The sequence below is a fragment of the Paramisgurnus dabryanus genome, chromosome 10 (assembly GCF_030506205.2).
Source record: "Paramisgurnus dabryanus chromosome 10, PD_genome_1.1, whole genome shotgun sequence".
NCBI classification, from domain to species: domain Eukaryota; kingdom Metazoa; phylum Chordata; class Actinopteri; order Cypriniformes; family Cobitidae; genus Paramisgurnus; species Paramisgurnus dabryanus.
The window spans coordinates 36,358,829-36,430,917 of NC_133346.1; the positions used below are offsets into that span (position 1 = coordinate 36,358,829).

Consider the following 72,089-nt stretch of genomic DNA (forward strand, 5'->3'; position numbering starts at 1 on the left):
TTGCTATCATTTTCACCTTTGTGTTGGGTTAATTCCCTGACCAGACCTCTGTCATTTTCTTAAGCTCGTCTTATAATTTGACTCAACGCTCTTATGGCTTCTTGCTGCGCCGCGCAGACTGATCGGCATGTGATGTCTTAGCAGAGGTGGGACAAAGTCATTGTTATGCAAGTCACAAGTAAGTCTTTGCCCTCGAGTCCCGAGTCAAGTCGAGTCAAAGATGAGGCAAGTCCCAAGTCGAGTCAAAAGTCAAAGCCAACAAGTCTCAAGTCGAGTCCAAAGTCCTACCATTTTAGTTTTGAGTCATTTCAAGTCCTCTTACCACAGAAATAAAATGCGTGCTGTGGACAGGTGGAGCATTGCATTGCATTTGCAAAAAGATCAAATTGGCCATGATGCCACCATGGCTGAAAACTCGCTCCATTGGAGCACTAGAAGAAGGCACTGCCAAGGCTACTTGAAAGAGTGAAGGAAGAGTGCCCAGAACAAAATGGCATTCTATCCTTCTGCCATGTCAATGTAGTGACTTAGCTGCAGTGGTATAGTCTAGATTTTTTGTTTTCCCTCTCACCCTTATGCTCACTTGTCCCAGCGCAACACCCCATAAGTACCACCACACTCACAGATGCATACAGTATGGATATACATGTAACTGAGAGCATTCTGAAAGTGTACTCATAAACACATAAACTGAATGTGTTATCAACAAGTTTATTATAAGAAAAAAAGACTTTAACAGCAAATGGGGAAACTGGACTGATTTTTAGACTAGTTTAGTGTTAATCAGAATCTAACTCAGGGCCAAAAGCTACTCAACTGTTAGTTAAAATTAAATAAACTGTTTACAATCTTCAAACCGTGGCTAACACATACATTGAAGGAGAAAAAAAACCCACTCTTTCAAAAGCTATTATCTGACAACTATTGATAACATTATCATGTGTAATTTAATGGTGTAAATGTTTTTATTTAATACTAGGGATGTTTCGATCCGATCATGTGATCGGAAATCAGCCCCAATCACGTGGTTTCAGACTGATCGGAATCGGACGTTACCTTCCGATCAGGACTCGGATAATTATGCAGAGTTTAAATTGGGCCAGGACCGTCCGGGGCTAAGCCCCGGCACAAAATACTGAAGGGCCCGCTCTGCTCCCCGGTGAAATGAGACGGTCTAACCTTCGGAGGACCCATAATTAGCGTCACCTGCTGCACGCGCCCACCTGCACGTTTCTGACTTATTAAAATAAATATGATATCAGAAAAATCATTCATTTATTTTAGAAATATGACACGTTGATGTATATTAAACTATTCAACAGTATACCAAATGAATCAACCTTATAAATATACGCAACATAAAAAGAATATTATTAACACAAAACATAACTTATAATACTAAAACAGTGACAAGAATTTTTTTTCTGATAAATACACTTTTATTTAATAAAGGTTTTAATTGTTTATTTTAGAATATCCACCCATTATATGCAGCCCTTGCAGACGCGCAATGACTCTTGGGATATCCTCGGCTGTTAAGGATCCATTCACACATCTACACATTGTAGAGACGAGAGATAGAGAGAGAGGTAAGAATGGTACACACGTCGAAAAAACTTAACAGAAGTCTAGAAACAAAGTATTAAAGTATTTATAGCCATGTCAATCATCTTATTACAATATGTTAACTAGATGACTGGATACAACTTATTATATAGTTTAATAAAATAATGTATTTTGATTATACAAATCAATTACGACCTAACGTGATTGTTTAACTAACTGCTGACCAGCTTAGGGAATCTCTATTGCTAATTTATAAGACATAGCCTATTGCTGAATCAGTATGTTGTTTTACTTGTTAAGTGAGTTTTTTTTGGTAGTCTATCTTATACCTAGAATTAGTCAAGGAGGTTGAGTCTTAAAACTTCCTTCAAAGTTTGTGCATAATGACATGTGCAACAAATCCATATAGTGTGTCAGACTCATAGATTTGCATAATTTAACCCTTGTGAATCCTTGAGGACATTTTTGTCCTTTTCAGTTTTGTTGTTTGATAACGTTGCCTGCGTTAATGCTAACTGCATAAAATTTGCCACAGGTGTGCATTTTTATTAGCCTGGTTAGCCAGACCTACATCAAGATGTAAGGTCTGGCAACTCTTCACACAAACGACTCAATGCAAGGGACGGGATATAAGGTTGTCCCTCAAAATGCCTCTGCACGCAATAGGATAGCGCTATGACCAATCAGAGCAACGAAGAAGGTGACGTAGTTAGAGCGACGAAAAAAGAATCGATGGGGAAGTGTTTCATGAAAAAGTTTGATGGAGAGATTTCTGTAAGTTACCAAATGTTATTGTAATGGACCTGAATGACTCCTGCCATTTTTGTGAAAAAAATATGAGAATTGCGGGTGTGCTGGTACATTCTTCAAGCATATTTGAAAAACAGAAGAAACTATTGTCGAAAGACTACTGCATGTCGGAGTGGCGGTAGTTAAAACATTGCTGGTCGAAACATAACCAGTCAGAAAAACTCCAAACACATCTTTCTTGCTTAAAAAGGACTTCAGTAGGGTTATTTGTTCTTCTCTCAAAGAAAAACATAAGTCTAAGTCCTCCAGAGTCGCGGCCAAAGCCGCTGCAAAAGAAAGCTGTTTGCCAGCAGCAGCAGCAGTCATTCTTTGTTTTCAAGTAGGAACCGTCGCAGCTCTGTCGTCATCATGTTAAGCCCGCCCCACAGACGCTACACACGATGTGATTGGCCTGACCAAATTTTGGTTTTTGGAGCTGTTAAGTGTATTGTGAGTGCCTAGACTAAACCCTGGCAGCAAATACATTTTGCGGCCGCTAGGGTGCGTCTAGATTTCTAGGCTACATTTTTATTGGAATTTTAATATTTCACCTTCATTTCCTTTAAAAAATCTATTTTCTACTAGGTACACAAAATACTTCCTCTCAGGACCTTTTGGACAAAAATGTCCCCATTGAAACCCATTAAAACTGCAATTTTTAATCCCTGTGCCATTCAACTATAAAATGATGCAATCTTTGTTAACAGGCTTTCATTCTGTTGGCAAGGCTTCAAAATTTAAATTTTTACAATTTTTTACCAGATGGTGCCATTTTTTTAGGTTTGGCATATACAGCAAATTATCGCTTTATTGTTGTTTTCTGCTTATGCATATTATAGAGCCAATTAGATATGAAGCTATAATTGTGTGGGTGTGTTGGTATGGATGTCAGAGTGTGGTTTGTATGTGTGTACTGAAAATTTTATGTGTGTGTGTGTGTGTGTGTGTGTGTGAGTGTACCTGGTAATTATCACATTGTGGTGACCAATTGTCCCCACAAAGATAGGAATACCAGTATTTTTGTGACCTTGTGGCGACATTTTGAGGTCCCCATGAGAAAACAAGCTTATAAATCAAACAGAATGATGTTTCTTGAAGGGTTTCTGTGATGGTTGGGGTTAGAGAATGGGGTAGGTAAGAGGAATAGAATATACAGTTTGTATGGTATAAAATGCATTACGTCTATGAAATGTCCCCACAAAACATGGAGCAGTGGCATTGTGTAAACAAACCAGCATTTAAAGGGTTAAAATTCTGAAAATTACCGTAAAACTTCAAATAATGGCCGAGTCCCAAATAGACGCCTGTCTCTTTTAGACGCCTGGTGTGACGACAGGTTTGGGTAAATAAACGCCTGTGTTATGATCCTGTTCTGTGTTTCCCCTGTGTTGACTCTTATTTTGAAGTCCTGTCCATGTCTACCATATCTGTAGTCCTTTGTAGTTCTTTTGTTCATTGGTCTTTGTGTTGATTGTTTCCCAGGTGTGTCTTGTTATCTTGTACCCATGTGTATATAATCCCAGTGTCTCAGTTGTCTGGGGTCGGTCGTTAAATATGTTTGCTTTGTTCCTGGTCTTGTATCCTTGTCCTTAGTTTGGATTATGTTTGCCTGTTGTTTTATTTTGAGTTAAATAAACACTGCACTTGGATCCTCAATCTCTGTCTGCTTACTACTGTTGGACTTTAAGGCGTCCATTGCATGTTCATAATTTAGAGGAAAGGCACAAGATACAAATATCTAAGTTCAAATATTTATTGATCAGATATGAAAAAGTTTAACAGCGCGCTGGACCTTCTCATGACCACATCTGGTAAGCGAAGACACCCAGCCTCTTTTTTGACAATTATTTATATAATATGTGACGTCGATCTTTCTTCAGAAGATCTCCACCCACAAAGGCCGTTCCCCTCGTCCATCTGACTCCATCACCACACCCAATTTCAAAGATGGACACACATAGACAAAGAAAAACAAACTGTTCTCCTCTCATCCCTGGGAGCCCTGCAGTTCCTCTCTAGTACTCCTCCACTCCACATAGCATGTTATAATGCTTTCTTAAAAACAAATCATTAATAAAACATTCATTTATAAAAAACATAAGCTGTAAGATGAAAGTGATTATTATGCAAAACATATTTCACTATCATGACATCATTTCATTATTCGTAAAATTGGTTATATGAATAAGGCACACATTAACTTCTTTAGATAGATAAACACATATTAAATCTTTTACTGCAATACTACTTCTAAGGAAACACTTTAATCATTATTTAAAACCATCTGTTAGGAAAGAAAACACACACACAGGTGCTCCCTGCTAACACTGTAACATTTGCTGAGTTATGCAGCTGTTTGCCAGTAACTTGCTGTAGATTTAAAAGATTGTTATTTACTGGCAACAGTTTTTTCAAAGATAAATTAACATTAAACATTTCTTTAGATTTTGGTGCTTTGAATGCTTTGCATGATGCTGTTATTTTGTGGTTTTATTCTGTAAAGATGTTAATGTTTATTTATCTTTGAAAAAATTGTTTTACAGATACAAATAAGGTGCTTCTTTTTCATGAGTCCAACATCTAGCCATGTAAGAAAACACAACAAAGTGTCAAGTACCAAAAGCCGTCCATGTTAAATCTACATTTCAAGTATTTAAGTATATTATACACAATTGTCCCATATTTTTTCTTTGTGAAGTTGGAAACCCTAGCTACCACTTATCACAAATGTATTGCAAATAGATTAAATTTCAAATAAAATAAATTGCATTCAAATAAATTGTCATTTGGAAAAAAAGTACTTCTTTTATTTATCACACTTAGATATCTCATCGTACGAATACAAGTGCAAACACAGATGTCTCACTGTACGAATACAAGTGCAAACACAGATATCTCATCGTACGAATACAAGTGCAAACAAAGATCTCATTGCACAAATATAAGTGCAAACACAGAACTAATTGTACTTATACAAGTACAAAAACTTCTCTTAGAAAACACATTGTACAAATAAAAGTGCAAAAAAAAATTATTCGTACAATGAGATTTCTACATTTTTGGACTTTTATTTGTACGATGAGTTTTCTAAGAAAAGTTCTTGTACTTGTATTCGTACGATGAGATTTTGAAGTACAAAAACTTCTCTTAGAAAACTGCAAAAACTTAGAAATCTCATCGTACGAATACAAGTGCAAACATAGATCTCATCGTATGAATATAAGTCCAAACACAGATATCTCATCATACGAATAAGTGTGCAAAATCTTCTCTTAGAAATCTCATCGTACGAATACAAGTACAAAAACTTCTCTTAGAAAACTCAACGTACGAATAACAGTGCAAACACAGATATCTCATCGTACAAATAAGTGTGCAAAAACTTCTCTTAGAAATCTCATCGTACGAATACAAGTCCAAACACAGATATCTCATCGTACGAATAAGTGTGCAAAAACTTCTTAGAAAACTCATCGTACAAATAAAAGTGCAAAAATGTAGAAATCTCATCATACGAATACAAGTACAAAAACTTCTCTTAGAAAACTCAACGTACGAATAAAAGTGCAATCACAGATATCTCATCGTACGAATGCAAGTGCAAACACAGATCTCATCGCACGAATATAAGTGCAAACACAGAACTAATTGTACGAATGCAAGTACAAAAACTTTTCTTTATACGTTGAGTTTTTTAAGAAAAGTTCTTGTACTTGTATTCGTACGATGAGATTTCGAAGTACAAAAACTTCTCTTAGAAAACTGCAAAAACTTAGAAATCTCATCGTACGAATACAAGTGCAAACATAGATCTCATCGTATGAATATAAGTCCAAACACAGATATCTCATCGTACGAATAAGTGTGCAAAAACTTCTCTTAGAAATCTCATCATACGAATACAAGTACAAAAACTTTTCTTAGAAAACTCAACGTACGAATAAAAGTGCAAACACAGATATCTCATCATACGAATAAGTGTGCAAAAACTTCTCTTAGAAATCTCATCGTACGAATACAAGTACAAAAACTTTTCTTAGAAAACTCAACGTACGAATAAAAGTGCAAACACAGATATCTCATCGTACGAATAAGTGTGCAAAAACTTCTTTTAGAAAACTCATCGTACAAATAAAAGTGCAAAAATTTAGAAATCTCATCGTACGAATACAAGTACAAAAACTTCTCTTAGAAAACTCAACGTACGAATAAAAGTGCAATCACAGATATCTCATCGTACGAATGCAAGTGCAAACACAGATCTCATCGCACGAATATAAGTGCAAACACAGAACTAATTGTACGAATGCAAGTACAAAAACTTTTCTTGGAACTTAAAAGTGCTTGATTTCCCTGAAAAAAAAAGGAATAATCTGACCTGAGACATTACATTTTCTTTCTTTTCTCACACTCTCTCCTGAATGCTGTTATTCGGTTCTTGACATAAAACTTCACTGATTTCCAGGTTCTGTTTTTAAGCAATTCCGGCGCTGACCTGATGCAGTCTTCACACTGTCTTATCCCTGGTAACCTGCCAGATGTGATGCAGTCTAAAAGTTTGTTTTCAACTGCCTTCACCTCCTCTTCTGTCCACTTTCTTTTGGGGCATTTTGACAAACCTAAAAATGAAAATAATTTTACATCAACTTTCAAGAAAGATAATAATTTTACCTCAACTTATAAGAAAGACAATCTTTTGCTTTACTTTAAAAAAACTGAATGTAGAGTACAGTACAGGGGTAATGTACACTAGGACATCGGCAGTCAATACCAAGTAGGGGAGTACCAGACGTTACTATTGAGCAAGGCTTTGAACCGGTTCACAGAACGAAAACGAAAACAAGAAACTTTTAATGTATTGCAAGGAACAGAAACGAAACCAGAAACTTTAAAAATATATATGTTCCGGAACAGAAACGTTTATTGAAAATAGTGGTAACCGGTTAATAACGTAATTTTTTCCGTTCTTTGACAAGATTTCTGTGTAATGACTTGTGGAAGTTCACTTCCGGTCGTTGCCGACTCAGAGAATTGAGAAGCTTGCCACCAGCAAGTACAGTGTTTCTCTCTCGTTGTGTTCAGCGCCTCAGCAGCACACGCTCCTCCCCTGTTGCATGCAGCGCGCCTCTCTCACATAACAGTGAAAAGTATTTTAACTCCGCGTTCCTCCCGCGTGTACTTTCTTTTTTGCATAAACTTCAACGTTCACAGATATTACTGACAGAGAAGATGGCTGATCGAGTTCATCATGAGTGACTTAACAAAAGGTTAGCATTACCACACATACCCATTCTGGTGTGAGTCTGTGTCCAAGATCTCTTCCTACCTATGATGCATATGCACGTGTTCTGTAGTAACAGCAACCGTGTATTCTCTCATATTTCTGTATTTGCATACAATAAAACTACCAATCGTATTTAAAATAAAAAAGCGCTCAAAACGCAACAACACCGATGAGAAGAGCAACATCAGTACAGCCTCAATGTAAATGTATGATGATTTTGCGCGTTTTTAGCAGCAGTTAAAGAGCTGATTTGATTAAACAAGTAGTTACTGGGTCGTGGGACGTTACTAGGTTGTGTTAAGTCACTATTTCATAGACAACAGAACAAATAATCTCTAAAAATAGCATCCAGTTGTGTTAAATGCAATATAATGTGACAGATCACATGGTAAAACACGACGCAATGACGCCACATATATGCTAATCGGCGTGTGACGTCATCACCACCACAGTCTCTAAAAATCCTGTGGGAAACACTAAAGTAGCATAATCAAGCCCAAGTCTCTAATGCTCAATCATAAGAGGTAAATATTGTAGGCTACCAAGTCTCTCAAGATGTTTGTTTTAAAACTAATTAGTGGTGTAACGGATCCATTCCATACAGATCACGACCCACAGTTCAGCTTGCATGTGATTCGCGGATTAATACACAAATTTAAATAGGGTGAAAGTTGATGATTTGCCTATGCCCTTCAAAGATCAGATCTCTTGATGTATAAACTTGAGAGGGAGTTGCTCTACTGTATCTCATACTGTAGTCCAGTGTTTCCCAATCCTGGTCCTCGAGGCACAGAAAGTTTTAGATGTCTCCTTATTTAAAACACCTGATTCAACTTATCAACCTCCTTAAAAAATGGTAAACATGTCTCCCTAACGAGCTGATGAGTTAAATCAGGTATGTTAAATAAGGAAACATCTAAAACTTTCTGGCAGGGGGGCCTCGAGGACCAGGATTGGGAACCACTGCGTGTAGTCCATTAAAATAAGTGGCGAATATAGCACTGAAAAACAACTTAATTTTCACTTCATGTGGAGCGACAGTTTATGCTCCATCTTCTTCCCAAAGCGACATTTGGCATTCGTCCTCCATCTATGTGTGTGTGCGTGTTTAAGTGCACTCAACGAATGTAGGCATGTCAGAATTACAGTTATGCCGCTTACATAATGTAGCCTTTTTTAATGTTTGATGACAAGATAGAGACTTAAGGAAAATTATGTAGACTAATAATTTAAATTAAATGTCCTTAATGATCAGCCTACTTATTTAGTCCCACAGCTGACATGGAACGTTATTAACCGGTTCGGGAACTTAATTTTTTTGTTCTAACCGGTTCAGGAACGCCAACTTTAGGGTTGAACCGAAAATCGGAAACGTTAAAATACTGTTTGTGTTCGGAACTAACCAATTGGGAAAAAATTCTGGTTCAAAGCCCTGCTATTGAGGCCTATGAGATTACATTTTTAGTTCTCATTTGTGTGGATAACCAATCACAACAGACTGGGCCATCTTCATTTACAGAGTCCTTTGAAAAATATTGAACAATGTGGTGATATACAATGCATGAGAAAAGTGTTTTTTGACTTTGGATGCATGTAAACCTCTAAAACAAAATTAGGAGCCTTTCAAATACAATAATAGGGGCATTAACTTTAATTAGGCAAGTCAGCAATTAGCAGTGCAGTGCAGTCCTGACTGTTTACCTGAGTTTGAAGTCGTCGCTCTCTCCTTTGCCGACTTGCGGGCAAATGAATTTTCTTCTGAAAGAGAAAACAAACACTTTAAAATTAAGCCGTACTGTAACCAAAAGCTTCAATAATGATGATTTCAGGCAAGTTCATTTCCAGAGCACAGGTTTGACTTTACCTGTAGATGTTGAAGGGGACTGACATTGCTTCTCTTGCTGTGGCATTTCCCTCAAAGACTTGGTGCCAACTGAAGATTCCGCTGAAGGACACAAAAAAGATTTTGACTATTGTAAAAAGTAAACAATTAAATACAGGTTGTACTAGCCAAGACCATTTAGGGATGGACGATTTGACCTAAAATCAAAACCTCGGTTAATTTAACATTGACATAGATTACGATTAATTAACTATTATTTTGCCTCATAGTTCACTGAGAAGGTTTGAACTGTAAATATGCTCAGATAGTAAAGGTGGGATAAATTTTTCTATTGAAGGGGAATATTTTTTATTTGAAAAGAATTTTGAGAAAAGAACAAAGTATTAGTTGTTAAGGTTATTTATTGAATTTATTGAAGATTATTGTGTTATATTATTCATATAATTTTTTTATTGCTTATTTGTTGCACTGTTTTATACAGTTATATTCTAAAACTAAAATAACCTTTCAGTTTACAGTGTTAGATTTGTGGCTTGTTTTCTCTCAGGAAAAATAAATAATATTAATGTCTTTCAGATAATAAAAATACTGTAATAAAAGTTCACTGTATGTATTTGTTCATGTTTTATACAGGAATAAGTCTAAAGCACACCATAAATTAATTATATCAATTCATACAGGGCTAGTAGTATGTATAGCTGTATATTATACTGATATGCACACCTAGGTATCGGATCAGTACTCTGTATCGGTCGATGCCCTGAGCCCACATATCTGGAAGAGAAAAATAGTATCGGAACATCCCTAAAGTAAAATCTAACAATGGCCTACTAAGAAAGACCAAAGCAAGGGCACTGTCGTAGTCAAGCAGAGAGATAACCATGGGAAGTTCCAATGGCTGTGGCCTGAGTTGGCTGGTATATTGACGTGGTCAGAGAAGGACAACTGGTCAGTCAGTCATGACACCCAGGTTTCTTGCAACAGATTTGAATTCAGGTCACCATTCTGAGAGAGGAATTCATAGACCAGATACGCAGTTGATGGGGAAGAAAAGTTGTCCCAGAGTAGCTTTAAGAACTGCTTACTAATGGGTGTCACTTTTTTCAGTCAAGAAAGAAGCAAACAGATCAACTGAGAGGTCAGTGGTTTTGGTACATCATTGTAGAAAGCCATTTTTTCAGCACTAATGCTGGATGAGAAGCAAGGTAGGAGTGAAGGGTTTAAGTTTTCTGACATGTTCTCTCTGCAGCTCCAAGATCAGTATGCAACTTTAAGATTATATTATTCATTCATGGGTGAGGTTGGTTTGAGGGAGCAGGTTTGGTGGAGAGAGGACACAGCCTGTCCAGACATAAGCTTAGTGTAGGGCAGAGAGATTGTGTGGCATCATTAACCTTTAGTGAGGAAAATGTTCAATAGGTAGAGTGGAGGTGACCAGTGAAAAGTGGGTGGAAGGCAGGTTGCAGTAGAAAAACCAGTAGTGAAGGAACAGAGGACTGTTCCAGGAGGCACACAATGAACTGAATGAAACCATGTTCAGAGGCGTAACCATCAGTGACCATTAGGCATTCTAGGGGCACAGCTTGAGTGAGAATGAGATCAAGTTCCTTACCTGCTTTGTAACGGCTGCAAACCTGTTTTAGGTCAAATGAGCATATCAGGGACAGCCACAGAGATTTTTATAATACAAGAGCAAAATCTAAATCTTTATTCTTAAACCCAACCAAAGCAAACACATAATAGGTTACCTGTTAATGCAGGAATTTACATAAAATCACAGAGGACCATACCTATAGATGTTGAAGAGGACCGACGTCGTTTTTTTGGCTGTGGCATCTCACCCTCACTTTCTTCATCCTCAGTTTCAGAAACATCAGTTTCAGAAACATCAGTCTCTACATTCACTTTCTCTGCAAAAAATTATACAAAAACATTTGTTTTAATGCACCGTATAAAGTTGCACAAAGAGATGTTACTGAACAATACAGAAATTTTGCTCTTGTACATATGTGTTATTACCATTAGGATCAAGGTTAATTTCATCAAGGTTTTTCCCCTTGAATTCTGATACCCTTCCCTGTTCAAGGGCCATCAGCACCTTGCTGATCTTTGCTAGTTGTAACGTCCCTTCAGGCAGTCGGTAAAAGTTTCTATGAACTCTTATATCATGTCCCATAAAATCTGCCAATTGGTCCATATCAGTATCTCTCAGATTAAGCACTGTAGAAAGTGTTGCAATGTGTTTCCGCAGCTTTGTGGTTTTTAGAGTCTTTGGATGTTCAGCTCCACACTGGTAGGCAACCTTCCTGATGCAATCCGTGCCTTTGTAGTATGATGTCTCAGTCATGGGTTTTGCGAAAAAAAAAAGATTTTCATCATGTACACCACATGCTTGACGATTCTTTACAAGTAGCTCCATGGAGTCCAGCATACTTGGGGTCAGGAGTATTGGCACCTTTCTGTCTCGCTTGCCTCTAATTTCAACACGTTGGAAATGCTGACAGAGCTTCTGCTCAACTTTAGATAAAGCAACCGCGACATCAGAATGCAAAACAGATGTGTTTCGGAGAAGATATGAATTCAACTTCATTTTCGAAACTTCTCCTGCTCTCCTGCGATTAAACACCATTACATCACACAGAGTCACTTGAGCAAGATTTGACCAGTTCTTTTGACTTTTCTCAAGTTTTAGCTTTTCTTGGTACAGTTTAGTTTGCTTGCTGAGATGGATGTGCATTTTCTTAACATCCTCAGTAAAAGGAAGAAGCTCTGGAGTGTTCCATTTTGCTTCATTAAGTGTCTTCAAGGCTGAGGCTGACACCAATTCATTCCATTTTGTGGTATACATTTTCTTAAACATTTTTACCTTTTGGACAATGTTTTCATCTCCTGCAATCATTGCTTCACATTCTGCAATATCTGCCATTTTTTTTAGGTTGTGCCCCAGTTTTAACGCCAAAGACGGAATTGCAAAGACCTCATCTTCTTCTCGGTATCCCGCTGTATCTTTAACGGCCTTAATAACATCATAGAAGTTTTGGGGTATGAAAAAGTCTTTAATACTCTGCAGTTTTCCAACTTTTCTAGCAGATACCAACAGCCTTCCAGCCTCACGCATTTTAGTTCTGATGTATTCATGCTTGGTTTTGTCGTTCCCCATTTTGTTGCACAAGTGTTCTCCAAACTTGATGATGCATGCATCACTTTTAACCACGTGCGTTACTTCATCTTGCTTCATGTCACTGATCAGTTTCCATAATTTTTTTGTTACTCCTTCAGGAACAGGCTCTGCATAAGCACAGAGTGCTTGAACTCTGGATCTACCTGGTTTTGTGACCTGGCACTTCTTGGCCAGGTTACACCTTGACATATGCCTCCAAAGTGCTTTTCGCCTGAACAGCCCTTGGCAGTTCAAACAGTGCAAGTAGTCCTTAAAATTCACGTTTTTAGCAGTGGAATGTTGACGTGGCACCAACACTCCTTTGCCAGCTTTTAGAACATTTGTGTTGTGTACACGGTTCCCTTTATTCCTCAAAAGATCCAAATTAATCTTCCTTTCTTTAGACCCCTTTGGATAAGAAAGAGCTTTTGCTACATCGACCTCATTTTTATGAACTTGGGCCAAGTGTCTTGCCATTTTGCAGAATGGTTTGTAACAATAAAAGCAATAATGCTTTTTGTTGTACATTCTTTGGCCATATGCAGTCTTTTTCAGTTTCATTACAGAAACCTCACTACTGCAGTCATTATCTGAATGAGTCATTGTCTCCTTAACTTCAAGTGGGGAACATTCCTTGTCTGCATTCATGGAAGATGAGGAAGAATCAACATTGTCACCTAATGACACATTGGTAGATGAGGGACTGGACAAAGGCTGTGGAATGCTGTCTTCAGATTCTTCAGAACTGCTCTCCGATTCAGGCACATACTCGTCTTCACTGTTGTCAATGCTGCTAATTGAGTCATCTGAAGTGGAACTGATCCCTAATGATTTCTTGGTAAGCTGTAAATAAATAACATAGTTTAAGTTTAAAATAATTAAACTGGATCTCTGTATGTAGAGTCCATTGTGAGTTCAGAGTTTATTTATATAATTCAAATAAAAGCAGACTATAAAATTTACAATAAAACAGTTTGTACCTTCATTTTTTTTACAAACCTAGGGCCCCATACAATGCAGTGCTAGTGTTTTTTGCTGGTTTCAGACAAAGTTATCATTTTCACGTCCAGCGCCACAGTGTTTAAATAGAACAATAGAAATCTCTTGCGCTCATGGTTGTGCTGGTCTGAAAACGAGGTGTGTTCAGGCACATTGTTGGTGCATTGTTATTTTGATAAAACTAAAATAGGCTACACCATTGACCAACTAAAACCTGGTCTAAAGTCAATGGCTCAATATTGACTTTGTTATTTAACGAGTGGGTTAGTAATATTCATAAACGAGACGAAAACGCTGATTTTCTTTTCCTGTGTCGCACGGCGGCACTTTGGTAACACTTAGCTTAGCTCAGTTCATTCAATGGTACCAAACAGAGATGAAGTAAGAAATGACCAAACACATCAACGTTTTCCCTATTTAAAACGAGGAGTTATACAACCTTCAAGTGCTTCGACTTGGCGCAGTAAAACTCTCCCTCTCCTTATGAAAGGGAGAAGAGGAGCAAATTTTTCAGGCGTGACTTTTTACTGCGCCAAGTCGATGTACTCCCAAAAAGGCTATTCCGCCATACGTTATAGTTATCCTTTTTAACCCGCTTAAAAAAGCACAAGGTTTTGTTTTGTGCCACCATACTAGGTTGTATAACTACTCGTCTTAAGTAGGAAAAACGTAGATGTGTTTGGTCATTTCTAACTTCATCTCTGTTTGGTACCAATGAATGGAATGAACTGGGCTAAGCTAAATGCTATCAAAGTGTCACCGCGCGCAACAGCAATTAAGTGCATGCACTAAGATGATAGAGGGATGTATCAACTCTTCTTAGTTAAGGTAATAACATAGTTTAATATGACAAAAAGATGGAGTATCCCTTTAATGATAAATATGTGTGTGAAACCTAGAAATGCAATTATGCCAAAGCCACAAGTCTAAAGTTGTTATGTTTCATGTTTGAGGTCATTCTTGCAAGTGTTTTCGGAAGAATAGTGCCTTTTCTAAGTGCCAGTCAGCCCAAACATAGAAGTCTTTTGTTTACATGCATACACGTTCGTTCTTATTATTTATCCTTATGTAAGCATATAAAATGCAGTTTCCACACCAGGAAATAAAATGTCACACAAAGATCTTTGGATTCGTTATCTAATTGGCTATGGGTTCTGTCTATCAATATTTTCCATGAAGTCATTGGAGGAACAAGCAAGTCAGATGACATCACAATATTTGACAGCGCTGTTTGGATATTATGTATTATACTCCCACCTACTTTGTAAAACAAAGTTTGAACGCAGGTTTGAACGCGAGTGTAATCTTATATACAGTGTTACGGTGTTAACAGTCCTCAGATTGGATATTATATTCTATTACAAGACGTTCATGCGAAATCTGATGTAAACAATAGACAATAAACCTATATTTCACAAATTATACGCATTTGTGGACAAAAATGGTAATTGGATGTAGTCTATAAGATGGTTTTAAAGAGTTATTCACACATCTGAAACAGACTGGATTCAATTTGCGATCGTTATACCAACACAAAGGTAAGAAGTCCCGTTTATATTTTGCATGTTGTCATCTGGACTTCTGACACAAAATACTACATTTATGATGCTAGAGCATCTGTATCTCAAAACAGAGACCATACACTGATGCTAAACCCGTAGACCTTTTAAACGATGTATAGTAATGTTAATATTATTAATGTTTGTAGACAGTAGGCTATATAGATATTTTTAGCAGCATTAAAAAAAACTGACATCATCCCGCCCCCGAGCTAGTGCGCGTCGAGAGGTTAAGGGAATGGGAGATGAGACTCTCATTGGTTTATTGAACATTACGCCCAAAACACACCCATTACTCATTAAGGGAATAGGAACAATCCTTTTAGACTGTGTGCCAGGCGTATAACCATTTTTTCCCATTGTTAAACTAGCAAAAGTGGATTCCGACACGCCTTAAGTGCACTTGTGCCATGCCCTTTAGACCATGTGTTTAGATAGTTAAAATAGAGCCCTATAGTTATAAACACGAGGCTCGTCTGGAAGGAAAATGGGAAGGAGTTCCTCTTTAACATTGCGCACAAGCAGATCAGTTTACTCACTAGAAAAGCATTTACGAACACTTGAAGGTGTATGGTGGGCGGAGCTAAAGAGTTATGAGTATGCGCAGCATTTGGAAACTAATCTTACACTGTGACGTCGATGGAAACAAACTTAAAAACTATTTTTTAAATAACCATGGCTTACAGTCAGATGCAGCCTTACATATTTGATCCAGAATCGGATACCGATTCAGTAATTGATCAACAGGAACAACAGCAGCAACAATGACAGCAGGACGTCTCTATCTAATCGTTGTTTGTTTATCCGCTATTTTAAGCAACGTAAATCTCGATGTGTTTGCATCCACTGTTGTCTCAACAAAGGGAAAACTAAATAATGTTTTCTTCTCCTTACATCCAAAGACACACTTCTTTTGTCGAACTATCTTGATAAAACAAAGTTGTTGCGTGCTGTGCAGTGATACCGGTGACTTCTACTTGACTGACCAATACTACTGCACATTACATAATAAATGTGTTACATTTATTATTTGTTGAGGAATTATATATAAAAATGTATTAGACTTTTTGACTAATCAATAGTTGCAGCTCTGAATACAACAGATACTGTAGACTAAATGTAGACTTAAGATAAAATGATCAGCACACACGAGTGTGGGAAACTTACGAATACACTGTCAGTCCTCTTTAGGTCTGGGACATCACAGGCTCCTGGTGATACAGAAGAACTGGGCAACTCTAGGATTTCTGTATCTGCATCACTGTCTGTGTCCTGGACAAAGAGATAAATATAATCAAATGTATTTTTATCCAGCAATGTTCCATCTCTGACTAAGTTTTCACCTAGCAAATCCTGGATAAGAGCAGTGTAGAAATTAACAACACCAACGTAACAAAGCTAATGTTTAAAATTTAGCACATATCAAGCAATGTTTTTATATATATATATATATATATATATATATATATATATATATATATATATATAAATTAAACTTAAAGTGATTGAGCTTACTGAATCCCATGCTACTGTCAAAGGGACTTTTCACACCTAGTCACTTCATGAGTTTTCTCTAGGGATGCTCCGATCAGGATTTTTGTCTCCTAAAAGTACTGAAAATATGAGCAACGGGTTGTAAAAATGCTCGCGCTACGTAAAAAATGTCTTTAATTGCAGCCGCATTCAGGATCCTTTTGATGACAAAAGTAAACAGAAAGATCGGTTTATGAGATCGGCAGATTTAGCGAGCACCGATCGAGTCATTTAATGCCATTATTGGCCGATACCGATCGGCGGCCGATCGATCGGAGCATCCCTAGTTTTCTCTGATCGGATAGCTATCTGATTTGTTAAAACTCTTCCATTTACATTTGGCCTCATAAATGTGTCTTGGCAAAATGGATAACAAGCTGATCTTCTACTAAAAAACGCAAAAACACTATTTATTACTCCTAATAAATAGATTGCGCTTTACAGAGCAGCAAAAGTTTTAATTCTTGGTTTAATATCGAGTTTGTTTAAAATGTAGAAACCTAAAGGCAACTGTTCAGATGTAAGAGCCACAAAAGCTGATATTAGTCACGTAAGGATATTTATACAGTATATGTAAAATGACTACAAAGAAAAATAAAATCCTGCACAAATAAATACACGTGGATGAGACAAAATCCACTCGGGCCTCAAAATCCTCTCCCAAATGTATCTCCTACAAATGAATGCAACATTATCATCTACATGATCCTCAAGGACATGACATCTTAAAGCCAATTTATACTTTTGCGTCGGGGTTACGCCGTAGGGTACGCCAGACGCTAGGCACGTAAGCAACGCCGTCATGAGCATTTATACTTCTGCGTTTGTGTTGCTCTGCAGTTACACCGCCGAAATGCGTAGGAGGAAACACAATGCATTCACGCCGACCAATCACAGATCTTGCGGTCCGCGTCGTTTCGACGTGTAGTTACATTTTTGAGGAGGTGCACGTCAGGTTCTGCGAAAACTACGGCGACAGGGTTCGCGTCTATGCGTATGTTACGGCGTACCTATAACGCGCACCTAACGCAAAAGTATAAATTGGCCTTTAGACATACACAGTCTTTGCACCGAAGTACATGAAATTGGCTATACAAGTCATTGCTATTTAATGTTTTAATTTTGAGGTTGACTTTTTTGTACTAAATATATAAAATATATTAAAATGACTTGCACTGGCAATTTCATTGTAAATTAAAAACAACAAAAAATTAACAGTACATTAATTGGGCACAGTTTTATGTACACTGAGTAAACTAACAAGATATACAAACTCCCCTACTGCTAAATTGGGGAAGGAGACCACAAGAAACTCTTGAGTACAAGTTACTTCTTCTGAAACAGGCTTACCCCGCTGTCTCTGGTTTAACAAACCTCCCGTTTTGAAACGGAAAACTCAAAGAGTTTCCCTCATTTCAGGGTTAACATACTTAGTTTTCACCACCTTTCTGAAACGGGCTCCCAGTCTTTTTATGATTGGATAGCTATCCAACCAGAGAAAACGCATGAATTGACCAGATGTTAATATCCTCATAAAGCCAAACCAAATTGATGTGTGTTTTATGGTGCATGTCGGCTATGTTGTCTCTGGCGACATTATGACAAATACTCACCGCAGATTTCTTTGTAGACAGTGACTTTTTGCCAAACGGCTTGGTAACATCTGAAGGTATTGAACTGTCCATATTTCCCTTTGAATCCAGCTGATCAGATTGACAGAAAGTGTCATAAATTATTGCCTTTTTAAACACACCTATTACCTTTGTATTTTTAAAACACACAAATTTACCAAGGATCGTTTTCTACACATCAATTTTAAGTCAAGTATGTCCTGCTGGAGGGGAGATGGGACCTGGTCATCTGGGTCCTGGTGAGGCATGATGGTGCCAACACTTGATGTTTCCATTGCCTGAAATAAGTTCATTTAATTTATAACTGCAGTCAAAAAAAAATTTTTCTTTCACTTTACTTTGCAGCCTCACTTGCTTTAAAAAGTGAATAGGGCATGCAATATGTGATTTTATATGAATATTAAAAGTGCCCATATTATGAAAAACTCACTTTTTCTGGGTTTTGGGGTGTTATTTTGTGTCTCTGGTGCTTCCACACACATACAAACTTGGAAAAAAATCCATCCATGCTGTTTTGAGTGAGATACAGGTTTCTGAATGTCCTCTGCCTTGAGTCTCAGATTGCACAAGTTCAAACTCAGCTCTGAAGTGACGTAACTAGCCGTTTCGTCAAATTCCGTTTACTAATAGTGCTTTGCCAAACTAAAAGTGTTTTGCCAAACTAAGCGTGACTGGGCCTTACTGACCTGGCTTTTCTGACAGGGCTAACGTACCCCCAAGTCTCTTCTTTACGGTCCGGACCTCCCGCTAGCTTCTAGCAATTAGCACGCGGTCCTCAAGCAGTATATATCCCCCGCCGGGGTCTAAATTTCTGTCATTTGCAAAAATAATGCGTTTGAAAATGTTTTATAACGGGAATATGTTAGCATTGTCCAGGGAAAACGAGTGTATTGTTGAGACTGATACATCATAATTTACTCTGGAATCATTATGTGTCATGAGTTTCTTCTCCTGTAATGTACTTTTTAGTGATACTTTTTTGCTTGATTTGTCTGTTGGCAACATAAACCGTTAATATTAATATATAAAAATAATAACACAGTATTGTACTGCTCACAATATCACTGAGCACGCACACATGACCTTAGTAGTGGGGCGTGATCAAAGGAGCAGCAGCTCATAAATATGTAATGACCACCTCAAAACGGCACAATCTGAACTGCCCTGAAACAGAGGCTACTAGAGATGGGTAACAATCTTTTCCTACAAGCTATTACAAGCAAACAACTTTTGAAACATGCTTTATGGAACTCATACACCTATATAACTTGTGGAAAAGCAGTCATAATATGGGCACTTTAATTTTCTGTCTTGGCAAATATGTAGGTTTTGTACATATGTTCACATAATCATAAAAACTAAATGTTTTACATAAACAAAACATGCAACGATTAAGGCTACTTCAATTTGCATGCATGAAAAAAAATCACCTTTTCTCTAGCTGATTGTCTCCTGGCACATTCACCATGATGCTTTCTCAGTCTTGTGATGCGACGTTCAAACCTGCTGATCCTTTTGTTGACTTTATTTGGGCTGTTTAAAATAAAATCAACATCTTTACACATGTACAGTTATGTACAATACAGTTACATCTACAAAACTCTTGTTTACATGTATGCACAGACCAACCGTGACCAACCATAAACATAACATTTTTGCCACTAAACTGCACTGCATGCATCACAATGTTATTATTATTATTTTCTACTTTGGCACATAACTGCTGGCTATTATTTTCAGCAGGGATATCAAAACAAAGGTGAGAAGTCCTGTTATTTAGCATGTTGTTATCCGCAATTCTGTCTCAAAATACTGTATTTATGATCCTATAACATCTGAATATCTCAACAGAGACCATTTACTGAAGCTAAACACTTAGACATTTTAAACAATGTATTTTTGCTAATATTATAAACGTTTGTAACGTAGTCTATATGGTAAACAGTGTAAAAACGGTGACGCAGACGAACTAACATTAGTCCACATCAAGAAGTTTTTAACTAAAATAACCATCTCTAGTTTAAAGTTTTCAATTATGAACAATAGACTCACACAACACTTGAAATATTTATGATTATTTTCCATGCGCTATGACATAATAGGCTTGTTCGACTTCCTACGGTGCCGCTAGAACTGACAGGCGGATGACCTTAAAGTGCCACGAGAGCGAGACGAAATTACACTTCGTATGATTTCTCAAATCGTTCTCGCGGTACTTTGACGTCATCCGGCTGTCGGTTCTTGCAGCGCCGCATGAAGTCGAACAAGCCTAATGTTGACAATCAGAACACACGTGACGTTCGGTTATTGATTTCAAACAAGCATATTATTAAGAGTTAACATAAATCAATTTCATATTTATGTGAAGACGATTTACATTCGTTAAACTATCATTCTATCTATCATTATAATGAGCACGCTTGCCAACACGCTTGCTAATTGCTAATTACCTAAAGCTTTAATTTAATCTGTTTAATTGATCTACCTCATCATATTACTACTATAAAATTTACCATGGTTTCGATAACATTTCTTACCTTTTTTTGTCCATGATGCTCCCATCAAAAAGAAATATTCCGGGGAGATGTTTCGTCTTTCCAAGTTCTGATCAAAATTAAACTAAAATGGAGGTCGCACCTGCGTGACTGCATGAGAGTGAATGGGGGAGGGGTGCTGTTGTCATCCCCTATTGGCTATCGCAGGGGGTGGGGTGGTTGTGATGGGGACTTGATATGTCAGGTGAACACACAGTTCAGGAAATTTCCATTAGGCTTATAAGCCCTTCTGATATTATCAGAGGTTTTGAAAAAAAAAAATGAAATATTGACTTATTTTTTAGATTTAATTACATTTTGCATCTTTATAAATCAAAATTAAAAATGAACAGATTAATGTAAAAAAGTCAATTTAAAGTTATCTTTTGTCTAATTGTTTCTCCCACACATTACTCTCAAACCATGATAATACTTTATTTTAAAACTGAAATGGGCATAGAGTGCTGCAGGGATGATGTATTTTTGCAGGCTATTTGAATGTGAACTAATCTTAAAATAAAGAAAATGCTTAATGCATCAAGACCATGATATTGAAAGACTAATCTGTAACATTATTAATAAAGCAGCCTTCTATATTGACAAACAGATCAGGCCTAATATGATGCATTGTGCTTAACACACTTAATGTGCCTTAATGCATTAAGACTGGCATTTAAAGATTCAGTATAGTCTAGCCTACACCTTGTTAATAAAGCATACTATACAGACATGCCTATGCAGGCATTTAAGCCTACATTAAGCCATGTAAAGCGTTTTAGAATGAAAACCAGATGGATAACAACACTTGACATATCACACCATGTCATTATTTATTTAACAAAAATAAACCAAGGGAAAAAAGACATGAGACAAGTTATGACACTGTTAAAAGATGAATTAAGAGTCTGACAGTAGTATTCAGGCTCTGCTAATCAAATGCCTGTGATTAAGGATTGCCAGGGGAAATCCTCTACTGGAAAAAAACTTGACAGCATGGCTAACGTTTGCAAAGCTGCATGTGAACAAACACCTCACAACAAATGCAACACATGCTTGTTCACCCTGCTGAAAAAAACAGAATCAAACCAGCATGGACCAGCATGGGAATTATGCTGGTCTATGCTGGTTTAGCTGGTGGTCACCAGCATACCAGCACCAAAACACAACATATGCTGGTATGCTAATGCTGGTTTAGCTGGTGCTAATGCTGGTTTAGCTGGTGCTAATGCTGGTGCTGGTTGGATGCTGGTTTAGCTGGTGTTCACTAGCAAACCAGCACCAAAACACAACATATGCTGGTCTTGCTGGTATGCTGTTTTTGTCAGCAGGGCAATAAACCCTTTTCCAGCTCACGTGATCAAATAGCCTGCGCGTGCATTTTGGCGACGAAAGTGGTATTGTTCCCCATTGGTTCTAACGTGTTAGCAACTCAGAAAGTTTATCAAAATGGTTTCCCAGCATCAAAATGTCTGGTTGTTGCGTTTGGTTGCACTAATATAATAACTAATATAGGCTACGTATATATGTATCTGGCCACTTTATATTTGGCCATCTGCTAACATCTTCTATCCACTCCACTATAGTATACGGATCAGGTAGCTGTGTTAAAAAAGTTGATAAGTCAATGTTTTAAAATAACTTTCTCTGTCTGTGTTGCTTCAGTGCTGATTCTTGCCATACTTCCGTTGCCAAAATGTGCGCGCATACGTTGCCACGTCATCATTGTGTACAAACAGTAAAAGGGTCTATAGGCACATGACCTGGGCACCTCACAGTGATTGAGTCGACCATGTGCTCTGCACATTTTGTATATCTCTTTTATTTGACAGACAGTTCAGTTCATGGAGATCTCTTCTAATTAGCTGATGATTTGAATCAGGTGTGTTTAATAAGGGAGACATAAAAAATGTGCAGAGCAGTGGGCTTCCAGGAATAACGTTAAGAACCACTGGTATGACCATTTTGCAAGATGTAAACAACACGGGGTCAGAAGCACTTTCTGTTTCAGTTTTTTAACACTACATAAACGTTGGGATAAAATACAACCAACAGAACATATAGAACTGAATTAAAAAAGTTAAAAATCATCTTTAAAATGTTTTTTATATGTGAAATAAAGAAAACAGTTACAAACTGAAACAGGAAGTGTTTCTGGACCAGTGTTGTTTACATCTTGGAAAATGGTCTATATTAAACCATCCTAGAGTCCAATGTGAGGACATCCATTTGACAGCTAAAGCTTAGCCACAACTGGGTCATGCAACAGGATAATGATACAAGCACAGAATCATATCTACAACAAAATGTCGGAAAAGAAAATAATAAAGTGGTTGCAACAGTCCAGTCATTGTCCAGACCTCATCCTGACTGAAATCATGTGCATAAACAAAAGCTCCACCAACCTCAATGAACTGGACATTGCAATGTTGTAAAGAAGAACCAAAACCTCCAAACAATGTGAGAGACTGATACAGTCATACAGAAAATTATTACTTAAAGGGATAGTTCAGCCAAAAATGAAAATTCTGTCATCATTTACTCACTCTCATGTTGTTATAAACCTGTATAAATGTGTTTGTTCTCATGAACACAAAGGAAGATTTTATGAGGAATGTTTGTAATCAAACTGTTTGTGAGCCTCGTTCATTTCTATAGTAGGACAAATAATACTATGGAAATGATTGGACTCACAAACAGTTTGATTACAAACATTCCTCATAATATCTTCCTTTGTGTTCATGAGAACAAACACATTTATACAGGTTTATAACAACATGAGAGTGATTAAATGATGACAGAATTTTCATTTTTGCCTGAACTATCTTTAAGCAGCTTAGAAGACGTTACCAGCATTAGCACCAGCTAAATCAGCACCAAACCAGCATTAGCATCAGCATTCCATGCTGGTCATACCAGCAAGACACAGCATATGTTGTGTTTTGGTACTAATTCCCATGCTGGTCCATGCTGGTTTGATCGTGGATTTTTCAGCAGGGTTTCCTTGCATATTCTTATTTATGTGACACCCAGTCGGGCCAGTGGTTCAGATTTTCTCTTGCCCTGCCAAAATTCTTACTGGCCCCAATAAAAAAATCTGTGTCACATATTTCAAAAGAATAATTCAAAAATAATTAATTGTATACATTTACAACAGACACGTTCCAACGAAAAAAAGGCTCCCAACTTTTCTGCTTTACCTGTAAACTGACAGCAAATTGTGCAAAATATTGCATTGTTTCTTTTGTCGGGTTTTACCCAAGTAGATGTCTGCTTCAAAGATGTTAAATAATATACATTGATGAAAATATATTTTAGTGACTGAGGGTGAAGTACTGGTTCGATCGGGCAAGTGACAATACTTTTTACTGTCCCGAACGCCTCTCATGCTTGCCCCGGGCCACCGGGCAGTCCTTTATGTTGAGCCCTGCCTTGTTTAACAACATCAAAGACAAAAAACCAGTGGCTTCTCTTCCGAGGGGCGCAAATTCAAAATATGTGTTCAGAATGTGTTACATGTGTTGCTTGTCATTCCGAAATATGTGTTCGTTTTGTCATGTGAACCTATGTGCATCATGCGTCTTGTCAAAATATGTCCCTTCTGCACATGCGTCGAGACGCTCACGTTCACACAATTCTCACAAGACACTAACTTAACCCCTGCTGAAAAAAACAGCATCAAACCAGCATGGACCAGCATGGGATTTATGCTGGTTTAGCTGGTGGTCACAGCATACCAGCACCAAAACACAACATATGCTGGTATGACCAGCATGGGATGCTGGTGCTAATGCTGGTTTAGCTGGTGCTAATGCTGGTAGTGATGCTGGTTTGATGCTGGTTTAGCTGGTGTTCACTAGCAAACCAGCACCAAAACACAACATATGCTGGTATGCTGGTTTTTTAGCAGGGACAGTAAACTTTGATTATATATTAAGCGAGTATCTGGCAAACGCGAGCGTCTCTTTTATCATAAACCCTTTAGACCCTTTTTTATAACTTCCGGTCTCTGTTTGTTTAATGGTCTGACTAGTGTTTAAACTGAACTCTGGAACAATTACCTCATGGAAAATTACAAATGTTTTAGTTTCCTAAAGATAAGGGGAGATGACCCTTATCATTGATCACCGCTATGTGAAGAGCATTTTGGCAGCCAATCTGTAATCAACCATGTTTTTATTTATGGTTACGTGTAGTAAAGATTTTTTTGGTGTATTGATTACTATAATCAAAACTATGCTATGGTTTAACTACAGTAACCATATATTTTCTTTTGTTTTTAAGTGTAGTAAAACCATGGTTACATTTCCTAAAGGACACATTATATACATTAATTTTAAACAGTAACATTAGCTCAATGTAGTTTTTGATACGCTTTAGCTCTGCTAAGGGTAATCTATTTGTTGTGTATTTTGCTTGTTATCAGAAATTATCTACTCTAAAAGGTCACTGATGTTATTGATTCTTTGTAGAAGTTTACTGGAAGTTACGTTGGTTCCACAAAAGTCATTTGTTTATGTTGTTACTGCAGTTCTTACAGTATTTTTCAAGTTGTATTCTTCAAATACAATGGCATAATGTTGTAAAGATGCCTTCACACGACATCAACACCTCCGTGCAGCTGTGGTTGTACAGTAAATTATCATTGGTTGTATTCAAACTGAACAATATACTGTTCTACCGAATATCTAGCAGTAAGTGTATCGACATAAAAACAGTGTTTAAACTCATTGTTTACTTCATTATATTTCTCTCCAGGGAAAAGTCAGTATGCATGGGTCAGAGGTTTTTTATAAATCACACATTTTGAATAGGAAGAAGTGTACACCTCTTTCAGGGCAAGTTTTGTGCATATGCAATGATTATAAATTAGGCCAAAGACTATTTTTACTACACCCTGATACACAACACCATAGAATTTAATAGGATGTCTTAACTTTTTCACACAACTGTATGTTGGGTTAGGCTATTTTCAATTTGAACATATAGTCTATAGCAACTTATAAACTTGGACAATTTCAAAAGTCACTGTCATTTAGAAGTTGTCTTTATTCATAAAATAAAAGCAATAGGATGGGGAAAAATAATTCAAAAAATTAGAAAGAAAACTAGATAGGGTAAAAGTTTGTTAACACACTTTATGTTGGCTATATAAGAGACCAGAACCAGGAAATAAATATAAAATCCACGGAACCATCTGTTTTACTAATTAGGTTTCTTAAACATATTAGTTTTTGTTTATATTACTTTTTATATTATTTTTAAGTAATGTGTTAAATGTCTACTTTGTTCATAGACAGACTGGCAGACAGACTGGCAGACAGACAGACAGACTGACCCAGGTCTGAAATCAGAGATGATAAAGATCCCAGAAGAGACACCAAATATATTACATTTGGATATATTTAAACATATCAGAACATAAAGCAGAAAATAGATAAATGATTAAGGAAATCAATTACGTGTAAAAAAAAATTATAATATGTAAAGAATAATTCATAAAAATAAATAATATGAATAAAGACATCATCATACACATTGACCATTTTGGATTTAATGTTAAAAAAGTCTCTTTAAATCTGTCTGAAACGATTTTGTAATAAAAAAACCACACACACTTGTTCCAGTATTGACCACAGGGGGCGCACTCTGATACACAGTTTATACACACACACAATATTGTTTCTGTGAAACCGACCCCATGAGAACCTAAGGGAATTTTCAGGGAAACACTGCCAGACATGTTAAAGTGGCCATTTCTATTCATTTCAATGGGTGTGCCGGTGGGGACCTCGAATCAGGTCCCCACCGTTCAGGAGGTCCCCACGGGTTTGGTGTGCAAACAGGTCCAAGTCCACATCGGGATATAAAAACAAGTACACACACACACACACACACACACACACACACACACACACACACACACACACACACACGAGATCATGTTCTTCAAGGTTGAGCTGCCCTGCCCCCATTAAGTTATTCCATATGCAACCTTCATTTCATTGGTTAATACAAATTTATCAAAGACAACATCTTATATTTATTACATCAATTATTCAATGATTAATACTGATTAAGTAAGAAATACATTGCATATTTTATCCTGTGAATATTAAAGCATTGGTTAATAACATCATTAAATACTTTTCCCCCTCAGGCCTCTCTCTTATCTTGATCAATTTCCAGACGTAAATTCCTCGCTAATCCTCCTTGCAGCACACACACAAAAGCTGGTAACTTTCCACTCTCAAACACAAACACCTCATTTCTACATAATAGCTCAGTGCATATATGAAACACACAATGTTTATAGAATAAAATGATTAATTAAAGAAATATAAAATGGAACAAAATCAATTTCCACAGTCCTTATTTGGACATCTTTGTAACTTTAACACTTTTAGCAATCAGCATGAAATGTAGGCAGTAAATATGTAAAACATAATTATTCAACAACACAACAATACTCCATTGTTCATGAATTGGTTAAATGCATTCATTAGTTAAACATACTAATTTTCACTTTCTCTAAATATAACATAGTTATAAAGCAAACAACTTGGTTATTGAAACCATCTGTTCTGCGTGTTTTCCCTTCAGGGCTTTGTTATCAGCGTTTGCTGGTTTCTCCCCCAACCGAAACCACAGCCTCTCAACTTTACACACAGACATTTACTCACATCAGGGGCGTAGCCAGTAATGGGCCAGGGCGGCACTGGCCCGCCCACATAACTCCCTGGCCCGCCCAGGCAAGTTTAACCAAAATACATTTTTAGTTTATTTTTTATTATTCAAATGTATTTAATAAAATATATTAACATAAACCGGCTTTATTATTGACTGGTGTGTGTTTAATTTGCTTTCTAAATAAAATGGAATTGTTGAAGCAAGTTGTAGGAAGCTTCCGAAACGTAATTGGTTGCTTGGTTGCTAGGAGTTCTGATAGATAGACTCTGTGGGGGGCGGCGGCCGACGGGCTCTGGCAGTCTGCCAGCTAACTTTGCTAACTGCTTTTTTAGCTAATATTAACATTGCCACAATAATGGCTAAAGTTTCTTTAATGTGTTATTTAAAAAAGCAAGATTTGATGAAGAAGATACGCCACTGCCTCCATCTACCGAGTCTTACCAGCCCAGTTCTTCAGACGCTGGTGGCGCTGGCTGCCGCTTGCTCTCTGGCGGCAGTTCCAGTGCTCTCGCCCGGTCAGTCTGACACAGGTTACCCGCCGATCTAACTGCAATTGATGAACCACCTTCACAACCCAATTTGCATCCATGAGTTACAACCCGCCTCAACAACCTTTTGTTTTTTAAAAAAGAACTCTGTGACTCTTTGGACTATAATGAGATCATTTCTGTTTTCAACATCAAACCCAGGCGTTTGCGTCTTTTGTAGAATTAAAACAACAAAGGTAGGCATGCTGTTTAACTAATTTCCTTATTTTTGCTCGTGAAGTGATTTAACTAAGTGGTGTGTTGTGTATAGATGTATGCCAGCCTTATAGGTTAAACTTACATTGTTTAATTTAAATGAGTTGCTATTTTTGGCACAAAAGCTTCATTTCCAACAGGCTGATTGCACTGTATATGGTTGATTTAACATAACTTAGGCAGTGTGTTGTTGTTATTTATTTCAAACCGTGCTCTGCTGAGAGTTTTCGTCATTTCAATTTATTTTTAGCCTACTTTATTTCAGGTGAACTGTTTTTGCCTGGTTTGTTCAGCCTTTATTGAGCTCTGTTGGTTGAACATGTTTAGACAGTGTTTTATTATTGACTTTGCCAAAAATTGAAAAGTAAAGATGTCACTGTTTTTGCAGTTTGTCTATTGTTTTTTTCCACTCTAAGGTTTAATTATTATTTAAGTAATTTTATTCTGATAAACTATAGGCCCACTCACTTTTGCTCCGGCCCGCCCAAAATACAATTTCTGCCTACGCCCCTGACTCACATATCTCAGCACAGAAAGCATAATGGCACATATGAATTATAACATAACATACTGATTAATAAAACAACATAAAAATCCCACACTACCAGCATCACAGCCTGTCTCAAATAAAGGCCTGGTCTGTTTTTTAGTTTCGGGTTGTATTTCATCTTCTAAAACCCGTCAAATAGTCTGTTTAAGACAGTTCTATGGTGCAGATTGAACACGCTAAAGTTTTTTTTGCTTACTGGTAGATGTCACGTGACAGACGCAGTCGTTCCGTTACTCATCACTATGACAACACAACAAGCTTCGTCGCCAGGAATGAGGTGATGATGACAGTAGCGAAGTGGCAATCGGGAGAGTCAGGACTTTTCCCGGTGGGTCGGTAGTGTTTTGAGGCCGCTGATAATAGCCGGGCTTTCAGTCTTTTGTCATGCATGCACTCCCGCCACACATTGTATTTCTCGCGCGGAAACACTATTTATCATATTTAATATGCTGCAGCGCCCAAAATGTATCTGGCTGCACTGCTCTCTCTATCAAGCCTGTCTCCCCTGGAGTTCTAGTCGAGCGAGCCAATACAAAAAAAAGAGAAAGAGGCTACACAATAGCCAATCAGAAAATAGCACTGTTGTATCTGGGTAAGATTTCACGCAACAACCAATAAAAAACATATCCTTGTTTGCTTTATTTATACTGCCAATAATTTTAGACTGTTGTTATTACACGAACTAATTTGTTAAACACATTCAAATTAAAAATAAAACGTAATATGTGGTAACCTCCTGCTGTTATGCTGGAACAATTAAATTAAAAGCCTGTCTCTTATAGACGCCTGGTGTGATGATAGGTTTGGAAATAAAAGCCCGGGCTATTATTTGAAGTTTTATGGTAATGAATGTTTGGTCATTGTGATTAGAGCTGATGCTGGTTAAAAAAATGGCATCAGTGAAAGTGGAAAAAATATAAATCTATAATATGTTTATGACACTTTTTGGACATGGACATTTTTGTCCCCTGTGAACCTATGTTTAACATTTTTTTTAATTGATGCACAAGGGATAAAGTTCAGGTTTTAAAGTTTGGGTCAACCTGTGGCACAGCTTTAAATCTAAAACTTATAAAATCCTGTCAGAGGTCCAAAATGTCATTGAAACACACCAATGGCTTTGCTGTCATCAGGATAAAACATGTTACCCCTCGAACCCTTCGCCCTAACAGAGCATCCCCACAAAACAAACCCCAATTTAACCCCTGAACATATATAGTATATTCTTATTATTTTTTAACACATCAATAGTTATGCACTGGCACAGAGTTAGACTCTTTTGATTCCACACAAAAACAGAATGCGTGCGGCATGACATAACGGAACATCCTGGATCAGTTTTTTCGCTCTTCTTTAATCTTTTTTTAATGTATTATAGAAGTATCGGATCAGGACTCTGTATCGGCAGATACTCAAAATCAAATGACTCGGACTCGGACTTGAGGGCAAAAAAATCTGATCGGAACATCCCTATTTAATACACAATTAGGATGACCATGAATTAACTTTGCATAGTTGATTTAAAAAGCTTATTTGCATATAATACAAGCATTGTCTGAATACAAATGAAAAATAGGCTTTTACTTAATTATTATGACAAGATTATCATATTGCCTAATATTAGACACCCAAACCAAACAGAAGTTTAAGATCATATACATCTTGAACGTAGATATATAAATGAACACAGAGGAGGAAAGTTTAACACTGTGAAGCACAAGCAAACATGCTGAAGGCGGCTAAAAACCATCAGGATATAATTACGGGCTTATTTATTGCATTTGGAGCCTTACCTCCAGATAAAGTAATAAACTGGGCCGGGTTTCCCAAAAGCATCGTAAGCCTAAGTAGATCGTAAAAACGATTGTACGAATCATCTTAGAATTACGGGCCGTTTCCCAAAAGCTTCATAGCTTAAGTAGCACTTGAAAATCATCGTAGATCTACGAGTGCTCTGGAGTAATCGTTCATTCATAAGTGCATCGTAAGACAGCAGTGTTACAAGGTCACCTGCAGGACAACCAGCAAATTGCACTCCTGCAATAACGATAATGTAATGTTTTAAATGTAGGCTATATTTATTTATTGGGGTTTTCTTTGTTTATTTGTTTAAATTACTTTAATATAATATATTTAAATGACTAAACATAAATTAATAAAGAAGGAAAACGTATTGGTTCAATTTTGGTAAAAGTTGGTACTAGCAAATTGATAAATGGTTCCTACCAATTGCTGCTATAATTCATCTAGGCTACAGTAAAAAAAAATTTTTAAGGGTATGGAAACCAAATGAATACAGTGTTTCCCACAGATCTGAAATTTGTGACCAGTCACGGAAAGTAGGGACACAAGTCGGATCTGGGCATTTTGAGTTATTCACAGATTCTGAAAGTGCAGTTTCTAAGCTTTCCAACGATGTGTAACACATGAAAATCTGATAAGATTTGGAGAAGTTGTGGCCATTTGAATGTAGGAACTCAGAAATACTCAAACCGAGAAAATCGAGATGAAAGGGACTCTTCTTTTCAGCTGGGGGAGACAATAGGGCTCATTTACATCTCATTTAGCTAAGCCATGCCCCCTGTAAAACCCTTTTTGAGATGTTCTAGCATCTTATGTAGTATTTTATGACCAAATGACAACCCGCAAAAATAAACATGACTCTTTTACCTTTGTGGGGATCACAAGTCGAATCCAGTCTGTTTCAGATTATCCAATGACCATTATTTGTCCACAAATGCGTATAATCCGTGAAATATAGATTGTTTACATTAGATTTCGCATGAATGTCTGGTAATACAATATAATATATAATCTGAAGACTATTTAAATCGTAACATGTAAGGGTATATGAGCTTACACTCCGTTAAACACATGAACCCGCCTTCAAAGTTTGTATTTAAAATAGGGAAGTAGTATAATAGATCATCCAAACAGCGCCGTCGAAAACGTGACATCCTTTAGAGAGGTTACCAATGGCTCGCTCGTTCCTCCATCAGCCAATGACTTCATGGAAAATATTGATAGACAAAACATGTAGCCAATTATATGAAGAATACAACTATATCTGTGTAACTTCTGTGTGTTTGGACTCATGCTGCGCTGCAAGAACTGACATACAGATGACGTCAAAGTACCGCGAGAGCGAGTCGAAATTAAACTACTCCGTAAGATTTCTTTGAAGAGCTCTCGCGGTACTTTGACGTCATCCGACTGCGGCGCCGCATAAAGTCAGTGACGCGGCTGACGTACGATGCGGCTGACTGTTATTTGTTCCGCCCCAGCTTCTTTTATTTTTCTTTTGTTTTGTGCGCCCGAGCTTTACAGTCTGGGGAGACGCAGGCTATAAGTTTGAAAAAAAAAAAACTTAGCAAACATGTCTGAGGAACAGGGCAGCGCGTCACTACAGTCACGTGACTTCACGCTCGAGCCGGAAGAGAAGACAATGCTGAATAAAGTCGTAATTCTGCTATTTTTGGACCAAACTGTATTTTCGATGCATCAACACAATCTTACTGACCCACTGATGTCACATGGACTACTTTGATGATGTTTTTATTAACTTTCTGGACATGGAAACCATACATAGATTTTCAATGAAGGGGAAAGCTCTCGGACTAAATCTAACGATAAAACATCTTAAACTGTGTTCCGAAGATGAACGGAGGTCTTCCGAGTTTAGAACGACATAAGGGTGAGTTATTAATTACATTATTTTCATTTATGGGCGAACTATCCTTATTTAGTAGTCACGCTGTTCCCTTTGGGGGCGGAGGCGAAAACACAAGCTCATACAGTATGTAAATATACACACAGACAATGACGCCCCCCGCTGCACGCTAGAATCTCCGGAAAAACAAGCCTATTTTAACCGCAAAATGTACGCTTTTAAATATACAAAAACTGCTATCTCAAACATGGAGAGGCTTCTTCGTGATCTTAACTAACAGATTCTGCAATAAAACGAAAATCACAAATTTCGAAAAAAAAACTTTGTTTCTCATTTTCTCGAAACTTGTGCTGCCGACTTGAGTCCCTGGTTTCCGTGATGGGTCACATTTACTTGTGGTGGTAGCTGGTGAAAAGGGCAATCATTATTATCCACCGACAAAAAAATGTTCTACTATACATGTGACAAAGAACTAATAATGTGTGACACAACACAATACTTTGATTTATTAAACATTAATATTAATTTCACATTATAGTTCATTAACACTCTGGGGTCGGCTGTGGCGCGGGCGCCGCAAACTCTTTATTTTTCGATCACTCCCCAAAGAGACTTAGATAACTCTGCTGATTTTGACATACAGATATGATTTATACATCATTTAAAACGTTAAATTGTCTAGTTTTTTTCTGTCCACTCCCAATAAAAACAGCATGTTGTGCTTTTCGCAAAATTAAGAAAATAAACATGATGCGCGTTTTGTTCTCTCTCCCTCAGTGAAGTCCTTTCAGAAACACGTCAGAAAAATGAACTCTAACTTAACGAATATTTGTCATATAAACAAAAGATAAATGTCTACATAATGCTTGGAATGTCTGCTTTTGGAAGATGTAAGTGAAATCGAAAACAAATATTGAAATTCGTTGTTAACTGTATTAGAAGAGAGAGATGTACCGTCTTTCTTCTGTAGCTTCATTATCTATAATGAGCCACGCCCCGCTCCATTGAAGAAAAGAGCAGAGATCATCCATATTCATTAGTCAACCCCACAGTCAATGGACATTCCATTCCGTCTCTGCAGCCATTCACTGCTGTGTTGAGTTTTAATCCGAGTGCTGGAAACATGACATCTACTTGTTTACTCTTGACTGTAACTAAAGTTATCTCCAGACGCGAGTGTGACTCGATCGACGTCCAAACGCACACACAAACACACAATACCTCATATTTGAAGCGCTTTGTGGTATCATTATAAAAGATGCGATTGCACACATCACATACTTGTTTACTCGCGCCTAAATCTCCAGACAGACGCGAGTGTGTGTGCTTCGTCAGTGTGACGGGATCGATGTCCGACATCTAAATCCTTATTTACTTGCGGATGTGTGTCAGTTTCTCCAGACACGAGTGTTTTCTTTGTCTTCCGTCAAACAGCTGAGGCGACGGGAACGCACATACACAAACACGCGAGTCAGGAAACTCGACGCGCTTTTTGGTATTCTTATAAAATACGCGATTGCAAACAGTACAATCCTTATTTAGTTGCGTCATATCTCCGCACAGCAAGTTTATTAAACACAGGATCACTCGCATGTGCACACATTCACTGCTTTCATGATCAACACGTGAGGTAATGGCGGCGGCTGTAAACAAACATTGATAAGTTTATCACGCGTGTCCCTGGTTGTGTTTCTACTATAATGATTACAAAAACACAAATAGGAGTCCAGACAACGATAGGCAGTTGTTCTTTTGAGCTTTTTACTGCACAAAAGTAAACCTACTTTCTTTGCTTTTTTATGCAGAAGGCATGTTTGGCATCTTTATGTAAAGCTTACAAAGTGTGTAGATTAAAGTATGGTTTTAAACTATTTTAATTGTTTCTTTTAGTTTCACATGAGTTACAACAAAGTTAATGTGATTAAATCTTTGGAAATTGTACATAATGAGCTTCAGTTTGATATGATGCCTATCTGTTTTCATTGTAATAAAAATAATATGATGCCTATCTGTTTTCATTGTAATAAAATAATATGGTAAAGTCAATGGGCCCAATCTTTAAAGTGAACTACCCTATTAAGATTCTGGCCTGGTGACCATCTGGGAGCACTTTTACTGTTTTCAACTTTGAACCTCATGTTAAAACTATTATCTTTCATTCAACTTTTATGCAGCAGGCATGTTTGGCATGTCTCTGTAAAGCTTACAAAGTGTGTAGATTAAAGTATATATTATTTAAATGTTATTTTTAGTTCACCACTATCTGCAACCTCTCTGCACCTTATCATATAGTGCATATTTAATCTTTTTTCTTTAAAATCTAAAGCTTTTTTTAATGTGTTTCCTATCAAAATTAAGCTCTTGATCTTCAGTTTACAAATATTTGTTCACATTTAGTTCAATGTCATCCATTATAAAGTTATATAAACTTACAAAAAACTGGTACAAACAATTTTATGAACTGAAGACTCAGCATGCCCCTCTTAGGTGATAATGGGCCCTAAACTCAGGGGTGAGTCAGAGAGGGGCATGCTTGAACCATCATATCAGAAATTTTTTGTACCATTTTTTTTGTCAGTTTCTATAGCTATTTATTTAATAACTTTTAACTAAATGTGAACAAATATTTGTAAACTGAAGATCAAGAGCTTCATTTTGATAGGAAACACATAAAAAAGCTTTAGATTTTAAAGAAAAAACAAATAAATGCACTCCATCCTCATATGATAAGGTGAAATCTCAAGCTTTTTTTAATGTGTTTCCTATCAAAATTAAGCTCTTGATCTTCAGTTTACAAATATTTGTTCACATTTAGTTAAATGTAATCCATTATAAAGTTATATAAACTTACAAAAAACTGTTACAAACAATTTTATGAACTGAAGACTCAGCATGCCCCTCTTAGGTGATAATGGGCCCTAAACTCAGGGGTGAGTCAGAGAGGGGCATGCTTGAACCATCATATCAGAATTTTTTTGTACCATTTTTTGTCAGTTTCTATAACTTTATAATGGATTACATTTTACTAAATGTGAACAAATATTTGTAAACTGAAGATCAAGAGCTTCCTTTTGATAGGAAACACATAAAAAAGCTTTAGATTTTAAAGAAAAAACAAATAAATGCACTCCATCCTCATATGATAAGGTGAAATCTCAAGCTTTTTTTAATGTGTTTCCTATCAAAATTAAGCTCTTGATCTTCAGTTTACAAATATTTGTTCACATTTAGTTAAATGTAATCCATTATAAAGTTATATAAACTTACAAAAAACTGTTACAAACAATTTTATGAACTGAAGACTCAGCATGCCCCTCTTAGGTGATAATGGGCCCTAAACTCAGGGGTGAGTCAGAGAGGGGCATGCTTGAACCATCATATCAGAAATTTTTTGTACCATTTTTTGTCAGTTTCTATAACTTTATAATGGATTACATTTTACTAAATGTGAACAAATATTTGTAAACTGAAGATCAAGAGCTTCATTTTGATAGGAAACGCATAAAAAAGCATTAGATTTTAAAGAAAAAAAAAATAAATGCACTCCATCCTCATATGATAAGGTGAAATCTCAAGCTTTTTTAATGTGTTTCCTATCAAAATGAAGCTCTTGATCTTCAGTTTACAAATATTTGGTCACATTTAGTTAAAAGTTATATAATAAAAAGTTATATAATCTTACAAAAAAATGGTAACAAACAATTTTAAGATCTGATGACACACCCATGATTTTAGGGCCATTATCACATAAGAGGGGCATGCTGAGTCATCAGTTTCAGTGCAATTCTCACCTTGCCAGGGCCTGTGTAATGCTGCAACCTCATTGGCTAGTGTGAATCCAGAAACAGGGTTAAATAGAGATCATATGGTCAGTTCATATCATCCTTGGATACAGTTAACTGCTATCTTCTGGACAACCTGGTTTGTTTTAGACCACATCTCAGATTTTTCAACGAATTTTCGCTTCTGAAAACTTGCAATGGATTCTGAAGGGTGAGTAATTTATAACTGTGTTAAGCTGCCTTGTTTTTGTTTGTTAAAAGATTTAAATGAGTAGTTGAACCTTTTTAAAAACATTGGCACTGGCTTTAACTATGCAAACTTATTTATATGTATTAAGATTTAAGTAAGTTCAGCTTAAATCAAGCAAAATTATCTGTGAATTGGTTAAGAAAAGTTAAACAAGACAAAAATACTACTAGTGAAATAACCTTTATTTTTTTTTGTACATACAGAAAGTACCACAGCAGGATCTACTTCATCTGCCCGGTATGCAAGAAGGCTCCACGCACTCTTCCTGGGCATCTCAGGACGGTCTGCATGCAGGGCCGAACTGAGGAGGACATCCATGCCACTGTGCTCCAGTCCAAAAAGGAGATGACTGAGTTCTCACAGAACGGGCGCTTCTGGGAGTACCACACACTTCTGGAGATTTTTGGAGCGGCTAATCCTCTTGCCAGGTAGTTTATTGAATTAAGTTGAAACTGGAATTTAGTTTATTTTCAGATATTTATATAATATAATAATAATACAAAGTAAGACATTCAGCTTTTTTCCAGTGTGCTTTGTACTGTTGCAGTACAATACTCAATATTCCATCAAATGTGTGTGTATTAACTGTTTTTTCTTTTATTAGTATGTTAAAGGAAATGGAGAAAAAGGGCTTGGTGGTGAGGAACATTCCTCCTATCATTCATTTGCCAGCGTCATATGCTCAGAGTGCTAGCTCCACACTACATGCTGAGAGAGAGATGCCAGCAGCTGTGGAAGCAACAGAAGAACCAGAGCCAGAGAATGATGAGAACAATGAGGAGTACTATCAGAGGTAAAGTTTCACTACATCTTTCACAGAAATAGCAGATGCAGAGATTGGATATGATTACTCTTGAAAATATACACAATCATTTGACCACCTGGTTTATTTTATTTTGCAGCAATGGGCCACGGTGGAGCGATGATGTCCGGGTGGAGATGGCGAAAAGGGGACTTTACAAAAAGTTCTCCATCAAACACCCACTGCTGGATGGTTTTAACCAGTATTTGCAAAAGGACATGCGCAACCGTAACACCAAACAAGAGGTAATTTTAAAAGAAAAGATACATGTTAATGTCACACACACACAATTTTTTTTTTTAAATAAATACATTTGAAAAAAACATATGTTAAACTTTATTTTAAGTTAACCTGTCTTACATTCAGCTCTGCAGATTTTAATGTGTAATGTATAATTACAGGTGGAAAATGTATCGAGGTTCATGTACTTCATGAACCCCGGACAGCCAGAACTGCTGTTTGTTCACAACGTGGAGAAGGTGCAGGAGTACTTTAATGTACTCGCTGAGACCAAACTCTCCAAGCAAACTATTCTGAACTACTGGAAAAGTCTTAACAGGTCAGTACTGTTCAACGTAGCAAACACATAATGTAACTGTGAACTGATAATTATCACATATGCTGTCTTCAGGCTATAACAATAATTTATTTTTCTCTTTAAGGTTCCTGAATTACACCATCATATCAACTAGTCTGGTCAAAGAAAACAAAAGTCTACATGATGACTGTAAAGGATTTGTTGATTCTTTGAAACACATACGCAAATGTATGTCTAAGGAGATCAATAAAGAGGTGACCCGGAAAAGGTATATTTTTTTATTTGTTTTTCACTCCTTTTTTATCTATTACATGGAAATCACAAGTGAGCTAAACATTACTATTTTATTTCTCAGATACAATGGTTATGGTAACGAGAAGCAGCTGAAAGAATGTGTGGCCATTCTTGATCTGGCTCGTGCTGATTTCCTCGCGGTATTGGCAAAACTTCAGGGTCCTAAAAAAGTTCCTGCGGATCAGCTGGACAAGAACGACTGTCTGCTGGTCCTCTATTATTTGGAGGCCGTCGTCATCCTGAAGCACCTACAGCGCCCTGGCGTTGTAACCAACATGACCGTAAGTGTACTTTAGTAAATTTTTTACATATTTAATTTCATCAATGGCTCATGTTTTTGGATTATTAGTGAGACCGGTCATTGAAATGCATGCTTGTGTGTTTGCAGGTTGAGGAATGGCAGGAAAGGAGACACACTAACAACGGCTGTTCTGTGGCCATTAAAGAGCACAAAACGGCTGCATCACAAGTGGCAGAAGTGCCTCTGAATGCTGAACAAGAACATGTAAGTTTGTATTCAAAATTACATTATAACCATTTGTGTGTGTGTGTGTGCGTGTTTTTAAACATATATTTCTTTTTTCCAAGTGGTTTGACATATACTTCAAACACATTCGGCCACTGATGCTCCAGGGATCCAGAACAGGGGGCGACACGATGGCAGAGGGCCAATTCTTCATCTCCAGCACGGGAAGGCCCATCCACAACCCCTGCAATGATCTGGTCAGACTCCATGGAAAGTAAGTGCCATTAAATCATATCTGTATTTTTTTACACTTAATCTAAAGTACACAAAGGTGCACATGGTCCACTTGTTATTTTGCATTCTAATGTTGCTTTGTGTTTTAGGTACAAAGTCAAACCCGTGACCAGCGGTGATGCCAGGATGGCTTTTGAGACGGCAGCAAAGAACCTGCCGGAGACTGATCGTAATGCGTTAGCTCGGTTGTTGAGACACACCCCCGAAACAGCAGAGAGGCACTACCGCATGAGGACTCCGGCAGACGCTCTTCTAGCGCAACGTGTCGTGGAGGACCTGGTTGCAAAATCAAGGTAAGCCATGTGAAATCTAATGTACGATATTATTTTTAATGTTGCTACTCAAAGCAGTTATTCATTAACACTTTCTTTATTGTTTATTTATTGATCTTCTAGTGCTGGATCCACATCTTACACCAGCCGAGAGCAGAAGGTGGATGAGAGGACAGCATTTGAAATGCTTATCCGGTCTTTCCCTGTCACCTTAGAAGGCCAACCTCCAAAGAAACCAAAAAGACAAGAGCTGTGTGGCGAGCACGAGCGGCACTGCTACGACCGCTGGCGTAGTGAGCAGCTGAAGCTACGTGAATCATGTGCCCTTGGTAAGCATCAATATACACGTTTTGTATAAAAAATTGTGTCAGGGATGGATAAATAATTGAACTCTCATAAAACATGTCACCCCAATGGCTAATGCTTCTTGTGATTTCTTTTTACAGAACACTTTGGTCGACGTCACCCGTCTGTCAGTGCTATTGAGGCCTGGATTCAGAGCCAGGGGTGGTCTTCCAACCTTCCACAGGCTGCATTGATCCTGAGTCAGTGGGAGGAAGGACAGACATGAAGACGTTATAAGACTTGTATATACTTTTATTTGTAAATAAAGAAACATTTTCTTTTCACCTATTGTGTACTTTCAAATTTTTTCCCTTTTATTAGTAGTTTTCATTTTTTTTTCTTTTTTTATAGCATTTTTTATACTATTAATACTACTGAGCAAGGAGTAGTCCACTTTTAAGCTGGTAAACCCAACTGTATTTTATGAAAAGTGTATAACATTTATTAAAATATGATTTCTTTGAGTAACACATCCGAATCTTAGCTCTAAATAAAAAATTAATGTTTGGTCTCTGTAAAGCTTATAAGGTGTAGATTAAAATATGGGCCTCATCATTAAAGTGGATCACCCCATTAATATTAAATTAAAAGTGGGAGTTTGAAGTATTGCTCATATGAATAGAGCATGCATGATGGTAGTCATACAACTAAAGTAATGAGTGTGTGATTGTACAACTGAAGAGCCTACAAGCTTGTTTGATTCTGTTTGTGCACACATGCTCCCCCAACTCTTCCAATGCAAAAGAATTGGGTCACTGCTACTCACCTTGTCTGATAAATACATTTAGAAAATTTACAATCGGCCGTAGCTCAGGCGCCTTAAGTCCGAGGCATTCGCCCTTCGAATCCTTTATTGTACTCGACAGGGCCTTTCGAACGAGCCTACCCACGTCTCTGTAACCCTTTCCACGGCCGAGTTACAGCGTACCACCGCGTCGCATTCATACGGTTGTAAATCGGGCGCCTTTGGGCCGAGGCCTGCGCCCTTCGGATCCATTGTTATACTCGACAGGGCCTTTCAAACGAGCCTACCCACGTCTCTATAACCCTTTCCACGGCCGAGTTACAGCGTACCACCGCGTCACATTCAAACGGTTGTAAATCGGGCGCCTTTGGGCCGAGGCCTGCGCCCTTCGGATCCATTGTTATACTCGACAGGGCCTTTCGAACGAGCCTACCCACGTCTCTATAACCCTTTCCACGGCCGAGTTACAGCGTACCACCTCGTTGCATTCAAACGGCCCTAACTTGGATGCCTTAGGTTCTTAAGTTCACTGATACTGAGGCAGTGGGGAATGAGAAATTCACCCTGACAATACATTTAAAATAACTAATTTCAGTCTGTCATGCTGCTTTTTGTTTAATTGTTTGGCTTCTGATTCTGGAAAGAAATCTGTCATTGTCATCACAATGTGCATAATACATATATGTTAAATTAATGATTAAATTGTTAGATAATGTTTGAATAATTGTGAAATAAATAATAAAAAATTGCTTACATAAAGGAATTCACTAGTGATCATTCATGTCAAATTTTGGTTTATTTTAAATTTGACTAAAAACATCATTATCCGTAGCCTGTGCGTAGCTCTGCGTAGCCTGACGCGCACCTCACAAAAATTCTAACAGCGCGTCGGCTCTACGCGGACCGTAAGCGCTGTGATTGGTCCACCAGAACCCCTCCCGTCAGGTAAAAAAACTGCGTCATCGGTATTTCCGTTTGAGACGGTGAAAACAAAGATGAGCCAAGTTGAGGAGTGATTTAACTCAAACTGAAAAATAAGTCGCTGTTTATTTACTGCCATTATTGCTGGTCTTCTCAAATTATACACAACAAGTTGCTATTTCTTCTTCGTTTGTGGGTTAAATTGCTTAGCTTCTTCTTCTGTGACGACTTCTGCTGCTACTGTGGTTACACGCGTGATTACTGCCAACCAGCGGTTTCGCGTGTGTTTGCACATCGACGCGGACGGGGACGCACAAGTATAAATGAAAACCGACGCGGAACCTACGCCGTCGCTGCTACGCCGTAGGACCTACGCACGACTATAAATCGCCCTTTACTCTCACTCTCACACACACACACAGAGAGAGACAATGGAAATGCTAATAACAAACATCCCCCCACTCCCTCCATGGTCTTTTGGTATTCTAGCTCAACACTGCCACCCAGTGCACATGCATAGGTTTGCTGGCCCTGTTTGTTATAAAAAGATTTCATTGTTTTTCTTTTTAAGTTATTTTGTTTGTTTATATGTGTCCAGGTTAGCATTTGTGTGTGGATACATTTAAATATGAGTAGAATGATACACACATTTAAAGCTTAATCATTATATGTCTAATACATAAATGACTGTCAAAGTGAATCCAGGAAAAGTGCTCCCAGATGGTCACCACAACCACACAGTAAAACATTGTCAGTTTTGCAGCCCCAGTTTGTTTATACACACACACACACACACACACACACACACACACACACACACACACACACAAATGGAAACATAAACACATGTAAAACTAAAAAATAAGAAAAGCAATGACTTTAAAATAAGTAAAAAAAAGTAAGAGTACATTAGATTTTTATAATTACAAGGTAGAATGATAGACACATTTAAAGTAGAATGATACACACATTTAAAGCTTACACGTTCTATTCAATATTTATAATGTAATATTAGATTAGAAGTTATTGTAGTTTTGCAGGCCCTGTTTGTTTATCTACACACAAATGGTAAACGAAACACACAATAAAACCTTTACAGAGACACTCAACACGTCTGTTGGGAAAAAAAATAAAAATATATTATTTTGAATGAATGGATCAAAGTTTAAACCATTCACTGTATACAGCAAATAATACTACATTGATCACACAAGTGTTCCTACTGACTTTCTTTTCCCTTCACTTTCTATTTCTGCTTTAGTTTTGTTTTAGCTTATATGGTTCTCTATATTTAGACAGGATCAGTGTGCTGACAACTAATACAATTTAATTAAGCCTTTAATGTAAAGGCTTTGCTGAAGACTAGTAAAGATTCTCCCTTTTAAAATAAAACAACCCCCACCAACTTCTCTCTCTTACTCTCTCTCACACACATACACACAGAGAGACAATGGAAATGCTAATAACAAACATCCCCCCACTCCCTCCATGGTCTTTTTGGATTCTAGGTCCACACTGCCACCTGGTGGAAATGCATAGGTTTGCTGACCATGTTTGTTATAAAAAGATTTCATTGTTTTTCTTTTTAAGTTATTTTGTTTGTTTATATGTGTTCAGGTTAGCATTTGTGTGTATCATTCTACTCATATTTAAATATGAGTAGATAAATATGAGTAGAATGATACACACATTTAAAGCTTAATCATTATATGTCTATATATGTCAGATCTTCATTCACATACACTATTAGCAAAGATTTATGAATCTGCATATGCATGTTATTTATTGAATAAGCAGCACAGTAACAAATACAATATGCAATACTTTTGACACTGTAAAAAAATATACCAAATGTCAGCTCTACAAAAACATGTCCAGATGTGGTCAATTTGGGCCACAAATAGACATTAGGGGTTCAGAAGCATTGGGGACCCGTTATTGGGGTTTGCATGGGCCAGAGAGAGGTCATCTTGTACACTCTAAAAGTGTTGAATAATGTAAAAAAAGATGTTTAAAAAGATTAAAAGTGCATAAAAAGCCCATGAGGCAAGCGGGTGTGGGTAACAAATAGATATTGGGGCTGTTATTGGGGGTTGCCTGGGACAGAGAGAGGTCTTCTGGTACCCACTGGTACAAAAGTGCTACACACTTAAAGTGTTGAAAAATGTAAAAAAAAAGTGTTGGAAAAGTTAAAAAAAGTGCATGAAAAGCACATATGGCAATCGAGTGTGGGTCTCATATAGATATTATGGGGTCAGAAGCATTGGGGACCTGTTATTGGGGTTTGCATGGGCCAGAGAGAGGTCATCTTGTAAACTCTAAAAGTGGTGAAAAATGTAAAAAAAAGTTGTTAAAAAAGATTAAAAGTGCATAAAAAGCCCATGAGGCAAGCGAGTGTGGGTAATAAATAGACATTGGGGCTGTTATTGGGGGTTGCCTGGGTCAGAGAGAGGTCTTCTGGTACCCACTGGTACAAAAGTGCTACACACTTAAAGTGGTGAAAAATGTAAAAAATAATGTTGAAAAGTTTAAAAAGTGCATGAAAAGCACATGAGGCAATCGAGTGTGGGTCACAAATAGACATTAGAAGGGTCAGAAGCATTGGAGGGCTGTTATTGTGGTTTGGCAGGGCCAGAGTGAAGTCTCCTCGTACCTATCGGTACAAAATTTTTGACAAATGTTAAAAATATTAAAAACTGTGAAAATCGTTTAAGCAGCTCATGGGGGTCATACTGTGACATAAGGGTGTCAGAAACATTCAATCATTCTGCTGCAAGGGCTGAAAAAGGGCTCTGGAACCCATTGGGACAGTTTGATACAAGGTCCTCGCCCATCGGTACCAGAGTCAGGCTGTCGCTGGTTCACTTTATGATGGCCAAACAGTACCTTTACCATGATTAGGCTACTATGGTTTTTAAAAGGTAACTTATACTTGTGATATTAATAGAAAATATTTCTATATATATATATATATATATATATATATATATATATATAGATAGATAGATAGATACACACACACACACACACACACACACACACACACACACACACATATATATGAAGAGTTTGGTTCCAAAACGCAATAAACGCCATTTTTGAAAAAAATGAGTTACTGCCAAAATCAGTATTATATCAGGTCAGTAGTTAAAAGTAAATAATTAATTTTACGCAAAATCCAATACCCGCCGTGATATTCTGTCATCTTTTCTCCCTTTGTTCCCAAAATGCGACAAACGCCACTCCTCCTTTTTTACAGAACGCAATAAATCCATTCCTGATATTACAGCGGACCATTCACGCAATGTAAACAAACATGGCGGCGCGCTGAGTACACGGAATCCTAATTTTCCTCATCTACTTTGTACTTCGTGATCAACAAACAAAACAAAATAATACTTTAATAGCATTGCTAAACCTGTGATGGTTTTCTGTGACGGGAAAGAAACGTAAGCCATCAACATCTAATAATTTCCGCGAGAGGCACTCGGCTGCTTGTTCTCCAGACAGCATCAAGCTTCTCATGCTAAAACATTGACCCCAGAGGATCTTATGAAAACTTTACATTATTTTACTCAAAGTCAACGAAAATCGAGCGGGACCAAAACATTTTACAGCTGATTGCTGTGAAAATGTAAAGAGACGACGTCAAATATAACCGCAGCAATGTGTTCTTAATATAACAAAGTAAGTGTTTTGGTTAATGCCATTAATGTTTATTTTTTAATCATTGTATACCACTAGTCAACTAAATTAATATAAAATGGTAAAGATGAATGCACATTTATACATTGATTTAATAGATTTATAGCATTTTGAAATAAAAAACTGTCATGGATTTATTGCATTTTGTGGAAAAAATAATTAGTTTTTATAATAAATCTTTGAAAATCAAGTTATGGATTTGAATTTCTTATGTTTTTATAACCTAAAGATGCTATGTGAAAGTTTGTAACAGAAAATAGTGGTTTTCATCTTGTCACTTTCTTGGTATAGAAAACACGTTTTTACCGAAATTTGTCAAAATGGATTAATTGCGTTTTGGAACCAAACTCTTCACATATATATATATATATAATGTGTGTGTGTGTGTGTGTTTACATTATATTGAAAAGTAAACCTTATCATGGTTTTACTACAGAGAAAGTTGCATTCCTGTTGAACATCCCCACAAGGCTTATTATGTGGCTCATTATTCAACTCTTTTGTCTCTCAGCTGTCAATCACTGATTATTCAGGAGCTTTCCCGCCTCCACGCATACAGCCTTTCCCAAGCAAAAGTGTCTTAGAAATTGTAAATCAATGTATTGCTTTATGTGATTGAGTAGGCCATATGATTTTCACATCGAAGAAAAAACTCTAGACTACTAGATCCAGTTTGGAAAGTCTTGGGAAAACATGTTTAGAATGAGTTTTGTGAAGTTATATCAGTGACTTAAAAATTTTGCTTTTTCAAAAACCACGCATAAACATTTTTCTCTCAAAAATACAAACATGTACATACATGTTGATTATATGATATTGTAGCCCAGTTTGTGATGAACACAGTGTTAGGAGACTTTTGCCATTAATATGTTTTTAAGCAACTGAAAAAAGCACAAATGTCAGTGCATGTCAAAACTTCCCCAGGGCCCTAAAAACCCCTTAGACCCCAGAGGGTTAATCTAACCACCCCAAACTTTCTTTGCCATAAACAAAGCTGACACTGTTTGTCAAAGCACCACGAAAACACTTAATGTTTTTGCACTGATATATGAAGCAATTTGATGACCCCTTTTATCAAACTCAATTATATACAATACTATGTATACTTTAGCCTATTAATAGACAGTGCAGGTCTATAGATTATAAATGTTACTGATGTTATAATGTTAATAATTTCTATTAGATAGGCACTTTTACTGCTTCTGCTTTCTATTTCTCTTTTGCCGATTAAAAAAAGCTTAATCCACTAATTATTTCAGATTTAAAAGTCTACTTGCTGTCCCGATGACAGACTTTACATTACAGCTTTGCGTTTTTTATATCCTGAGTCAGCTAGAGCTTTGCTCATTCAGTATTAGCACTGCTTTTTGCTACAATCTCTGTGCAAACTGTTTAGATTTTAGTAAAGATATGGTCTATTAATAGTAAGATTATTAAAAAATGGGATAAAGAAAATAAAGCGGCGCGTGGTCGTGACAAGAGCCAGTTGTTATGTGCTCGCGGCCGTTCTCCGATCGACTCGGGTTTTACACACAATATTAATCAGACTTGGGACTCGAAGTTATGAACTAGGACCGACCCGGACCTGACTGACCATTTAAAATATAAACCCGGAACCGTACGGGTCCCGCGTCCTCAGTGAAGAAAGACCTCTAATGGTAAAACTCTGCTCAAGTTCAGAAACATGAAAGGATATGTGACACTGATGTTGCTTCGCGTCGCACCCAATTCATTGAGAAACAGAGAGCACATGAACGGTCACTCAACGGGAGAGACACAACGTGCTTGCACGCAAAATGAAGCCAACTTGGATGTTATAAACACATATGCACATAAGCATATGCAACCATTTTGGTCGCAGTGTAGTTCCCTGGCTGCTCCGTATGTGCTGCAGTTGATCCAGTTTGCCGCGCTGGATGATGATTTTATGACGCGTGCATCATCTTCACGGTCACCCGGCCCCCACCTCTCTCTCTCTCGCTCTCTCCAAACACGGGTCATCCAGTCGAGTTAAGAAAATACGGAAATTCGTAAAGTGATTTTTTTTTTACCTGGGCGGGTCGCAATTTACCTGGGCGCACCCCCCAAGTAGGGCCTATGTATGGGAAACACTGAAATATTTACCGTACAATGCAATAATCTCTAATAATAAATATACATAGATAATAAAAAACAAATAATAGTAATAATAATAATAATCTAAACTATAAGATAAAATGCAGAAGGCATTTTGCAGTGGGACGAGTCCTAACTAAATACGGAAAATAATATTTCATTATGAACAATTTTAAAACATTTAAAAGGTCATTGAACAATAATAAAAAATATTATAAAAAATATTAGTGCACATCGGCTAAAGATCATTAGCCTAAACAAGCTTCTGCTACAAATTCAAGTCATTCTATAGGTGACATTTCAGCACTTAACAAACGGATAGCGACTCGTAAGTAGCACTTAAAACCCAGCTGCGAGCGATCGTTTCACGTGCATCTTTGGGAAACGCACGTAAATGAACAACGAATGTTCGTTAATTAGCTCGTAGAAAGCGCTCTTAAGTGCTAAGTTTAATCGTTATCGGGAAACCCAGCCCTGGACTGATGATTTAAATGTTGTTTACTCTCATGTGTGTTGTTAACTCTCCAGATTTAATGTTGCAGCACTGCTCCACTCGTTCACTTCTCCACATGGACTGTTTGTTTACAGTGTCGCGTGAGCAGCTACGGTGCAGGTTAGACTTCATTTGCACTAAGCAGACCTCTTGGTGATGTCAAAGTACCGCAAGAGCGATTCAAAGCGGATTTCTCCAGGTGATTTCTGGAATCGCTCTCGCGGTACTTTGCTGTCACTCGCCTGTGGGTTTTTGTAGCACCACACCAGTCTGCTCCCCAGTTACTTTCGCGCCGCTATAGTAATTTCATATGCCGATCAGATCACGCAGTTCAGCAGAAAGTCAAACACACCAAATATATAGCCTAATATGTATATGCATTTCAACCCGCTAAAGTAGCAAGTGTAGCATGCTAATGGTCAGTGCTTCACTATGACTAAAAGTTTGAAATGTCACAAAACCATGCTGTTACGCATCCTCACGCTATTTTTAGCGGGTATACAGAAATTCTTTACAATTCCTAGTGGGTATAAGGCGTGTACCTGCATATCACACAGACTACACCACTGCTGAGCTGTACTGCTGGTACGGTCCCAACATCCAAACCAACGTGGGACTACAGTGATTGGATGTTGTGCAGGCAGCACGCATGCTCCCTGCATGCAGGTGGTGCACATTTTTTTCATAGATGCAGACACACTGAGAGTGGCGCGACCATGTTAATTTTTTTGTGAAATGGGTAGGTTGCTTCACTGCTGATTCTTGCCATACCTCCGTTGCCTAAATGCGCACGCACATGTCATCATTGTGTACAAACAGTTAAAGGTTCTATTAAGTAAGATAAAGTCAAAATGAAACCGAGATGACCAATAAAATCAAACCAGGCAGACAGAGGTGCAACACAGAGGTCAGATGAGCAGTTAGTGGAAGTGCAAGAAAGATGTAAGTAATCAAACGCTGACTATTATACAGCAGTTTAAAGGTTCTCTAAGCGAATTCACGCGTTTTAGACCATAAAACATTTTTTGTTACATACAGCACACATCTCCTCACTATCTGCTTGCTACCTGACCGCTGATCAAACTGTAAAAAAACGCGATCTCTGTAGACAGCCCAGGCTCTACAAACTTCAATATACGCACAGTGGCCAAAGCTGCACCACGAAACGAAACAAAGTTTTACAGCCAATAAACGCCAAGAAGGATTTGGGGGTGGGGGTTGGTCGCGTTCACGAAAGCATGGAAGGGAGGGGGAGGGGGAGGAGTTAGCTACGCTCCGTTTGTTTGAAAACAGTTCAAATATCAACAACAAGTGACGTCGAACATATTCGCTTAGAGAGCCTTTAATGACGAGAAATATGAAACCGCAGTGTCAAGGTGACAGGACAAGAAACATTACTGCAGCTGGGCACATATGGGTCCAAAATGTAATGCGCTGCTTTCACTCCCTAAAGTAATTCACTTTCTGTTATTCAGCGTGTTTATTAACAAAATTCAACGCTACCCTTTAATTCTTGAAGGTATGTTTTTTACTGTATAATGATTACACTGCAAAAAATGACTTTCTTACTTAGTATTTTTGTCTTGTTTTCAGTAGAAATGTCTAAAAATTCTTAAATCAGGATGTATTTTCTTGATAAGCAAAATGACCTAAGAAAATAATACTAGTTTTTAGACAAAAATATACAATTTAAGTGAATTTGTGCTTAAAACAAGCAAAAATATCTGCCAATGGGGTGAGAAAATTTTACTTGAATTAAGTGTTTAAGAAAAAAGAACTCTTATTTCACATTTTTTTTCTCACCCCATTGGCAGATAATTAAGCTTGTTTTAAGGACATTTTCACTTAAATTGTATATTATTTGTCTTAAAACTAGAATTATTTACTAAGGTCATTTTGCTCGTCAAGAAAAAGCATTTTAATTTAACAATTTTTAGATATTTCTACTGAAAACAAGACAAAAATACTGAGTAAGAAAGTCATTTTTTGCAGTGTAGATTCACTGTGTTGTACTGGACTGCTGCTAAGCTTGAACTTTAAAACGCGATGCATCACGTGCGCGGTACAATGCTTCATCCACCCGTAGCGTGTGCACGGAGTTTAAATGTTCATATTTTGGCTTGAACATTTTATTGCATTCAGTCTTAAAGCCTAATAAACAGTACCTGTTGAAGTCATTAAAATTAATTAAATAACAAAAGAAGAGAAAGTGTGCAGCAGTGTGCCCAGGATGGTAAAATAATTATTACAATGTATTCCTAATGACCAACCTTCTGCATACTGAAATCTATGAAATCTATAGGTATTTGATTCTGTGGTTTTCTGATGTATTAAAATTCATATATGCAGAGCAGGGAAATAAGAAGCTTTTTTTTCCTGGGGTGCATGCCCTAGAAAATACTTATATGGACCTCGGTATTTATAAAATCATGCAACGCAGCGTGTTTGTCTTTACAGACACATGTTATGAAATTTATTATTTTAAACACACATTTCACAAAGTATATATTGTAAGTGTAAATATTCATAATCTCAACACTTCGGGGGCGCTTTTCTAAAGAATAATGTTTAAACTTTATTAGTGGTGGTTGAGAATAATTCCTCTTTCCATATGTAACGCATTTTAGCGCAATATAAATGTATCATATTGTTATTCTTAAAGAGCACCTATTATGGGATACACGTTTTTAAACATCCTTTTGTGTGTAAGTGTGCATTAGTACATGCTAATGTATTCAAAAAGTACATACCTCAAAGAAAACGATGACGCGAGTTATCGTCTCTAACGTTCGAGGACTACAAAAAACACTCGGATTGTAGGCAACAGTTTACTTCCTGGGATTAGTGACGTAGATAAGACCAACATTATCATAGTTCAGCCCTCTCTGCTTTGCTTGGGTACGCCCTCAAAGACGAGGGTGGGGAGCGCCGAGTCAGAAGAGAGCTAAAATGGCGGAGGTTGTGAGTCCCTGCTTTGACTCTGTTTGCAAACTCTTGTTTCATTGTTTAAGCGATTAAATCTCTCGAGTAGACGCTGTCTCTTTAGATGCGAGGGCAAAATAGCACTTTATGGACTTCCACAGAGGACATCATGTTTAATACGGTTCCGGAAAAATCCAGTCAGAAGTTGTTCACGGAGTTTTCACAATAACTGCTTCTCATGAACCGAAGCTGGATTTGCGCGACGTCTCCTCTTGAAAGTTGGATTACTGTGCACTTCTGGATCACAGGCTGTAAGTATTCACGTTTATTATTTGCCTTTTACTGTACGTTACGTAACCGGTAACCGGAGATTAACATAATGTGCGTGTAGAGCTAAGCTTGCAAGCTAATTGTCTTGTTTTGTAATACTGTATTTCATAAACAACGTACCATATTTACACACGTGTATGTTGAATTATGCAGACTATCGTTTTTTTTATCGATGTTGGTTTAGACATGTTTACAAACTTGCTAAGTTGCTAAGCTAAATACAAAAATACAAATGCCAGCTAAACTGTTACCAGTAAAATTTGTTCTCATGATCAAACTCAAGAAACTCTAAGTACAGATGATTTTTTTAAAGTTATATGTATTTTACTGTTGTATTTACTTGAAGCTTTCTTAGATTTTGAAACGAAGTAAACACATAATGTGTGTTGCTAATGTTGGGCCATGTAATATGTAATACATTTACGTTTTAATGAATAGTCTAACGATTTATAGTCATTGTACTCTATTGTTATAATATGTCTTTTTGACTAAATACATGTTTGTTTTATTTGTCTATATCCTAGATTCGCAGCTGGACACATCCTTCTACACTGTATGCAAACATGCAACATCATTACACACAGTACAAGGAGTCAGACTGGCATATGAGGAGCAAAGGTGTGTAACACATATGATGTATTTAGCTAGTGAAACCACTACCAGTCTTAGATGTATAACTGATGATGACAAAGTTTTTTTCTCTGCATAATAATAGGAACCCAGGCAGTAGCATCGTTTCACAATGTTTCCATCACCATCATCAGTGGATGCCTTTGCCGTCCGTAGCCTGAGATTTCAGATTTGCAGCAAAAAATTTTTGATTTTCTCATTTATTGGAATGCTGTGCAGGTATTTAAGTATTTTAGTAACTTTGTTATATAAAGTAGTATTTACTTTTACAATAAATTAATTGCTTGTTTATATTTTACAGGTATTTGTACCTTGCAGCCATCCATTACAATGTCACCAAGCCGTAACAAAAGCAGGAGAGGGAAAGTACAAGGCTATGTTCCCAAAACACACAAGTGACATTCCGTAAGCAGTAATGTTTTATTTCAAATACATTCATAATTAAAAACTTAATGTATGAAGCAGGGAAATAAATGATCAAAACAAAAGATTTATTGACTGCAATATTTCTACAGTTATGTGGAGGATGTGATCAGGCTTGTGTTTGATGAGGTATTTGAAGATAAGCTGAAGGAAACCCCGATTCCAATGGACCTGGCATCACAGTTTGAGAGACCTTCAAAGGAGGACGTGATTGCATGCCATCTTCAGTGCAGGGGTCGTCGAAAGCCAAAATTGTGACCGATCTGATCAGGAAGCTCCAAGCGTATCTGGAGAACAACACACGACAGGATGATAACCTTATAGTGTCGTCTTAAATAGCACCAGCTGACAAAGCTTTGATATGCCATTTATCTGAATAGATAGCTGTAAGAAATGAATTGAACAATTTTTGAAACAAGAGCACAATATGGTTACTAAAGTATGTTTATTTGTATATTGTTTAACATTTAAATATATATTTGTAATAAATAAAAAAAACTTTTGACTGACTATTATATTTTCTTTAAAGTTACATCTTTTGTTCTTTTGGGTATTTTGTTACTATAATGATACTTTAGTGTTATTGGTTTAAAAATGTAATAAAACTTACTCTAGTCCTGCACCTCAAAGGCTTATAGTCGGTACAATAAATGTTCTGTGTGTAGGGATTTAGACAATTTGTGCAAAACCTGGATGATGAATCACGCAGGTAAGAGGCCCTGGAACATGTTGCATTCTCCTTAAACCTAATAAGTAAAAACATAGCACTTATAAGTAAGCAGTTTTTCATAAAAAAGTTTACCATAGTAAAATAATGTAGAACATTCATTTCAATTAATACTTTCTTTGTGCTACATTTGGTGTTTCCATATAGTTTGCACAGTGATATAGTATGTAACAGTCTTTTATAATAAAGTTTACTATAGTAAAATAATGTTAACAAATGAAATAGTTTTATAATCATTTCAACAAATACTTTCTTTGTGCTACATTTGGTGTTTCCATATAGTTTGCACAGTAATATAGTATGTAAGCAGGCTTTTATAATAAAGTTTACTATAGTAAAATAATGTTAATAAGTGAAATAGTTTTATAATCATTTCAAAAAATACTTTCTATGTGCTACATTTGGTGTTTCCATATAGTTTGCAAAGTAATGTAGTACGTTATAATTACCTTTTGGATGTCTTTGCAACACATTTTCGTCTTCGTTTAGCATTCTGGCAGAGCTAAGGACACCTAAAAAAGTTAAATCCAATCGCGTTCATTGACGGAGATCGTTTATATCGTAACGGCCTTCTGAACTCTCTGGATCGAGCTCGAAGTGGTAAGGCAGTACAGACACCATCGTTTATAGAGAAATATAGCGCTTGTTTACGTTGCCTCTGACTCTCAGTCAGAACCGGAAAACCCAACCGTTGTCAGGGGCGTAACCTTTCAAACACACGCCGGACCCAGTTGACCAATAACAGTTGAGTAGTCATCTGACCAATCCGAATACACTAGACATTTTGGGAGGCGGAGACAGGAACTAAACCGAGCGTTTTCCAGACATGCAGAAATCGGTGAGGTATGTAAGCAATTTATAAGACTCACAGTGCATTAGTTCAAGTTTTAATAACATGTATGTACTATGGGATATTACAATAACGTGCTAACGTGCTAATTTATTAGCATAATTGGTGCTCTTTAATATATAAGAATACTAATATATTTTTTACAACATTTATATATATAATATATATAAAGATGCTTAGTACAATAGCTTTGCTACATAGAAGTTTCTGTAATAAATCATTAAATCAATCACTAAACATGTTGACAGTGGCAAATAAAATCCTTGTTAATTTAAACAAGGCAGAAAGGTGTATAAAACCGCTTTAATTATCAATATCTGAACTGTGCTCTTTTGCACACTTCTCATTTTCTCATGTCATAATTTATAATTACTAATTAGATTTAATATAAATAAGTTTTGAAAAGTGTTGAATGCGAACGTGTAAGATATCTGGAAGGCGATGCGGCGTGTTTGTCTCTACAGCCACATGTTATAAAATTTATTATTTTACCCACACATTTTTTATTGCAGAATCTGTTAGTTGAGATCACAAAGAAGCCTCTCCATGTTTGAGATAGCAGTTTATGTATATTTAAAAGCGTACATTTTGCGGTTGAAATCGGCTTGTTTTTCCGGAGATTCTAGCGTGCAGCGGGGGGCGTCATTGTCTGTGTGTATATTTACATACTGGATAAGCTTGTGTTTTCGCCTCCGCCCCCAAAGGGAACAGTGTGACGACTAAATAAGGATAGTTCACCCAAAACTGAAAATAATGTAATTAATGACTCACCCTTATGTCGTTCTATACTCTAAAGACCTCCGTTCATCTTCTGAACACAGTTTAAGATGTTTTAACATTAGATTTAGTCCAAGAGCTTTCTGTCTCCTCCATTGAAAATCTATGTACGGTTTTCCATGTCCAGAAAGGTAATAAAAACATCATCAAAGTAGTCCATGTGACATCAGTGGGTCAGTAAGATTGTGTTGAAGCATCGAAAATACAGTTTGGTCCAAAAATAGCAAGAATTATGACTTCATTCAGCATTGTCTTCTCTTCCGGCTCGAGCGTGAAGTCACGTGACTGTAGTGACGCGGCTGCCCTGTTCCTCAGACATGTTTGCTTAGTTTTATTTTTTATTTTTTAAACTTATAGCGTGCGTCTCCTCAGACTCTAAATGAAGCTCGGGGGCACAAAACAAAAATAAAAGAAGCTGGGGCAGAACAAATAACAATCAGCCGCATCGTACGTCAGCCGCGTCACTGACTTTATGGGGCGCCGCAGTCGGATGACGTCAAAGTAAAGGTACTTTGACGTCTTGCAGCGCAGCATGAAGTCAAACTCATATAAGTTACACAGAGATCGTTGAATTCTTTATATAATTGGCTACATGTTTTGTCTATCAATATTTTCCATGAAGTTATTGGCTGATGGAGGAACAAGCGAGCGATTGGTAACATCTCTTAAGGACTTCACGTTTTCGACGGTGTTGTTTTTGGATTATCTATTATACTACATCACTATTTTAAATACAAACTTTGAAGGCGGGTTCATGTGTTTAACGGAACGTAAATACCGGAAGTGTAATCTGATACCCTTACATGTTCTGATGTAAATAGTCCTCAGATTGTATATTATATTGTATTACCAGAAGTTCATGCAAAATCTGATAAACAAGAGACTATATATCTATATTTCACGGATTATACGCATTTGTGGACAAAAATGGATGATTCACACATCTGAAACAGACTGGATTCGACTTGTGATCCCCACAAAGGTAAAAGTCCAGTTTATTTTTGAATGTTGTCATTCGGACTTCTGTTATAAAGTACTACATATGATGCTAGAACATCTGTATCTCAAAACGGCTTTACAGGGGGTATGGCTTAGCTAAATGAGATGTAAATGAACCCTATTGTCTCTCCAGCCAGGGAAAAGGGAAAGTGTTAACTTCTTTCTTTCTCAAATTTCTCAGCATTCTCTTTGAGGCTGTTTACACTTGGCATTAACTCTCTGGGGTCGGCTGCGGCGCGGGCGCCGCAAACTCTTTATTTTTCAATCACTCCCCAAAGAGACTTAGATAACTCTGCTGATTTTGGACATACAGATATGATTTATACATCATTTAAAACGTTAAATTGTCTAGTTTTTTTCTGTCCACTCCCAATAAAAACAGCATGTTGTGCTTTTCGCAAAATTAAGAAAATAAACATGATGCGCGTTTTGTTCTCTCTCCCTCAGTGAAGTCCTTTCAGAAACACGTCAGAAAAATGAACTGTAACTTAACGAATATTTATGATAGAAACAAAAGATAAATTTCTACATAATGATTGGAATGTCTGCTTTTGGAAGATGTAAGTGAAATCGAAAACAAATATTGTAATTCGTTGTTAACTGTATTAGAAGAGAAAGATGTACCGTCTTTCTTCTGTTGCTTCATTATCTATAATGAGCCACGCCCCGCTCCATTGAAGAGAAGAGCAGAGATCATCCATATTCATTAGTTAACCCCACAGTCAATGGACATTCCGTCTCTGCAGCCATTCACTGCTGTGTTGAGTTTTAATCCGAGTGCTGGAAACATGACATCTACTTGTTTACTCGTGACTGTAACTAAAGTTATCTCCAGACGCAAGTGTGACTCGATCGACGTCCAAACGCACAATGCCTCATATTTGAAGCGCTTTGTGGTATCATTATAAAAGATGCGATTGCACACATCACATACTTGTTTACTCGCGCCTAAATCTCCAGACAGACGCGAGTGTGTGTGCTTCGTCAGTGTGATGGGATCGATGTCCAAACTCACACACAAACACGCGATGCCTCATATTTGACGCGCTTTGTGGTATTCTTATAAAAGATGCAAGTGTGTGTGCTTCGTCTGTGTGACGCGATGTCCAAATGCACACACAAAGACACGATGCCTCATTTGACGCGCTTTTTGGTATTCTTATAAAAGACGATTGCAAACATCACATCTACTTGGTTACTCTCGCCTAGTAAATAAAAGTTATCTCCATGCGCTTATGTTTTCTTTGTGCTTCCGTCAGACGCGATCAACGGCCAAACGCACACACAAACACACAATGCCTCATATTTTACCTACTTTGTATTAAGACGCATCTAAACACATCTAAAACCTAGTTTATTCGCGTATATCTCTGCACAGTAAGTTTATTTAACGCAGGATCATGCATGTGAAGGCATTTCTTTTGTGTTGCTTTCACAAACAAACACGTAACAATAATGGCGTCTTCACATTTCTGCCTAAAGGCTCATTATGCAGCTCATTATGCAATTGTTTTGTTCTTCAGCTGTCAATCACAGATTATTCAAGAGCTTCCAGCCTCCTTGCATATTGCCTTCCTAACCAAAAAGTCAATCAATATATTGTGTTATGTGAAGGAGTAAGCAGAATGATTTTCACATCATTTTGAAGAAAAAACTCTAGACTACTAGATCCTGTTTTGAAAAGTCTTGGGAAAACATGTTTAGAATGAGTTTTGTGGAGTTATATCAGTCACTTAATTTTTTTTATTTTTCAAAAACCATGCATAAACATTTTTCTCTCAAAAATACAAACATGTACATACATGTTAATCATATAATATAGTAGCCCAGTTTGTGCTGAATGCAGTGTTATAAGACTTTTGCCATTATTATGTTTTTAAGCAACTGAAAAAAGCACAAATGTCAAGGCAGGTCAAAACTTCTCCAGGGCCCTAAAACCCCCTTAGACCCCAGAGGGTTAACATGCGTTTTCATCAATGCTTATGTAAGCGCAGAAAAAGACAGGTATGGGTACAATTGTTTTTACTAATACATATTGTATTATTTTGTTTAAATATTACTTGTATAATATAACATAATCTGCTTTTTTGTACAGAACTCCAGTGAAATTATGTGACATAAGCTTCTCTCCTTCTCGACAGAAAAAAAGTAAAATTATGGCTAAAATATGTATTTTATATTCAAATTTGTTATCATATAAGCTGACTATAATGTAAACATGTTTGGTATGTTTGAATAGGTTAATTTATCAAAGTTTACTTTAAGAATGTGTTACAACACCAATAAATTTGTTCATAATGTGTACAAAACAGTGCTCAAAATGTGAACATTTTCATATTTAATATGAATTTTTAGAATTTGCACAACCTCAAAATATATTTGGGAGCATGCGCAACCTGTTTTAATTTCTTTACGAAACATTTGCATATGCTGAGCAGTGTCTCATAGAGATCAATTAAACTTTACATGGATGTTTTTAACTCTTTCACCGCCAGCGTTTTTAAAAAAAGTTGCCAGCCAGCGCCAGCGTTTTTCATGATTTTCACCAAAGTTTAAAGCCTTCCAGAAAATGTTCTTCTTTAAATAAATAAACATACAATATACCAAATGAAAGAACAGACCCTCTGCTTTCAAACAATAAAAACCGTTTCATCCTACCTTTAGTGGTTCTTTTGCAATCAGCTTTTGAATATGGGTAGGTTTTTGCAAAACACCATATTTTGAGCAAAAAGCAAAAATAATTCCATATTTGTGACGGACTTTTAATAGAGATCCCATTCAGAGCGATCTTTAAAACAGACACGGACATGCAGCAGCTTGCCATAGGGCAATACTTCCGGTTTTAAAAAGTTGCGGTGGATAATAGCGGTATTGCGGAAAGACGGAAAATCTCGTCATTGGCGGGGAAGCGTTTTCTCTTAATTGACGAGATATCTCGTCAATGGCGGGGAAAGAGTTAACACATGAATACATGAAGTTCATATTCAGAGAGCTTCTACCAGAGTTTACGCAGACTTCATTGTTTCGTTCAGAAATGTGATCATCACATACAAACCAACAACCCATAAAAATAAAAGTGTGTTAAATGCAGTGAATTTGACATAGATTTTAATAAACAATGTTTCCTGTCTGTCATTATTGGACAAACTGATTAATCCAGGTGTGCCTCATCACAGTAGTCACAAACAAACTGATTCATCCAGGCGTGCCTGACCTCGGTAGTCACAACAACAATAATCAGACACACATGGATTACTCAGTTTGTCCAATAATGACAGACAGGAAACAAGGAGCTGGCTGAAGTTCAGAAAGTAGTGCAGCTGGGCATAAAGCCTACTGTTAAAGTAGACACAATGTTTATCAATTTTTTAAAATGTTCTTACCTAAACTTAGACAAATTAATATATACCTATGTACCAAGTTTGAACAGCTGCAAACTAACTGCTCTTCCAACATACAATATAGTATCACCACGTTTTATTTTTTGCCACCATACTTACTCATGTAACTACTCATGTAACAGTCTTTAAATACGGAAAACATGTAAGTGTTTAGTGCTAACTCATTTACAACACACTGTGCAAAGATAAAATGCATACATTGACAAAACATAGGTGTGTATTTATTTTTCTAAGTTTAGGTAAAAACATAGCAGAACATAGATAGATAGATAGATAGACAGAAAGATAGATATACAACTAATGAACTTGTTAGGCAAAAAATACTTATCTGTAGTTTTAAACATAAACACACAATTTGAAGCATTTGCTACATTTTCTTTTAACATTCATAAGTTCATTTTCTATATTAATTGAAATTATTCTGTAAATTTCTTTTTTTTTAGGTCAACATAACTGCTAAAATCATTGAGCTCAAAGAAGATTGTCCTGGTGTAACCAGGTCTGGCCACAAGTTGCATAAAAGATTATACGCCATTGCTGACGACACTTCCAGCTTATCTCTGTGTGTCTGGGGTGACCAAATGTTAGAAATTGGAAAGTGGTACCACATGACAAATGCCTCTGTTAGGCAAATTGATTCAACAACATGTTTATCAACTACAGCTCAATCCACCCTTAGCCTTATCCCAGATCTTGCATGTGATGTTGCTCCGGTTATGGATGACAGCAATACAAATCAAGGACAGGTCATGACTGCTGAGGTCAAAATTAACTACCTTTGCCCAAAGCAACATGTGTAACCACAGGTGAACCTATCAACAACAATAACCAGATGTGAGCAATGTTCAGCATTCTGTAAAACAGGATCTATCTCAAAGGTGTTGAAAGCGAACATAACCATAGAAGAGAACAATGGGAAAATGTCTGACTTTGTCATTGATGATTGTGTACTTTGGAATCGTCTCAAAATACACTGATACTTTGCAAATCAAATCTCGAAGAAACAGAGTAATTGAAAAAAAGTTTCTGCCAGCTTCTGGTGGCCTCATTTACACTGCAAATCTTGATGCCCAATTCTGATTTGATGCCTATATCCGATTTTTTTTTACTGTGCGTTTACACGTTCTTTCAATTGTGACCCATATCCGATTCATGTGTTTACACTTGACATACATCTGAAACATTGCACACGTGTAATAGTGTTCTTGCGCCATATCAAGATGGATAAATAAAACACACGAAAATTCTTCTGTGTATTTTTTTATGATTTGCTTAAAGCCGCATCACATTTAAAACCCTGCGTTCTTGATTTCTTAATTATATTTATGTATGAGATTTTTAATGTGTGAATTAAACGCAATTCCAAAACAATCTTTCAAACACTTTAAGGTCAGTAAAATGTTCTATGATTGGTTGTTAATAATCTGTTCAATGATTGGTTAAAGCCTACGCAGCTACCGCTCACAAAAAGATAAAGGGCGTATTTCAATAGAAAATAGTCATCCCTATTCCCTTCGAAGATCAGAACACTTGATGTATAAACTCTAGAGAAAGATGCACAATTGTCTCATAGTGTGGCCAATTCAAATACACTTGGCGCATAGAGCAATGAAATGCACATGTCAGTTTCTCTTTATTTGGATCGACTGGACTGTGTGACATCCCCTTCCTGAAGTGCCCTTCAAGGGCGCTTAAACGCCATTTGGAATTCACCTCGCTTTCCGCATGAACTTGACTGCGCGTCCCATCTCAAAGGGCGATAAAACAGCTGGAGTACTAATAAAAACATCAGTAAACATATAGGTTTCAGCAATTCTTCTGAAGCAATGTTACCATATTAGCTTTCTCTGGTAAAATAAACTGCCTTCAAAGCAAGTGTAATTGCGGAATTCACGTGCTTCTCTGATCTCATTTTCCAAATTGTTATTTTAAGTAAGAATGTAAAAATAACACTGAGACTTCGTTCTTACAAATATGTGTTGTGTTTGTATTATTAGGGATGTGCAGGTAGAGATTTTTTCACCCTCTGAACTTATTAAACACACAGAATATTTTAAACGAAAATATATTTGGCAAAGAAGTTCATTACTAGATTACTTTTGTTTTTAAAGTTATTATTAAATATTTCCATTTCTTGAATAAAAATATATTTTTTAAATGTTTGTTTATTATTATTCTTAACGAAAAACTCTAAAATCAATAAAACAGTACAATGACAAACTCGCTAAACAGCTTGTTTATTAATAAAACAAATATCTGCGTTCTAACACAAATAAATGAAAGACATAATTTTCCATTACTACGAATGCTTAGTATTTGTTTATTTTTTATTATTATAAGAGAACAACTATAAATTACTGAAATGACTCGCTTATATAAAGTAGGTGGTTTAACAAAAACAAATAGACGGAAAACATTTTACCTGCCTTATTACATAAATAGATCTAGAGATCCTTAGATTTTTTTAAAGAAATGATTGGTTTGCTTTTTTAATCTATAAAAAACTACAGCAATATAAAAAGTTAAAGCAACACTATGTAGTTTCCATGTAAAAATGACTTACAGCTCCCCCATGTGGTTGAAAAGCACAACAGTGCCTGGTATCCGACACTCTTCTGCAGGCAGGGGGAGGGGCGGGGCTGTGTTTCCTACCCTCCACCGCCACTTTCAGAGTGTGCTTTTAGCAGCTAGGAGGCTGCTCAGGTTGAAGCAACAGTACCATTTGTCCAGTTAAAAGTTGTTCTATCACTGACATAATTTTAGAGACATTATTTAAAGGTAAAAAAACTACATAGTGTTGCTTTAAGGGAAGAAATGCAACTTGAATCCTATGTATTTTCAAAGATTTACGACTTTCACATTTACGTGAATGTTGTAAGTCAGGAAATTATTTACACTGAGTGCAGTATAATTCTGTATAATAATCATGTGCCGTGCTGGGGTCATTATCCTTTTTTCCAACCGCAGGGAAGTACTAAATTGTCGCAGTTTTAATGATGTACAGAACGTAATGCCTCAGAAAATCCGATCTGCCCGTTTACACTGCAGTCGCATAGGCACATATCTGATTTATATCTGATTTATTTCCACATATGAATGAGGCCTGAAACTGATCTCAAAATATCCGAATGTATGCGTTTTTTTCGTGTTTACACTGCCATAGAACACATCCAATCTGTGTCACATATAAGCAAAAAATCGGAATTGGGTCACATTTCACTGACAGTGTAAACGAGGCCTATCTGACTGTGAACAGGCTACTGATCTGTCAGATCAGCTCATGCTAGACAATTTCTTTAACACTGCAAATGATGTAGCAGTAGTTACACAAGAAAACAGCAAAGAAATGTCTGAAAAGGATACCACGGCCAATGATGACACAAACAGTCAAGTGACAAAACAATCAAGTCATATAATGCCACAAGCATTAATTCAGTCTAACAACCTAACAAAATGTGACATGAACCCAAAACAAAAAACAAAGTGTATAAAAAATTTACAAAGGGAAACCATAAGACATGAACATGATTCATTTCTTTCTTTTACAAATGCAGTACTAAAAACTTAGTTCTTTTTATAGAAGTTGGTATGTATACACCAACAAAGTGTTACTATTTCCAATCATTCGTTTCACATTAGCATATTTTACAGACAACTGCTTACATGTTCCTTGTTCTGAAAATAGTTTCCTTTTTCAATCAAAATTCTGTAATAATTTACTCAATTGCATGTTGTTAAAAACCTGGGGAATTTCTTTTCTCATGACCAAAAAAGTCAATATTTTCATCTCTTTAAACAGACAAATTTTTGAAATGTCTCACTATGTTTAAATAGATGAAAATATTAAAGCTCACGTAACACACGCTGTTTCTGCATTTCTGATATTAATCTGGAGTACCTATGGAGTAGTATGACATCCTTTATATCTCTGAAGAGTCTTTAGTTTAATCAGATTTATAAAAGAAAGATTAGCTTTACCGAATCTTTCCGATAACGTACGAAAAAATGAAGAAGGAGGAGTTATAACACGGGAGGAGCGAGTACGAGTCATGCAACACTGTACAACATTGTTTTAACTTATGATTCACTACATGTTCGTGTCATTTATATAATATACACGTGCCTATTTCCAACATAAGACAGAAGTCTTACTTACCACGTGTACCTCGTCATGAAAATCCACCGCATCAAACACACACTCAAAACTCCGCTGCTAATCCGGATAATAAACTATATCCATTGTTTCCATAAGGCTGGATGTCTTCTCCTTATATCTAAAAACACACTTCTTGTTGTGCCATTGTTGACTTTTGAAATTAAACAAAGCTGAGTGGCATGATAAGCTGTTAGCAAGCTCTAGCGTCTCCCGCTGACTGACGGCTGGGCGGGGTTTTCCGGGGGAAGTTTTCCGGCGGAAGCCCATATAAAGAAGTGATACGTATCGAAAACCCCTGAAACGTCAGTTAGAACCGTAATCGAAAAAAATTAGCCGAAACTTGTACGAACCCTGGCGAAGTGCATTCGGCACAGAAATACTCTGAAACACGCCCAACTGCATTTTTGACACTTTGCCTACGTTTAGCATGAGGAAACAACTCTATAACTGTGTTAATAAGTCAGAATGCTTGAAATACCATTAAACCCCCCCTTTAACCTTTTTGGTCATGAGAGAAAAGAAATTACACAGGTTTGTAACAACATGCAATTGAGTAAATTATTACAGAATTTAGATTTTTGGGTCAAGTATACCTTTAAATCAAATAGAAAACCTTGCAATAGGTATACATTTGAAATAAAGAAAAGCCAAAAAAATCATAACATTGTAATTTGTTTTAGCGTAATGTAGACAACCTTTGATAGAGACACATTTTAAAATTTCTCTATCAAAAGTTGTCGACATTACGCTAAAACAAATTACAATTCTATGATTTTTGGATTTTCTTTATTTCAAATGTATACCAATGGCACGGTTTTCTATTTAATTTAAAGGTACACTTGACCCAAAAATCTAAATTCTGTAATAATTTACTCAATTGCATGTTGTTACAAACCTGTGTAATTTCTTTTTTCTCATGACCAAAAAGTCATGTTTTCATCTCTTTAACCACCTGGGTTCCAAAAACGCGGCGTTGCGTTTTGACGTGTTTTCTCCTTATTACGGCAGAATCAACTTAAAATACTCCATCATAAATAATCATACACTTAAGTGTTTGACATCATTTGAAACTCTAAAGGGTCTTCTTTAATATGTGTATATTCACAGTAACAACAGATCTTTGTGTTTTTGTCAAATAAAGAAAATAAACAGGATGTGCATCCAGACATTTCTGTCTCCGCCAGCTGTCTCTCAAAACACGTTAAAAAAATCAATTGAAACTCTGCGAATACTCGTCACACAAACATGATACACATTTCCAATGAAAGCCTGAAATGTCTACTTTTAAACAAGCTAATTATAATCGAAAACAAATATTGCCTGTTTATATAATCTGCATTAAAGTAAAGAGAGTACCGTTTTTCCTGACTGACTTTACGCAATTTAAAAGATCTGATTTTATAAAGTCTCGGTAACCTGTCGGATGGATGCAATTCACTTTGTGCATCTATTCTTTTTGTTTTTTAACAGTTATAAACTTTCCATTGCGGTGCGAGGATTTCCATGAGAGGATGATTCAAGGGCATCAATTCTGCTCCCAGGAAGCCCATAAACGACCAGAAAGGCCAGTATATGACATAGGCGCATCAATTCTGCACCCGGAATGTGCATAAAAAGTCTGGTCAAGCGCATAATTAAAAAAAAAAACTATCCGCACAATAAAGCTTTTTTACTATGACAGTTTTATGCAAATATTTAGCATACTTCATTGATCAAACGTACCTATTATATGTTCTCCTAAACACTGTCATGATAAATATTCACTAATGTTTACTGTTACTTGTAAATCATTTTAAATTATTAACTTTAACATTTAAAATGATACTAGATGTAGCACAAAGCACTATACACATTTAATTACAATAGTATCGAGCAGATATCGGTATCGGGTGATATACGGAATTCTGGTATCGGAATCGGAAATAAAAAGTGGGATCGGGACATCCCTAATCAAAAGTTGTCTACATTACGCTAAAACAAATGACAATTCATTGATTTTTGGCTTTTCTTTATTCCAAATGTATACCTATGACAAGGTTTTCTGTTCAATTTAAAGGTATACTTGACCCAAAAATCTGAATTCTGTAATCATTTACGCCAGTGGTTCTCAAACTTTTTTGGCTGAAGTACCCCTTTTTATGATTTTTTCAAGCCAAGTACCCCTTGACCAGGTAACAACATTTTGCTTTAAAATACAGTGAAATGACAGTGAGACAATTATTATATCTGATGCCCCAGAACAGGTTTATTGCTTATAAACATGTATATAGCTTTACGCAAGTATGCAAATTCTTAAGTTTTAGGCATAACTGTAAATCAGAGACATTTTTTGTTCAATTAAAGTTCCTTGTAACCTTTTTTTTCAACAGTTTCCGTGTGTTTTAACAAACATTTAGGTTTTTACATGTAATCATTTTTTTTTTACTTTTTTTCATTAGTTTCACTGTGTTTTAACAAACAGTTAAGTTTTTACATGGTATCATCTTTTTTTAAAACAGTTTTCAACAGTTTCAGTGTGTTTTAACAAACAGTTAGGTTTTTACATGTCTTCATACAAGTCTAGTATGCTTAAGTCTAGTAAGTCTAGTATTGTCAGTTATATTTTCAATGGGATACATGGGCCTGCCCTTCGCTTAAAATCTTTGACATTCTTGGTGGCAGGGAAGCTACAGCTGTTATCAAACTTTGTTCAAGGCAAAGTCTGTTTCTGTGTTTAGTTTTTATTTGAGTCATTGCTGAAAATGAGGTTTCACAGAGGTAGGTAGAGCCAAATGGAAGTAGGTGTTTCAAAGCCCTTTTCCCTAGCTCAGGGTGCTCTCTCCTCACACACACCCAAAACTCTGTCAATGAACAGTTTTCAAAAGTAGTTTGCAATCCACGGTCTGTGCATAAGTCCAATAGCTCCTCCCTCAGATGAATAGGTAGCGTGACACCGTTGCTTTGAGAAAGTGTAAAAGGGTTTCTAACCCAATCCAGTTGCTCAGACTTCTATTTTACATCAGGGAAGTATGATTGGAAACCAGACATCACATTAACTAAGTGTCCATCCAGTAAAGTTTTTAATGTGCTTCTCTCCATATTTTCACTTAAACGAAGCTATGAAACTGAAGAAAACAGCTAAAATCGCCCTCTGCACACAGTCTCTTCCACAGCTCCACTTTCTGAAGAAAACCATCAACTCTGTCATAAAGTTTTAAAATCGTAGTGTCCCTGCCTTGCAGACTGAGATTCAACTCGTTAAGTTTAGTAAAAATATCTGCCAGATACGCTAGTTTAGCAATCCAGTTATTGTCCTTAAACAAAGTGGCAAGAGGGGACGCATTGTCTGACAAAAAGCAACCCACCTCGTTTCGCAGCTCCAACAGCCTATTCAGTACTTTACCTCTCGAAAGCCAGCGGACTTCAGTGTGTAAAAGAAGTTCGGTGTGTTCAGATCCCATGTCATCACATAATCTCCGAAACAGACGTGCATTCAGTGGTCGCGACTTTATGAAATTTATTGCCCTAACAGCTTCATTTAACACGGAATTAAGTTCCGGGCTCATCTTCTTTGATGCCAAAGATTCTCGGTGTATAACACAGTGTGTCCACAGGATGTCAGGGTTCTTCTGCCTTACATGCGCGATCAGGCCTTTGATACGACCTGTCATTGCCGCTGCTGCGTCAGTACACATACTGGTACAGGATTTCCAGCTGATTTCGTGCTCTGAGAAAAACGAATCAACAATGTTGAAAATATCCTGTCCAGTTGTTCTCCCCTCCAGTGTTTTGCAAAAAAGTATGTGTTCGCGAATGTCGCTGATATCCACGTATCTCACAAAAGCAACCAATTGTGCCTGTCCACTGACATCAACTGATTCATCCAATTGAAGTGAAAATGATTCACCAGTCCTGAGTTTATCCACCAATTGCTCAACTATATCAGTCCCCACCTTGTCAATTCTACGTGAAACGGTGTCATTTGACAGCGGTACAGTTTTTATCTTGTCTGCTGCTGTTTTATCCAGCATGGTCTCAGCGAGCACAGCTGCCGCAGGAATAATTAATTCCTCAGCCAGGGTAAATGGCTTTTTTGCTTTCGCCAAAAGTAAAGACACAGCATACGATGCTTTGAGTGCTTTTGCTGATGCACTTGTAGTTTTTTTCATCTTCTCTTGGCATGATGTAAATTCATGAAATTTTCTTTTAAAAAACTCCAGTGAGTTCCCGACCTGACCTGGATGTTTAGTCCGGAGATGCCGTTGAAGATGAGCTGGCTTCATTGAGCTGTTAGCTAACAGCTCACCGCATAAAAAACACAATGCTTGGGGAGGGTTATGTGGAGTAGACGTAAATCCCATCCCTATGTATTCTTCGCGAAACTGGCGGTATTTTTGAGTCTCTGTTTTTTTTAGCTTTCTTTTTAGCATGTTCATCTGTTGGAGGAGCTTGTCCTCTTTTAAGAAGCCACCTTTCCATTTTATCTCATCCTCTCCGAGTCCTAACTTACATTATTTCGCGCGCAGACACCGCTCATGATTCTGGATCCGTGTTTCAATAAATAACTAATAAATTGTAATATGTTTTAAAGTTGTTAATTTATTTTTTAAACCATCTTTTTGTAGTCCTGATTTCATATAAAAATAATATTATCATGATTTAATGATTTCCATGATTTATTACTTAGGTTTCCAACTTTCTCATGTACCCCCTGCAGTACCCTCAAGTACCCCTAGGGGTACGCGTACCCCCATTTGAGAACCACTGATTTACGCAATTGCATGTTGTTACAAACCTGTGTAATTTCTTCTTTCTCATGACCAAAAAGGTCAATGTCTTTATGTCTTTAAACATAGAAATGTGTTCAAAATCTCTCGCTATTAAAAATTTTCTACATTAGTCTAACAAAAACACTATGGCATTTCAGTTACTGTGTACTTTTTATTTTAATTGTATAAAGACACAAAGTATTATGCACAAAATTAATTATGCACAATTTTGTCAGTAAATCTGTCTATAAACAAAAACTAGACAAAATGGTACTGTTATTAGACAAAAGGAAGCATATTTTATGAATTTGCATAATGTATAATAAAACTAACCCAAGTTAACCTTACCATACACTGGTCACTTGTGATCAACTTCCCCTAGTGCTGAATCGTCAGATTTTCAAACAATCACGTGACTTTGGTCAGTATGAAACAAACGCCGAACCAATGATTCAAAACAAAGTTAATGGACGGAATAGAAAAGAGGAGTCTCTTTCACCAGACTGAAGTTTGACCATACAGGATTAAATAAAACATGATTTTTATTAGGTAAAACTAAATCAGATAGAAATGTAAAAATGTGTAGAATGTAAAACTACATAAAATGCCGAACAAACTGTTGCATTGCCAGAAATATAGAAAAGAGAGGATTTTATTAAAGCAAAAGATAAGTCATACAGAAAGAAAATGGAATCTTGAAGGTGCTTAGGAAACAACAGGAGAAGAGATTAAATATACTCAGGATGCTGTCGTGGAATATCTGAAGAATATAGGGATGTATGATAAGATATAAGTTATTTATTTATTTTGTATTGTTATATATTAAATGTAAAGTAGACCATTTCCATGCTGCATACAACGATACAGTAGGTAGCGGTATGCACCTGATAAGTCATGGTTGCAATCTGCCATAAAACGAAAAAGAAGAAGATTCAAAACAAAAGATTTGTAAATGTTTTGTAATCTCATGAACCGTGCTTCGAAATCGCCCATCACTATCTATGGGAAAGTTTGTTTTGGGGATGCTTAGAAAGACTTGCAAACAGAACAAAGGGGAGACGAGAGAAACTTACAGAGAGAAAAGACGTCATTTGTAGGTATTTTTCAGTGTTTAAAACGAGACTCTTGCCTGTAAACAGATGTACTGCTCGTATTTCTACACTGAGGAGGAGTATCCTTATTACTTTGTTCTGTTCCGCGTAAGTTTGCGATCTCTTCATATTTGGCTCAGTCAGAGTTGAACGCTGCGCACGTCAGCATTACTTATTATTGTGACTAAAACTGTTGTTGTCATCTGCTTAAACCAAGCGATTTTTCAAGACAATTAGACAGACTTTAGTTTCTTTTGGATGAAGATTTCGGTGAGCATCGTCCTGTAACTTTATGAACAGCTAGTGCTTAAACAACCATCCCACTTGTTACACACTGAGACATTACAAAACACATGACACAGAGGACCATGTCCATGTAATAAACGTGGATGTTTTTCAACACACACTAGCATCCAGATAGATGTACACAACCAAACAACCTTTTTATTTGTTCTTTGAACCGAATGGGCCAATTTTGTTTTCTAGGCAACTTTGCACTCAAGCTTCGTATCAAGCCTACAACGGAGTGGGAAATTTGTACTGTGTAAGTGTTGTGGGATTTTTATGTTGTTTTATTAATCAGTATGTTATGTTATAATTGATATGTGCCATTATGCTTTCTGTGCTGAGATATGTGAGTAAATGTCTGTGTGAGTGGAAAGTTACCAGCTTTTGTATGTGTGTAAAAGCTACAAGGAGCATATGCTGAGGAATTTACGTCTGGAGATTGTTAAGATAAGAGAGAGGCCTGAGGGAGAAAAGCAAACAGGGAACCATGTTATGAACCAATGCTTTAATATTCACAGGATAAAATATGCCATGTATTTCTTACTTAATCAGTATTAATCATTGAATAATTGATGTAATAAATATAAGATGTTGTCTTTGATAAATTTGTATTAACCAATGAAATGAAGGTTGCATACAGAATAACTTAATGGGGGCAGGGCAGCTCAACCTTGAAGAAACAGAATCTCCTGTGTGTGTGTGTGTGTGTGTGTGTGTGTGTGTGTGTGTGTGTGTGTGTGTGTGTGTGTGTGTGTGTGTGTTTTCTTTCCTAACAGATGGTTTTTAATAATGATTAAAGTGTTTGCTTAGAAGTAGTATTGCAGTAAAAGATTTAATATGTGTTTATCTATCTAAAGAAGTTAATGTGTGCCTTATTCATATAACCAATTTTACAAATAATGAAATGATGTCATGATATTGAAATATGTTTTACATAATAATCACTTTCATCTTACAGCTTATGTTTTTTATAAATGAATGTTTTATTAATGATTTGTTTTTAAGAAAGCATTATAACATGCTATGTGAATTGGAGGAGTACTAGAGAGGAACTGCAGGGCTCCCAGGGATGAGAGGAGAACAGTTTGTTTTTCTTTGTCTATGTGTGTCCATCTTTGTCTACAGGCTGAAATTGGGTGTGGTAAGGGAGTCAGATTCACGAGGAAGAGCAGCCTTTGTGGGTGGAGATTTTCTGAAGAAAGATCGACGTCACATAATATATAAATAATTGTCAAAAAAGACGCTGGGTGTCTTCGCTTACCAGATGTGGTCATGAGAAGATCCGGCGCGCTGTTAAAGATGACATAGAATGATTGAACGGGGTATTTATCCTTGTTCTGTGATGTGACATGTAGACAAAAATGTTTTTGTTTGGGTCTGTAATGCCTTAGAAGCTTCCTAAAAACCTCTCTCAGATAGCTCTATTAAGGTGGGGGATTTTAAACAAGTGGTTTTGCTCCTATTTGGCTCCCCCTACTGGCTTAACTTGCAATCTCATTACTGATTGGCTGACTTTGCTGCCACTCAAAAAATGTAGCCAATTATTTTAAAGTGGGGGGGCAGTGAGATGCCTGTGATGTCATAAGCATCAGTTTTTCAGATTGGGACGTTTTCTGTCTGACATTTCTAAAAGAGGAATTTCTATGAGACTGAGATGTTTAGCATGTTTAGCACTTTTTGTGTGTTTGTGAATGTGGGTAGACTACCATTATTCAACAAAGACAAGGTAAAAATGGTTTTTCATTCTCTGTCCCCTTTAAACTTTTTCATATCTGATCAATAAATATTTGAACTTAGATATTCGTATCTTGTGCCTTTCCTCTAAATTATGAACATGCAATGGACGCCTTAAAGTCCAACAATTGGTGACCGCCGACGTTTTGTGGAGGGAAAGGAGAGAGTGAGAGGAAGGAGGGTTTCACATTGAAGAAACCAGAGTAAGGGAGGGCTCCATTTCAACACAAAAAGAGCGCTCTACTATAACAAGGTAAGCAGAAACCTGTTGTATCGAATTCTGCTATTTGGATATACCAAATTAATTGTGTTGATAAGGAGCTCCGAACTGAAATTAATTATTTAAACAATAAGAATTGATCAGAGTGAAAAACTTTTTGAAATCTTTGAATTTTTTTGTTAAATAAAAGGTTGAGGATTCCTTTAACGCATTAGGCGTTATAAAATACCAACTCGGGTTGAAGCCCGTAGGGGGTTGAGAAACCAATGGGTGGAGGGCCCAGGAACCATCTAATTGAGTACAGTATTAAATTTAAGGGTTGAGAAACCGTTAGGTGAAAATCCTACGAATATTGTAATTTATGGTTGGAGGCCATTAGTGCATTAGGCGCTATAAAGTACCAATTTGGGTGAAAGGCCCGTTAGGTGAAATTCCTACGAATACTGTTAATGGCGGTGTAAGTTAACAGAATTAAATATAAGGTTGAGGATTCCTTTAATACATTAGGTGTTATAAAATACCGACTCGGTTGTAGCCGTAGGGGGTGTACAGCAGCCCGTGAGGTGTAAGGCCTACGAATACTGGAAAAGAAAATTGACGTCTTACTGTTATTGTTGTGGTTTTGTCTGAGAAATTGTATTGTAATAGTATTTGTACCGTGTATTGAACGTTGATATATATTATGGCTGAATTTCAGAAAGAGTGTGATGAATATGTGTGTTCACCGGTGTATGTGCCATGGCAAAAAATTATTCAATTAATGATGGCCCAAACTGATCCTAACGATGTTAAGAAAAGACAAAAAGAGGTTGCATTAGTTAGGGGAAGTTGACAGTGGTGCAGCTGCAAAGCCAAAGGAAGTTAAACAAGGAAACAGTCAGCCAGACTCAAGTGTGACACCTACGGCTCCTCCTCCAGCTCCACCCCCAGTGAAATCGATCTACCCCTCCTTGCACACACCTCCTCCTTATGAGAAAGCCAAAGCCCCAATGCAACAGCCTGTTTTTCAAATCAATAGCGGTGAATTAAATGTAGATGTAGATTTTATTTGTGTGAAAATGTAGTGTGTCTGTGATATATTGAGTCTGTTAAAACCATAAATGGGATTAAGCAAAATCTAGCAGAAAGACAGAGGCGAAGCTTTGAAAGAAAAACAACAAATTACAGAAAAGAGTAGAGACCAAGTTATTAAATGTGGAAATAAAGATGAACAATTAAAAAAG

General features: G+C 36.9%; 3 protein-coding genes and 1 long non-coding RNA gene across 4 annotated transcripts; 2 read left to right on the plus strand and 2 right to left on the minus strand.

Moving 5' to 3' along the window:
- Positions 1–6,703: 6,703 nt before the first annotated feature.
- On the minus strand, positions 6,704–12,924 carry LOC135718174 (uncharacterized). The gene is made up of 5 exons (XM_065240445.2): positions 11,502–12,924; positions 11,273–11,392; positions 9,504–9,584; positions 9,341–9,397; positions 6,704–6,974 (listed from the first exon to the last, which is right to left on the minus strand). The coding sequence occupies exons 1-5, from the start codon at positions 12,850–12,852 to the stop codon at positions 6,742–6,744; spliced, it is 1,842 nt and encodes a 613-aa protein (XP_065096517.1). The 5' UTR covers positions 12,853–12,924; the 3' UTR covers positions 6,704–6,741.
- On the minus strand, positions 12,894–23,437 carry LOC135718328 (uncharacterized). Its single transcript, XM_073816122.1, has 7 exons — positions 20,902–23,437; positions 19,795–19,897; positions 18,523–18,642; positions 18,347–18,436; positions 16,368–16,472; positions 12,959–13,485; positions 12,894–12,912 (listed from the first exon to the last, which is right to left on the minus strand). The coding sequence occupies exons 1-7, from the start codon at positions 20,913–20,915 to the stop codon at positions 12,894–12,896; spliced, it is 978 nt and encodes a 325-aa protein (XP_073672223.1). The 5' UTR covers positions 20,916–23,437.
- A 14,713-nt stretch (positions 23,438–38,150) lies between these two features.
- Positions 38,151–39,930, plus strand: LOC135718327 (uncharacterized). The gene is made up of 7 exons (XM_065240673.2): positions 38,151–38,188; positions 38,276–38,495; positions 38,603–38,719; positions 38,803–38,954; positions 39,064–39,267; positions 39,370–39,575; positions 39,693–39,930. The coding sequence occupies exons 1-7, from the start codon at positions 38,151–38,153 to the stop codon at positions 39,815–39,817; spliced, it is 1,062 nt and encodes a 353-aa protein (XP_065096745.1). The 3' UTR covers positions 39,818–39,930.
- A 10,382-nt stretch (positions 39,931–50,312) lies between these two features.
- On the plus strand, positions 50,313–52,066 carry LOC135745239 (uncharacterized). The gene is made up of 5 exons (XR_010531126.2): positions 50,313–50,803; positions 51,347–51,440; positions 51,538–51,671; positions 51,754–51,857; positions 51,968–52,066. It is a non-coding gene; the product is annotated as an uncharacterized lncRNA (long non-coding RNA).
- Positions 52,067–72,089: the final 20,023 nt, after the last annotated feature.

Coding starts and splice junctions, on each gene's coding strand:
- LOC135718174 (XM_065240445.2), bottom strand. CDS start 12,852: ATGTCAAGGTGTAACCTGGCCAAGAAGTGCCAGGTCACAAAACCAGGT. Junction 11,393..11,501: donor AATTAACCTTGATCCTAATG/GTAATAACACAT, acceptor AATTTTTTGCAG/AGAAAGTGAATGTAGAGACT. Junction 9,585..11,272: donor GTCCTCTTCAACATCTATAG/GTATGGTCCTCT, acceptor TGTGTCCTTCAG/CGGAATCTTCAGTTGGCACC.
- LOC135718328 (XM_073816122.1), bottom strand. Junction 16,473..18,346: donor TGTCTACAAAGAAATCTGCG/GTGAGTATTTGT, acceptor CTCTTTGTCCAG/GACACAGACAGTGATGCAGA. Junction 13,486..16,367: donor AGAGGACTGACAGTGTATTC/GTAAGTTTCCCA, acceptor ATTTATTTACAG/CTTACCAAGAAATCATTAGG.
- LOC135718327 (XM_065240673.2), top strand. CDS start 38,151: ATGTCTAAGGAGATCAATAAAGAGGTGACCCGGAAAAG. Junction 38,720..38,802: donor TGAATGCTGAACAAGAACAT/GTAAGTTTGTAT, acceptor CTTTTTTCCAAG/TGGTTTGACATATACTTCAA. Junction 38,955..39,063: donor CTGGTCAGACTCCATGGAAA/GTAAGTGCCATT, acceptor TTTGTGTTTTAG/GTACAAAGTCAAACCCGTGA.